At 39.4% G+C, this 72,089-nt stretch overlaps 1 protein-coding gene across 1 annotated transcript; it reads left to right on the top strand.

Annotated features, from left to right (window-relative positions):
• The first annotated feature begins 12,654 nt into the window (after nt 1-12,654).
• Fmr1nb (FMR1 neighbor) lies at nt 12,655-70,157 on the top strand. Its single transcript, XM_087902943.1, has 6 exons — nt 12,655-12,949; nt 15,855-15,950; nt 18,324-18,461; nt 24,687-24,783; nt 69,269-69,405; nt 70,031-70,157. The coding sequence occupies exons 1-6, from the start codon at nt 12,655-12,657 to the stop codon at nt 70,045-70,047; spliced, it is 780 nt and encodes a 259-aa protein (XP_087759069.1). The 3' UTR covers nt 70,048-70,157.
• Nucleotides 70,158-72,089: the final 1,932 nt, after the last annotated feature.

Genomic DNA, 72,089 nt, shown 5'->3' with positions numbered 1-72,089 from the left:
AAGCAATCCACAGGGTCTCATCCTCTGTGAAAACAAAAGAACTTTTTCAAAGCATCATAACCTTAGATCCAAATTTTGAAGTCATAATACTTTTTGAACATATATGTAGTTTGGCAGACCACACAATGAAAAGTGTCTCTGTATTTATCTCCTTCACAGTCAAAAATTTTAAAGAAAACACAATGTACATAATCCAGACTCTCTGTGAATTTTCCATTTTTACGTGACTTATTTTTTTATTTCTTTAAATCTATAACTATCTGTACTGTCTCTTTAAAGACTTTACTTCCTTTTGATTTAGCTAAATCTGCCTCTTCAAGACTCAAATATTTATCTTTAATGCTGAGAATAGGTTCAATGCCCCTCACATACTTTCTTCTAAGACCTGGAATCTAATGATTAATATCATTAATCTTATTGTACTCAACTATGAAAAACAGAAAGCTATGTTCAATGGTTAGCAATTTTTCTGTTCACTGGGAGCCTGTAGTGGCATTTCATTTATATTTTAATAAATAAATCTTATCTGAGTATCAGAAAAGTTAAACAGCCACACTGGCCAGCCATAAAGACCAAGCAGTGACCAAGCAGTGGTCTACACTCAGCCCATATGATAGCTTCCCTATGTGACTGTGCAAAAGGGACCCCCTTTTCCTGGTCTTTCCCAACCTATACACTCTAGCTTCTCCCTGAGATCCTGATGACACTTGTAGTCAGGGCAAAATCACATACAACTGGTTGGGAGGAGCAGCTGCACGCTCAGGTGTAGACCTTCCAGTGTAACTGCTGTAGGATAGACCAAGCTCCTGCCCATAACGCCTTACCCATGCTCTTTAACGAATCGTAATAAACTCATTGAATCCCAAGAGATATAAATATGGGAAGATGGAAAGCTGCAGATTTAGAGCCAAATTATCTTTGACTCCATTCACAGCCAGTGATTCCCCAACTCTGCCATTGTGACTATTAGGTAAATCTTCTTGGAATGAAAGAACAGAGCCCTCCCTACCTTTCACTAAACCAAAAGTAAGGAATGTCATTAGAGAACATGTGAAGTGTAAAGTAGGAATTTACCCTTTTGCTCTAATCTACCTCATGTACTTTAAAGGTGACTTGATTTACGTCTATTTTTGTTCTGCTTTTATAAAACCTCCTGAAATTACTACCACAGTGGAACAGTGCCTCAGACTTTGAAGTGACAATCCTGCTTCCAGGAATCTCAGAATGGGACTGTGAAAGAGAGTTGTCTCCTCCTGTTTTATATTCTTCTCTAGGGCTGGGATTAAGGGTGTGCACCTCTACCCCCTGATTTCTATGGCAACTAGTGTTGCTACTGGGATTATAGGCGAGTGTCACCACTGCTGGGTCTATATGGCTAGCCAGTGTGGCTGTTTTACTTTTCTGATACTCAGACAAGCTTTATTTATTAAAATATAAATGAAATGCCACTACAGGCTCCCAGTGAACAGAAAAATTGGCAATCATTCTGTTTTTCATAGTTGAGTACAAAAAGATTAATGATATTAATCATTAGATGCCAGGTCTTAGGGGAAAATATGTGAGGGGCATTGAACCTATTCTCAGCATTAAAGATAAATATTTGAGTCTTGAAGCGGCAGATTTAGCTAAATCAAAAGGAAGGAAGAGTGTGATGGAACAGTGAGGGCAGAATTATAGGTCTTGGAAAGTTTGGCCTGAATGCCTGAAGGAATGAGAAGGTAGCAAATGCTGAGCCCTTTTAAAGAAGGAATGGTATGTAAATATTCAGGACTGTATTGTAGCTGCATTTTCCCACTTGCTGGAAGCCACCGCAGCTGTGGTGAGCTAAGAGAACACCTAGGCCCTCAGTCATCACAAAAGGCTCAACAATACTGCAGATAGCTAGGCCCATGCTAATGCTAATTGTGGAACCCTCACCCCTTATTCTCAAAGGGGCAAGAAGAAATTTTGTAGCAGAACGTTTTCCCAGGAAGATAGTGGCTTTCCCCTCTCCCACCCAGGAGATTCCGAGCACAAGGTCACTTAGCTCAGCCCAGCCAGCCACCTGGTACATTCTGATAAAGATGGCCTAACTCAAGAACAATGGCCTTGCTCTAAAAATAAGGAAAAAGCTGGCTTAACAGAATGGGAGGGAGCAAAAGTCCTTGTACCCATGCCAAAGCATCTTCAAAGATTCTCTTTGTAGTTATGCCTTTAAAAGCTGACCCCACAGAGGAGATACAACTCCTCTCTACCTTGTTGTAACGGGGATGGAGATGAGTTCCAAACATGTTTGTATTATGCTGATTAAACCTTGCTTATTACAGTCTGGGCCTCTTTGGTGGTCTCTCTCTGGGGGTCATAATCTGGGCACAACACTAATGAGACTGTTTACACTCTATTGGAAGGATAAAAGAGGGTCACAAAACCTGGGATTCTTTTCGCTCTGTTTCTGGCCCTACTGCAAGTAGTTGTGGGTGTGCTAAAATGTATGGGAGGTGAAAAGTTGACTGGAGATTGGGACTCTTCAAAGAGTCAGTGATGCTGGGTGACAACCTGAGGTGCACCACGCCCCTTCTGTGCTCTATCCTCCGTCATACAGTTCATGAAACGAGCAAGGGGCTGGAGATTGAAACACAAACACACAGTGACAGAGACACAGGTCATCACTGAAACAGGAATGCCCCAAGAATGCCCCCTTTATTGTGTGCAGGGATAGCTTTATATATAGAGATAGCCATGCCCCAGCCAAATGCACCAGAAACCACTCTCCAGCCATCAGGAACTCCTGAGGGTCTCGGGCACAGAGTAGCTGTAGGCACTCAGACCAGGGGAAAACAAGTTGTTTACAAGAAATTCAGGATCTGGGGGCTCACTGCTCCCAACAACAACCCACCCACACCCAATGGTGGAGCTGCTTTTGAGTGGTCCCTGATTCTGTAAAAGTCATTTGTATGCCAGGGTGGGTTTGGTGGATTCCTTTCCCTGGTCTATTGGTGCTCTATATAGACTCTAAGTATGTCTTTGTCTTCCCTTGATAAACCAAACAACGAGGGTGATTTCATCCTGTGGAGAGGCAATAAGCAAGAGACAAACACAGCCAGATTTGCTTTTCTGTCTGTATACAGAGCAACAGTGTTGTAATGGACTGAAGGGGGAAGACCACAGGTTTGACATATTAGTATTAAGAAAGCAGGAAGCAGAGCAAACTGTGGTAGATAGATGACAGACATCATTCATCAGTCAGTTTTCTCCACAGCAAACCTGGTAAGTAGTATTTAAACATTAAAAGTCTGGTGTATAATTTAAAATCAGATTAGGATTTACTAACAAATGATACATTTTCATTTTTAATATGATGGATTTTTGTCTATTTTTTAAATAAATGAAACCTGAGTTTTATTCTTAAGGTTTTTCTAAGAATTTAGACAAGACAGATTCAGATTTTGGAGGGTTAGTTTCCTTTAATTAAAGCCAATTAATTGCAGATGTTAAACACTTCTAGAAAATGTCTTCAGTCAGCACTGAGACTAATGTCTGATAAAATAACAATGTTTTAGCCAAGTTAGTGTAATGATCTGTGTCTTTAAGAGACAAGCAACACCCACTCCCTCTCCTATCCGCTGAGGCAAGTTGATCTTCAGCTTCCAGCCTGAGTTCTCTCTCTTTTCTCTCTTTTCTCAGAGAGGCAGCTTCGGTCTCTCCTCTCTCTCTCTCTCTCTCTCTCTCTCTCTCTCTCTCTCTCTCTCTCTCTCTGTCTGTCTCTCTGCTCTTCTCTCTTCTCCCCCTACCCTTCCATAGTTCCATAACTCACTTAATAAATATGCAGCCTCAATCTGCATGGTGTGCCTATCTTTCTGTCTCTCACCAACCACCCACATGGCTCGCCTCCAGGAACCAACCACCTTTGGAAACCTGCTGCATGGTCTCCTACACTGGGACCTGCCTGGGACTGGCTGCTCTCGGGACCTGCTGTCCCCTTCCTGCCACCACTTGGGGACCCTGCAGCATTTCTGCTGCCTGCTGCCACCAGGGATCCTGTAGCAATTTTTAATAATCCATTACAGTTTGTACCTAAAACTAATCACTTTGGGTAGTTTCGGACACAGATTTTGTTGATACAATAGCGGGGTTTGAATAATTTAGAATAGTTGAGAAGAGTCAGATCCTTTACTTGAGCAAGCTATATTACTGATATTGATGACAGAGTTAGAGGGCAGTGGAGAGTGTATACACGACTGGAGGCTAATCATCAAATTGCAGCTGATAGCAATTTTAAGTGCTTATGAATAATTCAAGTAGAGATGCTAAAATCAGGATGAGGAGACTCAGGCTATTATTTAGTAAATCACAAAATTGGTTGGGTGATTATCTAAAAAGGTTTTTATGCCAGGCGGTCATGGCATGTGCCTTCAATCCCAGCATTTAGTAGGCAGAGGCGGATCTCTGTGAGTTCAAGGCCAGCCTGGTCTGCAAGAGCTAGTTGCGGGACAGACTCCAAAGCTACAGAGAAACCCTGTCTTGAAAAACCAAAACAATAATAAAAAAAAAGAAAAGAGAAAAAAGAAAGTTTTATATTCCAGAGCTGATTGGGTATGAGTAATAAAGAATCAAAAATAACCTAGAAGTTGAGTTGAAGGTATCACAAAGGAAAAGAAGGTGTGGTTTAGTAGAAAAAGATTAAAGTTTAATTTGGAAATATTTCTAAATATGGCAGGATTTTTTTTATTTTTCTTAAAGGTAATATGTGTGTTGCTAGACCATTTTGTAATGCTATGAAAAACTGTTAGTCGGAGCTATACAGTCTTGCAAAGTTTTTTCATTCTGGTTGAACTGCAACAATTCCTGTTTGGTTTCTGCAGCGAAAGTAACTTGTTTGTCTGGATTCCTGCCCTGTGGACTGACAAACAGGACTGGTCATCTGGGAAAGATGTTTATTATCAACTACAATTCTTTACTTAACTACTCACTGATTACCCCAAGCAGCAGTCAAGTGTAGAAAACTTGTCAGTCCATATCACTCTCCCCTTTCTCTAAAACTCCGAGGAACACTAATTCTGACCCTCTCTCAACCAAAAGCTGAAAGTTGCCAATAGCTCCTCAGCTAGAGGTGGAACTGAAAGAATCATGACGGGGCGACCCTGGCAAGTGGGAGACCACCACTGGTGGTAGCCAGACAGATACACTATGTGGAGAGAGCTTGGGTACAGAGTTTGTTTAATGTGTAAGGGGATTATGGAGTGAAGAGAGGAGAGAGAGAGAGAGAGAGAGAGAGAGAGAGAGAGAGAGAGAGAGAGAGAGAAGGGGGAGAAGGGAGAGGCAGTAGTTACCTCTTCAGAAGAGGGATGGACAGAGAGGTACATGAGGAGAGAGGGGGTGGGAGGAAGAGGAGGGAAGGTGCTGTGGAAAGGGGAGGACTGGGGTGAGTGGAGCTTGTCTTTTAGAGGGACAGAATACCCAGGTGACAGGGAAGGTCAGCAAAATAATATCAGAAACTTTATGTCCACCTCCCCTCTCCATGTTAGGATTTGGTGTGGCTTGAGATTGAATGAGACTTATTCATGTTGTCCATAGCTGCTGTGTGCTTATGTGTATAACTGTTCTGCTCTGTTCTGTTGTATTTAGAAGACATTGTTTCCATGTAGTAATCCACTGCTTCTGCCTCCTTCCAGCTCTTTCTGATTTCTCTTTCACAATATTCTCTAAGCACTCCCTGCTGTGTGTGTGTGTGTGTGTGTGTGTGTGTGTGTGTGTGTGTGTGTGTGTGCATGATGATCCATTATTTAAGAGCTGACCATTCTGAAGTCTCTCACTTTTACTTTCTGTGCCTTGGCCAGTTGTGTGTCTCTTTACCATCTACTGTGTAAAGAAGGTTCTCTGATGAGAGCTGAGGGATACATTAATCTATGGGTATAATGGTAAGTCATTAGGAATCAGTTTAATACCATATCAGTTCAGCAGAAAAATAGTACTAGGTTCTCTCTTAGGGTCTATGTCCTGTCTAGTCATAGGTTCTTAACCAGATAATGGTGCAGGTTTGGGTTTCATCTTGTGGAATGAGCCTTAAATCCAATCAGAAAGTGGTTGGTTTTTCCTATAACTGTGTCACAGTTGCCTGGCTAGTCATTACCATAGCTTGCTGAGTTCACTGCTGAATAGGACTGATGATTCCTCTTCTCTAGCAGTGTGCATAATACCTTACAGTGCCTTGAAAGCTAGCAAGTATAATGAAGCTTCCAGATCATTCCCAGCTTGATTTCTCCTTGCTCTATGATTCAAGTATGTGGTTTCTTCAGCAATAGGGTCTTAATCTGCACTTCTGGAGGGTAACCAAGAAATATTTGTAATAGCCTGAAATGTTTAGGAGTTTATGGGACCCCACTGGCCAACAACATTTAAAGAGGTAATCCCTTTCTGGGATTGAGATTTTTTAAAAAATATTTTTATTAAATTTAGTTTTTCGTGACTAAGTACACACAACCGCATGTATGTAGCAGAGGACAACTTTCAGGAGTCAGTTCTCTTCTTCCACCATGTGGATCTTGGGAATCAAACTCAGGTTGTCAACAGGCACCTATATACTCTGAGCCATCTCAATGGCCCACATGCTATTCTCTTGCCTAGACATTTCTACTATGGTCAATGACCAAATTAAATTTCACCTTTTAGTATTTCTCACTAACAACTACAGGTTAAATTATATGTTTTCCATCTGTGTTCCTGCATCTCCCTTCCATGGCCAGAGATTTGTTTTTAAGAGGGTTTATCACATGATATTCATAATATTCTGACTTTATTATAAGTTTGTTTTCTATACTATGTTGGATATTTCTGAACCAAGGGCCTCAAAATTAATAGCATCTGATTCTTTTTCTTTTCTTTTCTTTCTTTCTTTTTTTTAGGTGAGGTTCAAGACAGGGTTTCTCTGTATAGATTTGGCTGTTCTGGAACTCACTGTGTAAACTAGGCTGTCCTCAAACTCATAGAGACCCACCTGCCTCTGTCTCCCAAGTGCCAGGATTAAAGGTTGCTCCACCACCACCTGGTAAATCTGATTCTTTTAGAAACAGTACAGTTGAACTGGCTAAACTGATATCCAACTTGGAGCTCAAGAAAAGAGGGAGATTAGATAGTAAGGATTAAATTCTTGTTGAAACAGTGACTATCTTTGAAGAAAAAAGAGAACCAAATACAAAATATAACATCTGGTATTGGGAGGACCTAGAGCACAAAGAATGAGCATGGGAACAACCATCTTAGAGAATGTTTACATTTAGAATATGGAGCAAAGATTATCAGAAGGACAAAATAGTTGAGTTTTTTCTGTCAATTTTCCAATAAAACATATTTATTGTCTAATGTATACCACTCAGTACTTGAACACTGAAAAAGCAATAATTGAGTGGACAGCTTATCTACCTTTCAGGCTAGCTTCCCTTTGTTAAGGGGAGAAACTAAAAATTTCAAATCCTGAGGAATTTGAGAATAATAAAGAATGTATCAACTTTCAGATCTGAACAGTAGAAGATGATTCAATGAGAAAGCTCTGCAGGTAAAGGCTCTTGATGCCATGACAGATGATACAAACGGGGTTCCCTGGGCCCTACATGGTAGAAAGATAGGGCTGACCCTGCAAGTTGTCCTCTGACCTCTACTTGTGCCATGAAATCTACAACCAGGTTTAGGTGTAGTTTAAGTACAACCAGCAGGGTATAATATACTTAAAGGGAGGTGTGATTCTACATAGAAAGGGAAACAACAAAATGGATATCATGTAATCATTTTGCTGATGAGTCTGCAACCAGAAATTCTTGAAGTAGTCACCTAATGCCTAGAAAGAGTATAGAATTGACTTCTAATCTCCAATTTCTTGATGCCCTATAACAACGTAGAATTTTAGTTCCTGTAAAAATCATCTCAGAGAAGTAATTTGAAAGAAGAGTGATTGGGTGGTGGTGGCACACTCCTTTAATCCCAGCACTCAGGAGGCAGAGGCAGGCAGATCTCTGTGAGTTCGAGACCAGCCTGGTTTACAAGACCTGGACAGGCTCCAAAAGCTACAAAGAAACCCTATCTCGAAAATTTAAAAAGAAGAAGAAGAAGAGGAGGAGGAGGAGGAGAAGAAGAAGGAGGAGGAGGAAGAGGAGGAGGAAGAGGAGGAGGAAGAGGAGGAGGAGAGATTTAATTTGGTTCTGATTTCAAGGAACTTGATTTTTCATGTAATGAGGGGCTTAGCAGCTCCCATCACAGAAGGTCCTCTTTCAGAATGAGTCTTTCCCTATCAGATATTTTTTTTCTAGGAATGTCTTCACAGATGCATCCTTGACATACTTTACTAATCACTTAGATACTTCTTAAGTTAATCACAGTGGCAATCAAGATAAATCATTACAAACAGATCTCTTTTCCACTAGATACTCAAATCCCAGACTACCGAATTTCAGAAGAGACACCCTCAAAGTCTCACATATATCTTATAATGTCTAATACCTTCAGTTTATCTTTAAGAGTGTCTACAACCCTTTTCTTGTTTTTTATTTGTTTGCTTTTAGATTCTATGATGTTGCCATAGTTTAGGGGATGCATTATAAACCTATCAATTGGGGCTGGGTATTCATTCCATGGTCAGTGATCTGTATTTCTACTAGTGTGGCTTTCTGTAATGGTCTGCTACTGGTACAAAAAGAAGCTTCATTGATGCTGGATGAAAGCTATAGTTATTCCTGGGTGTAAGGATATGTATTTAGAAGGAAGTTAGGAATTATACTTGTTTACTAATGTGACAGTATTTTATTATCCTCCAAGATTTCTAGCCTCACTATCCATGTGTAGATGGCTAGTTTTATAGTACTAGTAATTATTTCTTTCCTGTTAAAGAGGTCCTTAAGTCCAACTTTCTTGAATATATTTTTTTACTGTAGTTTGGATTTGTCTTTCTACTTTCTACAACTCTCCTAGCTCTATCACTTATATACTCATATAATAACTTAAACACTGCTAATATATATTACACAAAATGTCTCTATCGAAGAAATTCACTTTCACTTATAGAATTGCAGTAACACAGAGTCCTATTTTTCCCTCTGAGCTTTTGTTATAATCTCACCTAGGAGAAGTTGGCCTAAGAGAACAATGCAATCACTCTTGAGGACCTAGAATAACACCACCTAGAAGAGATGTTTGAGAGTTTGAGATGCTGTTTTGCAGCACGTAATGTATAGTGTGAAGAAGGAAAAGGCATCAATAGATGATTCCATTTCTTCCATAAATATAATACATGGGCCAAAGAACTACAAGGTTGTGAAAGAATGTCTCCTAATGATCTACTTGTAAAAATGTTTTCATTTTGCTTCTTATTTTCACAATACTGGCTTCTAATATTTTATAAACTTATTATTTATAATATATTGCCATTATTGGAGACACAAGAAGGCTTATTCTGCTTCAGAGTTTCAGAAGTTTTAGTGTTTAGTCTCTTGGCCCTGATGCTTTAAAACCTGTTGCTACATCGTTGTGGCATAAGTACATGGTATTTAATGTCTGCTTACCATATGAGAGTCAAGGCAAGTCAAACCAAGAAAGAAAGGAAGAAAGAAAGAAAGAAAGAAAGAAAGAAAGCAGGAATGAAGAAAATAGAAGGAAAGAAGAAAGAAAAGAAAGGAAGGAGGAAAGAAAGAAAAAGAAAAAGAAAGGAGAAAAGGAATGAGGTCATGTTCCCAGCACCCTCTTCAAGGTCATGTCCCTAGTGACTTAAATTCCTTCCCCATCTCCTAAGAGACCATTATCTTCTAATAGTGCCAATGGCCAACAACTAAGCCTTTGTCTTATAGATCTTCAGGACAATTTCTAAAGTGTAGCATTATCCAAGAGTAGGCAATTTTTAGCTTAAGAAAACAAGAATAGTTTCAATAGAGTTAGAACATAAGATTGCTTTTTCATATCAGCAAACCAATGTGAAGTCAATGAAAAGCAAAACACCACATAAACCATCACAGTATTTTATAGATTATCAGAAATAAATTAAAAATTATTTATTGGCTTTCCTATTCCACTCTATACTATTGTATTGGTCAACATCCCATCACAGTGACAATTACTAGAGAAAACCAACTTAAGGAAGGAAAGATTTACTTTCATTTATGATTTCAGAGGTAGTTGAATGTAGTGTTTTGAATAAGAATGGCCCCCATAGGTTCATATATTTAAATGTTTGGTCAGAAGAGAGTGTCACTATTAGAAAGTATGGCTTTGTTGGAGTAGTTATGGCTGTATTGGGGGAAATGTGTCACTGAGGGTAGAATTTAAAGTTTTAGATACTCAAGCCTGGCCCAGTGTCACTATCTCTTCCTGCTCCCTGTTAATCTAGATTAAGAACTCTTACCTCCTTTTCTAACACCATATCTGCTTACATGCCTCTATGTTCTACCATGGTGATAATGGACTAAACCTATGAACTATAAGCAAACCACCCAAATTAAATGTTTCCCTTTATAAGAGTTATTGTGATTATGGTATCCCTTCACAGTAATAGGACAGTGACTAAAACAGCATAAACATACTCCCCATATTTCATGTGTTAAAGGTATAATCCCAAAAGTTATATACTAATGAATTTTTTGATGGAACCTTTGGAATAGTTTAGATTATGAATGGATTAATAACTTTATAAGAAGACTTACCATCTTGTTTTCCTTCCAAATGTGATTTTGCCTACTGTGTTATGATGGAGAATAAATACCTTTATGAGATGTTGCACAGATATCCCTGCCAGGCTCTTGAACTCATGTAAAACAAGCAAGCATCTTTTCTTTATAATTTTACAATATAAAATATTTTGTTATGGAACTTGAAGATGGACAAGATGAATACTGCACTCACATTTTGTGGCACTAATCTTGCATTAGTGTTGTGCATACTTGGAAATGCTCAAATTTGGGTTTCTAGCAGTATGGTACAGATTGGTAATATTGCATTGTGTAAGAACACTCAGACCTTATCTATTTACAAAATCTCTCAAATGCTGTATTTAATGCGTCATAGGAGGCCAGAAGTGGAAAGTATCTTCACAGTCAGGCTATTGATAGCCCAAAACTGATACAGGGGGAAAACAAGTCTAAGAGAGCATAACCTGGGAGGGAGTCAGAGTTGAGTTCCCACCCTCTAGCTTTATCTTCTGATCCCTCAGAGTAGTTTTGTGGTACCTGCTCATATATTTATTTCTCATGTGTGTTATAATATGAATAAGGTTCTTATTGGAAGGCTGTTTTTCATGGGTCTGTTGAATTTCTGCATGTACGAAAAGAACTTTTTGATTTTTGCCACCTATTCAATAGTCTTGCATCTTATGCTGGCATCTGTGAAACTGTAGCTACCCTGCTACTTGAAAGCAGAAAGCAAAATCTCAGACACTTTATGGTTTCTCCCAGTTGCAGTCAGTGGTTTCAGAAGTTGTTAGTAAATATTTGAGAATAGCTGTGTTCTATTTAAATTAGTTTTAGAGATTCTGAGGCAAAAGGAAACAGAAAATCAAAAATAAAAGAAATGAAAAGTAGGTTATGGCCTTGTCAGATCCTGTAATTAAATTTCCCCAGGGATTGGGGTGGGAAGGAGTGTGTGATAAATTTCAATTATTATTTAAATAGGAAACCTTTCTCATTTCTCCTTTAATGCAACATCTACTAATTTGGCAAAGAATGATAGAAAAAATTAAAAATTAGAAAGTGAATATATACCATAAAGGTAAAGATGGAAATAGAATTGGTGGGAGTATTTTTCACACCCTTTGTAAACCCAAATGCATTAAGGTAATAACAATGAAAGTATCACCTAAAAGGTACTTTGACTTTAATTAAAGAAGCAATGAGCTAGAAAAAACAGTATAGACCTTGTGAAATGCCCTATTTTCATGTGACACATTCAGATCTAGTAAGAGGAAGGGTGTCAAGTTTATAGAGATGGCAAAGACATTAATAAAATTCAAGAGTTCTTAAGCACTATGTAATATTTCTCATTTATTTTGATTATATACTTTTGTTTATTTGTAACTCAATTTTAGGGTCACTGGAAGGAAAATACCATTTTATCCTACTTATCGGTCCTGCTATAGAATTGCTGACTATCTGCCATATTGACTCCAGACACCAAGGTGTGACAACTGATTGAAAAATTGATTCCTTAGATTCATTGAATTTTAAATAGTTAAAATTTATTTTTAAAGATCAACTTTTGGCTAATGGCCACTACAAGTGACTATAGTGACTATAGCAACTACAGTACAATTAGGAACGTTAGAGGAATTAGAAGCCTGACTGGAAATCTGAATTCCAGTTATTTAATTTTGATATACAATAAACAGCAATGCTACTGGTGTACAGGCTACAAAACTCCTTCACTTACTCAGCAAACATTTATATGCATGTATGCTGTGCATAAGTGGAGTAGAAGTTTAAACACCATCCATCCAAGGGGTTAAAAATGAGTAGGTCTGTGCAAGGTTACAGAAAACGTCACTGGGAAGGAATGAGTCACAGATCTCGCGAGACCTGCTACTGTCGCAACTGTCACGAGAGCTCCAAGTTCCATGAGAGTTTTAAGTACCACGAGAGGTTAATGCTGATGTTCTGGGCGGTCCAGAAACCGTGAGCCATTGCCTCAGCCAGGTTAGAGTTCTGAATCATGCCTTTGGATCTCAGATCAAAGCAGGGGAGGAATAGATCCAAGATCCAGGCTTTGCGAGTAGCACGGTTCAAGATGGTAGCTGATAGCGGGTACATAGGCAAGAATTCTGCCCTCAGAATGTTTCCAGGGGCTCTGAGTTCTGGTCAGGGGATCAATATGGCTGCCGGCCCTCAGTTTGGTTTCTGGGCTGTAGTACATCGGTGTCTGCAAAATATGTGGGCCCGGAGACACTTGGGCTTGTTTCTGTTTCTACTTTGGATGCTGGTGATCCTGTGCTATTTTGTGAATACTAGTGAGTGTTGATTCTAGGCTAGATAAGGTATAACAGGAGCTTGGGAAGTGTGGGAAAAGTGAGTCCAAGGGTGGGGCAGAGTGATGAGTGGTGCCCACGAGGGGAGTGAAGCAAAAGGGGGTAATTGGGGTGCTACTCGGCAGGAGTAATGGGGTTAAAGGAATCAGAGTGAGACAGAGGGCCAGGCAAATTAATAGGGGTCAAAGGGTTAGTGAGGCAGGAATTGAGGGGATGAGGAGGGAATGGGGTTGAGGTGGGGGACAGTGATTGTAGGGACGTGTAAGATTGAACTGGAGTGCTGGAGTGAGATTTAGGGGTGAGGCAGGGTGGAGGTGATTAAAATGTGTGAGGCGATTGAGGGTTTGAGTCCAGTATTGACATGTGTGAGGGAGCTTTTGAGAGGGTAAGGCAGGGTTGTGGTATGGGGTGAGGAGGACAAAGGGAGAGGCCAGGGTTGAGGGTTGAGGCAGGATTAAGGGTGCCAGATGGGAACTGAGGGGGTTAAAAAGTATACCAATGATTGAAATGTGTTTCAGTCTTCCTTACTAACCCTTCACCTCACACACGTCCTTTTATAAAACCCCTGTCCTTTTTTAGGGCTAAATAGTATTTCATTATATGAATTTTATAAACACACACACATTTTATATATGTATATATATTTATTTACCAAATGTACCAAATTTGTGTTGTTTCTGTTATGAATAATTCTTTTATGAGCATTTGTATATAAATTATTGTGTGGATATATTAAGAGTAGAATTTAGGGGTCATATAGGAACTACATACTGAGTTTTTTTTTAGGAAGCCATAGACAGATTTTCATGACTGACTTATTTATGTTTCTAGCAGCAGTGTTCAACATTTGCTATTCCTCTCCCTTTGTGATGATAGCTATAAAGTGATACCTTGTTTTGATTTTGATTTGCATTTCTTCAATGACTAATGATGTTGAACACCTTTTCATGTGTTTGTTAACATTTGTTTAACTTCGGGAAAATGTTCTTTTAAAAACTGCTCATTTTAAATGTGTTTTAAAATTTTAATGCATTTTTAGATTTTCTTTTTGTATTCTATATGTAGGGTCATTATCCAAGAATACCATTTACAAATATTTCCTCCAGTTCTATAGATTGTCTTTTTACTTTCTTCATAATGTCCATAATGTCCTCGTTTAAAATTGCCTTGCAACCTAGCTCAGGTCTGGTTAGCCCAGGTTATTCTGACACTTGTCAAAATCCTTCTGCCTCTGCCTCATGCTGGGCTTTACAGACTTGGGACACTGTGTCTAACATAATGTTCTTTGATGTACAAAGGATTTCCATTTCTATGAACTCCAAATTATGTTTTTTCTTTGTTTGGTCCTTCAGTGTCTTATCAAAGTAACCATTGCCAAATCTGAGGTCATGCAAAATTATTTCTGTTTTCTTCTAAGAATTTTAAAGTTTTATCTCTCAAATTTGAATTGTTGGCCCATTTGTGTTAATTTTTATATTAAAAAATGTATGTATGAGGAGTTAACTTATTTTACCTTTTACATGCAACTAATCAGTTCTAATCTCAAAAGGTTTAGAAAACATTAATTTTTATTTGTGTGTGTGTCTGTGTATGTGCACATGTCTGTGTCAAGTCATCTTTAGAAGCCAGAGAAGAATATCAGATACTGTGGAGCTAGAATTAACAGGCAGATGTGAACTTCCCAAGATGGATCTAGGGAACTGAACTCTGGCCTTCTGAAAGAGCAAACTGTGCTCTTATTCCTGAGCGTCTCAACCAGCCCGTTGTTGTTCTTACTGGGAGTATATGTGTGTATGTGAGTGAATGTTTGTGCATACCACAGTGTGCATGTGGAAGTCAGAGGGGAACTCCAGAGTCAAGTTAGTTCTCTTCCTGCCTTTATACCTTACCTTCCAAGAATCAAACTCAGGTTCTCAGGCCTGATTTGCAAGTGCTTTTACCAATACCAATGGCCCATCTTGCTAGTACCAGATCAGATTATTTTACTTTGGCTAACCAATAGACTAATGATAATAAAGGGTGTGAGGGTACAAAAAGTGGCATTTAGCTGTACTATTATTAGTATGCTTCAGGGTTCCACTGGAAAGTCATAGCCCAGAGATACAATCTGCGAGGTCCTAGGATTAATTTGGAGCATCAAGAATAAAAAACAAAATTGCCAAACAGAACAAGCAACGCCAAAATAAGAATTTAACAAAAATATTTTTAAATGTTAGCAAATATATAGCTCTAATAATAATATTCCAAGCAGGTGATAATCATTGTAATGCTCTTTAAAATAAAAATGAATTAAGAACAACATAAATGTTTTCCTAGATAATAATCCAGCCATATAAAGGAGTTCTAAGGCATAATTAAAGAGACTATTGAATATTTTTCCTTTTCTTACATGGGAGAGAATTATGCAAATGAAAGTAAATTAGCTTATGTGTACTAGAATGAAAGAGGGCTAAGAAATACTTTTTGTACCCTCATGAGAGGACATCAGCATACTTGTCAAGACTTTATTAAATAGGTCCTGATACAGTTGGAATACATACTGCTTCTGATTTTTCTTTTTTTTTGTTCTTGGGTTTTCCATTGATAAACCTTTAAACACTAAGCTCTTTGTTAAGCAAATTTGTTATTTAAATCATTGTCCAGAAGACCAGTGGAATGTGTGATTCTGTATGTTAAATATTTGCTAATTTGAATACTTTTTCAGTTTTGTGGCAGAATCACAATCTGATTATTAATGATATTAACACTGTTACAAGATTAAAATGCAACATCTGTTATATTTCCATAACTAGTTTAAGCAAAGGTTAGTTACTATTAAAGCTTCTTTGAAAATGACAAATGTTTATATATACTGGGATTAATAATTTCACTTCTATTCATTTCTCAGATTCTGTGTTTTCAAGTGAGAAATTGCCACAGCACAATGGAACTCTAAAAGTTCAATCCAACTGGGAAATTCTGTTGAAAATTTTCTTTCCAACAAGTAAATTGTCTATTTATGTATTTATTTTTTTACTGAATGTCCTTGTTTTAAAAAGAGTAGTTAAAGCACTTCGGAAGCAGACTGTTTTCAACATTGCAGTGGAACAGACCTGAGTTTGAGCCCTGACTCTACCCTTTGCCTTAAGCAAGACAATCTCTCTGGACATCTTCTTACAATGAAGTTACAGGAGTTATGAGGATAAACTGGGACAATAATTGCAAGGCGAATGTGACAAATTAAGGCTTAAGTTTGTAATTTTTCATAAAGCACTTTTCCTTTAGAAATACCTAAAGCTTTTATAATTTACCTGAGTGGCATGGCCTAGTTTAGTCACTGACCCAGTATTGATGTGAAATTGATGTCTTTTGTGGCATTATCAGTGGCTCTTTGTTATGGAATATACCATATGTTTTCCCACCTGTGTTAATGATAAAGTATCCAGGTTTCAAGTCACATAATTTTGTGATCTGTATATGGTATTTTTTTATCAAGCACGTGATGGCTCTTGAGAATTATTAGCTACAAATAAACATATTTTATTTTGTACAGCATGTACAATCCCTTTCCACGTGAAGTTTCTTATAAATTGGCATGATAAAGATTTTGCTAAAAACTATGTAGAATTTATTCTAAGAAAACCTGATATAGTTATCTAAATACAAAATTGAATCCATTGTTTAATTCCAGATCACACCATTCAACTCTTCTGTGGAAAAATCTATGCTTCTCTAGTGATTTCATCAAGTATAAAATAGCTATTGTAACACCTGCTACCTAAGAGACTAGGAAAATAAGTTAAAGCTACTACCATAGTCAAGTTGAATGGCCAAGAAAATAAATCTGGGAAGGTGTTATGTTGGATAGACTAAAAGAAGGGCTTATTAAATACAGTAACAGGAAATGACAGTTTAAACTTTAGAGCTTTGGAAATAAACAGAAATCAACTGTCAAACATTTGCCTACTTGCCTAGGATGATTACAGTAATACAAGGAGTGAAGTGGCCTTTAAAATGGTTCAAATGATATTTATTTATTTATTTATTTATTTTAATTTTAGTTTTCTTAACATAAGAAATTGAATTAAAATAAATTGTGTAAAACTTTTTTCACAAATCAAATTGTTTCTTCTCCCTTCTTGCTCTTTCTCCTTCTTCCCTCCATTCCTTCCTTTTATTATTTGTCACAGGGACTGACATAGCCAAGGGTAATTCTTAAATTCTTTATGTGGCCAAGAATGACATTAAACTTCCATTCCTTCTGCTTCCATCTTCCAAATTCTAGAATTATAGTCAGATGCTGCCAAGCCTGGTTTATGAGGTGCAGGGGATCCAACTTATGGTAGCATGTACATTAGGCAAGCACTTCATCAACTAAGGCACAATCCATGTCCTGCTTTCCTTTTTAAAAGAAAGACCATTATCTTTATTATCTGTATTCTGTCAGTCATGTATTTTAATAAAACGCTGATTGGACAGGCAGGAAGTATAGGTGGGTCAACCAGACAGGAAGTAGAGGTGAGGCGATGAGAACAGGAATATTCTGGGAAGCAGGAAGCTCCCTCCACCATTTCTTCCCAGATCACCGAAGAGGTAGCATGTAACCTGCCCAGCTGAGAAAGGTACTGAGCCGTGTGGCTAACGTAGATAAAGATAATGGGGTAACAAAAGTTATAAGAGCTAATAAGTAGCCTGACCTAATGGGCCAATCAGTTTATAATCTTATGGAGTCCTGTGTGTAATTTTCTTTGGGGCTTGCGGGTTGTAGGGTACCGGGCGGGACAGAAACCCCAACAAGCCAGCCCTCATGTTACAAGACCAAGATTGCTCTACAGTGATATAAATAATAGCCTCTTAAGATTATTTCGAGGCTGGGCAGCTGGGAATGAATGAGTAGCCTCCTACTACAATCTTTGAAAACAGAGTATTAATATTTATCACTTTTACATACTGTCATACTGTCTTTTTTGAAGACAATAATTATGAAATACCTAACTGAAATAATTTTGAGTGTTTCCAACACAAAGCAATAGAAATGTTTAAGGTGGTGCATGTGCCAGTTACTCCAGAGTAGCCAATGCACACACTATGTACACACACACACACACACACACACACACACACACACACACACATATATATATATATATTTATATTTATGGCAAGGTCACTGTGCCCCATAAATTATAAAGAGTGTGTTGTTAAATAGCTGGTAATTTAAACTTTATTTTTTTCCGTTTTGACTTTAGCATTTATTTATATTTTTTAATGTACTGTGTTAAATGTTTTTCTTTTCTCTTGCTTTGTATTCATTTGATTATGAAAGTGCTTTTTTAATCATGCTAACTATTCTTTCTTGGATTCCTATCTTTGGAAGCATGCATTGTAAGGGAGAATCAGGAGGTAGTGGCTTGTAATAAGCAATCATATCTCAGCAAGACTGAATGTTTAAAATCCAAGTGCTGTTTTTCATCATCTCGGAACAAAATGAGGTGCTATGCCGCACTAAGAGATAGTAAGTAGATCAGATCTTATTTATTTGCTTTAAATGCTAAAAAAACAAAAATAGAAAAATATTTAAATAAATAGATTGGAAGGTTTTTAGCTTTTCCAGCTCAACATTTCCAAGGAATTCCCAAACCAAGACAAATGGTATCATTAGAAATTCTGAGATAGTTTCCTAGCAGTTTGTGTTTAGTTGTTTGACGATAATTAACCATCCAGAGTTAGTCTTAGCTGTTCAGTTGGTTCAGTCACTCTCCCTTTTCTTTCAAAGCTTCTAAGCTGCTGTATGAGGTATGATTCTCTGCCTGAAAGAAGGTACCAGAAAGGTGTAAAAAGAGCATAGTAGTTTCCTTTCTTGCTGCCTACCAAAAATAACTTGTAGAAGGCTTCATTTCACTCCCTGTTTCAGTGGCTTCAGTTCATGGCACCTTGGCTCCATGTATTTCAGCAGAATATCATGGTAGTTAGAACATGTCAAGGAGGGAAGAGAGTGAGCCAATTTATGGCCAACTAGAAATCAGAGATGGAGAATACACATAGCATGATCTACTTGCACTACTTGGGCCCTACCTCTACTTTTCACTGCCACCCAATGCCATTAGTAAACTATGAATCTCTAAAGTGATTAAACTATTCGTTAATTACAGGAGAGCCTTCACAATCTACTTTGTCTCGAGATTTTCTTAAAGATATATTCAAAGGTGTGCTTCATTAAATCTTTTAGGCTTTTCTGAATTCGAAGTCAATTGCCAATCAACGTTCACTAGCATAGGGAGTAATTCCTTCTCACTCATTGTGAAGAGTCTTAGATGATAGCACTATTCCAAAAGCAAGATTACCAGAGAAAAACATCACAAATTTATTTAATCATTGTTTTCTGTGACACTGAGGCTTCTGAACTATGAGTTGGTAATAAACTTTGATTCCATGGAGCACAGCCACACATAGAAATAATTGGACACAAAGTGTGATTTAAATGGGGAAATCTGAGAAGGTCTGTCCAGATTCTTAATGCCCTCCCTGTATAGTGATCCTTCCTCCCAGGTATCTGCTTTAGGGCCCTTTGGAACTAGAAATCCTGTGACCTGCTAAATCAGGGATTGCTTCCTTTTTCTACTCTTCATCCCTTCTCCCACTTTTGTTTGCTTCGGATTTTTTGTTTGAAGTGGGGTCTCAGGAATCTCAAATTTGCCTTAAGTTTGCTGTATAGTTGAGAATGACCTGGAACTTCGGATTTTCCTATCTCAGAACTTCAACTGTTCAGATTATAGTCATGTGGCACAGCACCTATCTGGTCATAGCATCTTTATCTCCAAGAATGAAAGGCAGGGGGAAATCAGAGTAACAGTTTTGAGCTTATAACTGATTTTGGGGGAAAAGAACTTCCGCTTTCTGTGACATGTGACCTGCTTTCTGTGACCAAATTTATTTTGGGTGAATAAGTTTGAATTTCTCTGACTTTTCTGCTGGGGGAGAGAAGAGGAAAAGATAAGAAGCTAGGTGAAAATCAGAAATAAATTGGACTATTTTTTTCTGAGACGGGAGTCTCCTATGTTTTAGTCTGGCCTTGAAATTTCTATATAGCATGTGAGGACCTCGAGTTTTCAGTGAGCTTGTAGGCTTGCACTATCACGCCTAGTTTATGTGGTGCTAAAGTTCAAATGTAGGGCTTCGTGCATACTAAACAAGCACTCTACCAATTTCTGGGCATCTAAGGCTACATATGAAGCCCCTCTCTATGGTATCATATTCTGCTCAGTCCTAATAACACCACTTAGGAACACCTTAGCTAAACTTTTTATTCTGAGTTTCTCTTGTATCGAATTCTTCTCATTTGTCTTGTCTTCAACAGCTTAGCATGCAGCAGTAGATGTGAATGTTTCCTGTCAGATGTCTTTATTAGCGTTTCTTTGTTCTGTTTCTTTTAGAATAATACAAAGCAAAGTTATCCTCTTAAGATTTTTTTTCCAAAATTAAAGAAATAACACCATCTATATTTTTCTTCTACCTTATTTGCTAATGGGGGCATATTATCAGTTGGTCCCATGATAAGTATATTGGATGTAATAGAGCACTAAGAAATAATAATAGGATCCATGCAGAACAATATCTTAGGTCTGTTTATAGTCCCTATTCAATTTCAAGCTCTTTGTTGTACATCTGGTATTAATGATGAAAACTAAAGCCTGACTATGAATATAGTTTTGAAGTTTTAATGCTGTCATGTTGTATTTAGAATTCATTCATCAGTTTACTGTTTCTATTATGTATAAAGAAACATTTTGTTCTTTTGATGGAAAAAATTAAACCATGACTTACAGTTCCCCAATCACATTAGAATGCATTTCCCAGTGTATATGAGGCTAAATATGCTTCTTCACCTACAAATTTTTAATTCTGTGTTTAATTGAGTGCTTTATAATTTGGAAGTAAACACTGGAGCAGCCCATTCTTTCTTTCTTTCTTTCTTTCTTTCTTTCTTTCTTTCTTTCTTTTTCTCTTTCTTTCTCTTTCTTTGTTTTTTTAAAGACTTATTTAATTATGTATACAGTGTTCTACCTGCATGTATCCCTGCAGGTCAGAAGAGGGCACCAGATCTCATTATAAATGGTTGTGAGCCACCATGTTGTAGTGAGGAGCTGCAGGCAGGCCTGCTTTTCATCCTGCATGGCTCCCACATGGCTAGCTTAGCCCCGGAAATAAAAACACACAAATTGTAATCATTTAAACACTGCCTGGCCCATTATCTCTAGAGAGTTAGTTACTGGCTATATCTCACATCTTGATTAACCCATATCTAATAATCTGTGTAGCACCACAACGTGGTGGCATACTGGGAAAGATTCAGCATGTCTGATCTGGTGGCTGGTTCCATGGCATCTACCTCATTGCCCTCTTCACAGCATTCTGTTCTGTGTACTCTGCCTACCTAATTTTCTGTCCTATCAAAGGGCCAGGGCAGTCTCTTTATGAACACATAGACAGAAGGCCCACCTACATCATTTCTCCTTTTTCTATTTAAACAAAAAAGAAAGGCTTTCACTTTAACATAGTAAAATTATATATAACAAAACAGTTATCAAGCAAGAATTACAGTTACAATATTTATATCTATTTTATCTTTATCATAATAATGGAAAACTATAACTATAACTAACCATTCTTCAACTCCATCAAAGACCCCAAAAGGATATAATATTACCTAAGTAAACAAGAAGTACGCAACTTCCAAAACTCTAGGAATGACAGAGACATCTTGCTGCCTCGACAGTCACCCAAAGTTCCTCTGTACCATTGGGGCATCCATCTTCACCCTACAGGCCCATAGTATCCAGAGACACTTCCATGAAGCAGGAAATTTCAAAGACAGTTCAGTCACTATCTGCTGTGTCCTGCAGAATGTCTAGCAGACTCTTTAATGAATCAGGAACCCTGAAAGATCATCTCATCTTTAGGCAAGTTCAGCAGTCCTCTCTCTGTGGGTTCTCTGTGTCCAGTCTATGCAACAGTCCAGGCAAGAGCAGTTTCTTGCCCAAAATGGCTAACCAACTCCATAAGGAGCCTCTTTGATGCTCATCTTCCTCTTGAAGTAGATTGGTGCTGCCAGGAACAGATGTGTCTCATTGTCATGAAATGTCCTAAATTATTAAAACATTGAAAATGCCATATTATGTAGTCTTTAAAAGCTGTGAGGAATGCCTATCTAACTAAAATATATCTCTATACCTAGAAAATCTAACTAACATGACTATAAGCTTGATTATTATTAATGATTATCCATTAACAACCTATATTTCCTAATTATACATTACATTTTTAAGTGAACTACACAATCATAATACCTTAATCAAGATCAGAAATACATATACATATAACAAAATTGACCTTAAAATCCATACCATTGCAAATTATTCACATCTATATCATATCCCCCTTTAAATGTAAAAGAACATTTATAAACAATATTTGGGAATATGGGCATTGTTATTTCTCTCCAAACATTTTCCTGCTGTATATGGGCACTGTTAATCAGGTCTTTCATGGTATAAACTGTGTGTTAGATTCATCTCAGTCGGCAGTTGAGCAATGTAATTTCTTGAGGGTATTCATAGCAACCTTTCAGGAGGACGGGGTCTATCATACCATATTGGGATAGAAGCAATACACAGGGTCTTATCCTCTGTGAAAACAAAAGAAGAACTTTTTCAAAGCATCATAACCTTAGATACAAATTTTGAAGTCAAGGTAATTTCAACATATCTATCTTGGATTAGTTCAGTAGCATTTATATACAAATATCTTTTAGCAGCTGTTGCTCCTTCCTCAGCATTCAAACAATTCAAAAAGAGCTTAATAGCATACAGTGTCATGATTCTCTGTGTGTTTTACATCTTTATGCAGCTTTATTTTAACCTATATTTCTTTTATTTTTACTTTTACTTTTTGAGACAGGTTCTCTGTATATCTTTGTCGTGGAATAACTCTGTAGACCAGGCTGTCCTTGAACTCACAGAGATCCCTCTGTCTCTGCCTCCCCAGTGCTGGGATTAAAGGTGTGTGCTACCACACCTTGAACTCAGAGATCTGTCTGTCTCTGTCTCCCAGGCATTGGGTTTAAAGGTGTGTGCTACCACACCTTGAAGTCACAGAGGTCAATCTACCTCTGCCCCTTGAAGCCACAGAGGTCAACGTACTTCTACCTCCCAGGCATTGGGATTAAAGGTGTGTACGACCACACCCTTTTTCTCCCTTTCTTTCTTTTTCATTTTTAATGACTTTTACCTTTAACCTGCATATATTTTTGACACACTGTAAACCATTTAGAGGTTTTGTTCCTCTTTGAATCTCTCTTTACTGTATATCTCTCTTTTTCTGACCACATGAACCTATAATTTACTCAGCAATATGGAGAGCTGTGGCTTTGATGGCTAGATCCAGCTCATTCCTTAGTTTTCCAGCCTCATGGCAGAGGTACCGCCAGAGCCATTTTTACTGTCACAACTCTACAGTGTTTCAAGATCCCTGCCAGCAAGCAAGCTGCAGCATTCTGCTAACAGACCACACTCAGTCAGATAGCCTGCCTGCAAAAGTCAGAGTTTGTCCTGACAGGACAGCCCAGAAAGCTGACATTTTAAAACAGCAGCACAGCTTTTTTCCTGCTACAGCTGAAATCCAAAAAGCATGTGTTCAGCTTTTCATCCCCACTGTTTAAGTGGTTCATGGCAGGACCTTTTAAAAGAGTTGCAAGGTTTTGCAGCTAAAGCTGAATCAGGAAGCCTCTCTTAGATGAGAGTCTTTGCTTTCCTCTAGCAAGTAGAGCAGACCTGAGAAATTGCTGCTACCAAGAAAACATGCTTTACTCTATTCTTTCCCAAACTTTCTCAGGCTTTCTGTGGATTCAGTTATCCACATGGGCTCCATTTGTAGTGAGGAGCTGCGGGCAGACCTGCTTTTCGTCCTGCATGGCTTCCACACAGCTAGCTTAGCCCCGGAAATAACAACACACAAATTGTAACCATTTAAAGACTGCCTGGCCCATTATCTCTAGAGAGTTAGTTACTGGCTAACTCTCACATCTTGATTAACCCATTTCTAGTAATCTGTGAAGCACCACGAGGTGGTGGCTTACTGGGAAAGATTCAGCATGTCTGACTTGGTGGCTGGCTCCATGGCATCTACCTCATTGCCCTCTTCACAGCATTCTGTTCTGTGTGCTCTGCCTACCTAATTTTCTGTCCTATCAAAGGGCCAAGGCAGTCTCTTTATTAACACAGAGACAGAAGGCCCACCTACATCACCATGTGGTTCCTGGGAATCATACTAAGGTCCTCTGGAAGACCAGTCAGTGCTCTTAATCTCTAAGGCATCTTTCTAGCCCCAGAAGCCATTTCTTTACCAGGTTAACTGTTCATAGATTGATTTGTTCTTCAGATGCTCTAGGAGGCAGAACATATGGCCATAGAGCAAGTACACTTAGGGCCACTAAGAATCCAATATGATGATACATGATCTGTCAATGAAAACAGCCTGATAATTTTGTTAAGTTATTGTTGGGGGGCATTTTGAAAGTAGCTTTTAGTTGCATTTCAAGAACTCTGACCTGAAGCATAACAAGGAGGGTCACTGTTCACTTTACTTTATTAACTGATCTTTTAAAATAAATACTGTATAAAATAGTTTAGGTTTGTTTTTCTTGCCTCACCATAAAATTGACAAGATGTAATTAAATCAACAGAGCCTACACAGATGCTCCGGGTGCTTGGGTTCTCTGCAATCAGCATGATAATCCTGGGATTTCTTCCTATGTATTGCTGTTCTCTCTGCCAAAGAAGGTAAGCAAAGATAAACCTTTATTTGCTAATTGCTAACTATCTGTGGATATATTTGTGTTGACTCATTTATTTTATTGCTTTATATTTGAAAGGATAATGTTTGAGTTCTTTTTTTGAAGAAAAAACTAAAAATAAAATTACCAATTTTTTCTTTTAAAGACACATTATTTTTTCACAAATATAAAATGTCCTGTTTAATAGGTTTTATATATTTTATCATCAAACAAACTGGGATGAAAAATAAGTGTGCGAGCTGGAGATGTGCGAAGTTGTGGCAGCTGTTAAGTGCCAATGCGGGGGAATCTCTGCAAGTAGTGGACTACCAGGGTTCTCACACCCTTGTTATTAAAACATTGGTCTGTACTTGACAGAAGTTATGGCAGACTTTTCCTTAGAGTCTTCTGCCAGATAGCAATGGAAAACTAGCACTTGATGCTTCCAAATTTGTTCATTTTTTTTTTTTTGTAGATTTCCATGCACTGAAGCAGAATGGGTATGAAGGTACACAGCAGAGCCAGAATAAGAATAACAAGTGAGGCAGGAGGATATGGCTAAATGACATAGTACTTTCTTTGCATGTGGTCCAAGGGTTCAGTTCCTAGCATTGAAAAAATATTAGGGTGTTGGAAGCTTAGCATTTAGGGAAATCCCGTATTCAGAATCAAGTACAAGGTCAGCAAAGGCATGACTGAGAGCAAGTGCTCTTCAGTTTCCCCTTCAGTTTTCTGGGGAAAGGTTGTGGTTGCAGATTAATCATTTCTGATGTTTTTACAGTTTATTTTATTTTTCATAATAATATCAAGGTTTTGTTTATTACTCTAACAGACCTTTATGTATGTGTGTGTGTTTGTAGTACTAAGGATTGAACGTAAGACTTTGTGTGTGACAAGTGCTTCATTGCTAAGGAAAGTACTATAACATAAAGCTTTGTACCCAGTCAGTGTCTCATTGAGTTGTCTAGTCTGGTTTTGAGCTTACTATGTAATTCAAGTTGGCCTTGTACTTTTGATTTACCTTCTTCAGCCTCTGCATAGCTGGGATGATAAGCCTATACCACAAAGTGCAATTTTAACACAGCGTTTTAAATTCTTCTGTTAAGTCATAACATTTCTGCTATTCCCACTTGCATCCAAGCCAATTCTTTTTCTCAGATTTCATTTAACTTCAAATCTTGAGTGTAGAATTTTTTTGGGTGTATGGTGTATGCTCATCTGTATGAGGGTGCACGTGCCTGTGCTTTTGAGCAGGACAGATGATGCTAGAGGCTCTAGTCTATCACTTTCTTCCTTATTCATTTGAGACAGGTTGAGATTACAGGTGTGCAAGGCCTGCCTGACTTTTAATGTTGTTGCTAGTAATGAAACCCAGATTGTCATGCTTGTATACCAAGTGTATACTTGAGTGTATGGGTTCTAGCTTCCCCTACTCTTTTTTTCTTTCCTACCTTCTTTTCTCCCTCCATTCCTCCTTCTCTCCCTCCCTCCCTTCTTCTCTCCTTTCCTCCCTTCCTGCCTTCCTTACTATATTTACTTGTGTGGGTGTTTTGCCTCCATGCACGTCTGTTCCATGTATGTGCTTGGTGCCCCAGAAGCAAGAGGACAACATTAAATCTCCTAGGTCTGGAGCTTTAAATGGTTGTAAGCCTCCTTGAGTGTTGCTTGGAATCAAATTTATATCCTTTGGAAGAGCAGCCAATGTTCTTAACCACTGGGCAATCTTTCCTGTTCCTCAATAGCCTTTTTCATTTTTTCTTTTCCTTAGATTATTAGGAGTAGGAATGGAAATTTTTTTCACAGAAAAAAATAACTTTAAAAGTAAAATCTTTGTTAGATTTTGATAGCTAGAATTATTCCTTATAATTTAGAAATTGTCTGGATAGTAAGCATAATTTCACTTGGATCTTCTATTACATATTTACCAACTGATTTTATGAAGACATTTATATCCATTGGATTGTTCTCTTTAAACTGAAATTCAAAGATTATCCCCTGATGAGAACTTATTTTATGTTTAATATAAACTATTTTTGAGACTCAGCCACTGTGAATACGAACTTGAAATCCATATGTTCTGTTTTCCCATGCTGTTGTGCTTCTATTTTGTGTGAAGGGTATGCTCCTTCTATCCTTCTAAGCTGTCTGCCATGGCCGCAGAACAAATGACAGTTTCATCTAGGTGTTTAACTCAGTTTCTTCTAGCACCAGTTGTTGAGAGTAGATGGGCCACTATCAGTTTCTTCTGGAAGGCTGATTTTAAAAGCAGAGAGCAGATAAGGAGATAAATGGAAGCCAAAGGTTGTAAAACCACTCCGTTTGAGGGGCAAGATACCACATTAGAATAATCCTCTTAACTCACTTCCCATCTCCATTTCAAAGAATAAAGGACATAAGAGGTTAAATTAGTCAGAATAAATAACTCCATAAAATGAAAATAGGTGTAATAGTAAAATTCATGTATTAACTATTTAAAAAGGAAAACAGGGAATGGAGAGAGGACTCAGCAGTTAAAATGTGTAGTGCTCTTGTTTCAAAGGCATGCTTACCTGCAGTTTCAGGTCTGGAGATATCTGCTGCCTCTGGCTTTACTCCCCTCTCACAGAATGAATGCATCTATACGATTAAGATTAAGGGGAAGAATCCAGACACAATAGTTAGTGTAAATGACAGGAACCAAAAGGCAAGTACAGATCTGCATTAATATCATCTGTGCCTCTATTGAAAAAATCCTTTTGCCATTTCATCATTTCAAGGCACCCTTGTGCTCTTCTTAGCTCCTTCTGTCTTTACTTGAGCTCTTAGAGTGTTCCTTAGCGGGAAGGACTGTTGCAACAACTCTCTTGGTCATCAGTTGCAAACCAAAGCAAATGAAATTTTGATATTCTTTTGCCTCTTTAATTTGGACACTTTTATTTCTATATCACCCAAAGAGCAATTGACAATAATTGGAGCAATAAAAAAGGGGAACAAGTGGGGGAAATAAAAACTGTTGTTGGTAACAATTATCATCATTCCCCAGAATCAAATTGGTAGACTTTATTTTTTGATGATTCATTGTTTCTGTATCAGAGCATATTTATTCAGTACTTGCTTCACTGTGTAATATGGAGTATACAGAGATATTGAAGACATAGACCCTATTTTTAAGATAAAAATTACTTATTTATATGTGTATGTGTCTGTGTGAGTGTATGAACACATGTATATATGCATGTGTGTATGTGCATGTGTATATGTGCACAGAGTCCTGAAGATGGCACTAAAAGTCCTCTGCTTTAACTCTCTTCTTATTCCCTTAAGGTAGGGCTTTATCTCTGAAACTAGGGTTCATATTTTCTTGGCTATCCTGGAAGCCAACTGTTAGAATTCAGGCATTATGCTGGCCTGTCATCTGACAGGACGCACTCAAGTAGTATCCATGTCTATCCTTCATCTGCCTTGGGCTTTCACCCACCACATGGCCCCTTGGTCCACCAAGGTCTCTCTGTCACTTTACAACAATCCCCACAAATCCTCCTGTCTCTGCCCACCTCAAAGCTGGTGCCATGGGTATTTTGGAGGTTACATGGTTTGTTATGTGGGTCCTAAGATAGGAGTTCCAGTCCTCAGTATTTCAGACAACACAAGAAATTAAAGTAAGTGGAGATAGCAGGACAATCTCTGTGGAGGGATGCCACTTGAACTTGGTTTTGAAGAGAAGGCAGTATTTTAATTAGATGGGTATGGGCTCTTCCACAGAATTCCTTGCATCCAGATGGAGATCTCTTGAGTTTATTCCCTTTAACTGCCTCTTGTTTCTAAGCAGAGGGGACTAAACTTTGTCTTTAGGAAAATTTGTACTGAATCTCCAGTTTTCATTTACTAGACTTGAGGTCAGAATTCATATAATCCAACTGTTGTTGTTTCTGCGGAATACGAAAGAGACCACGAGGTACAAACAGACCCATATGTAACTTTATTACAAGGAAGGGGCATGGGGACTGTGCAGGCTGGAAACAGGAAAGGGAAAAGAGGAAGGGGGTACCGTGGCTCTGCCTTTGAAAGACCAACCCAGTGTATGTGCATCAGACTTTGTGTTCTGCATCCGTGTTGGATTGTGGGTGCATGTGTTTTTGGGAAAGGAAGTCTTTCGAGTCAGGCAGACCATGCTTTACTCTGTGCCTGAGCATAGGGGCCTCCTGGGAAATTCAGTTCCCCAGGAGAATAACATTCCACACTTTTTGATTTGTTAAGAATTTGGGGGGGTGAGAATTTTAGTGGGTCGGGAATGGAGGCATAGCCCGGTCTCTCATAACTACTTCCTGCTGACTTTGTGGGCATCGAGGGGTTTGGGGTGTCCGATATACCCTGATGATGGCGTCCTGTCCGCTGGTGTCCTGTGGTGTCCAATGCATTCTGTCCACTGGTGTCCCGTGGTGGCTGATTGAAGCCACGTCTCTTGAGGAGCTGGAAAACAAGTCATGTTAGAAGAGGGGAAAAAAAAGTAAAGGGGAGATTTGAGTTGGGGGGGGAGATTTGAGGTGGGGGAATAATAAAATTAAATGATACTTATTTCATTTTGAGTCTGGTCCGTTTAGATGGGTCAAGCTGGCTCCCTGGAGCTTAAAGAAAATATCTTAAAGAGATAAAACCTTTATTTTGGGCATTGTCTTAACATCCAGAGGACACTACTGCAGTCAGTGTCAGACCTGTCATGTCAAGGGACCCGTTAAGGTTTTGCTTACCACCTGGGCTTGTAATCATTGACTCCTCGTAATCTTTAGCTCCGTGTTTGATGATTCCTGTAAGAGCAGCTGAGTAGTTATTTAGAAATTTAAACATGACATTGGAGGTATTTGGAGAAGTTACATATAGGAAAAAGAGAAGAAAGGAAAATATGCTGGCAAAAGAGAGTTGAGTGAAGGATAGAAACTCTATTTTTCTTGTGTCCTCTGGAACTTAAGAGAGCAAGGTCCTGTCTGAGTTACCGTGTATGAGGGATTGTCTTGAGCTGGAGGAGTAAACGGTTTAAGATGTGACAAGTGAATCCAGTGAGGAATTCCCTTGAGCTTGGCAGCTGTAGGAGTTAAAAGAATTACTTTGAGGGGACCCTGCCATTTGAGGGAAAAGGGTGAGGAACGTTGACCTGGGGGAGAAAAGAATACCTGATCTCCTATTTTAATCAGTGGTGGACACGTGTTAGTACATGGTTGAGGTAGTGTGTGGTCAGTGAAGTCCCACAATAAGGTGCGTAAATGGGTTAGTAGTGGGGTAAGCAGGTAATCAGGGAGGGGGGAGGTTTTAGGTGAGAGACCAGGAGTTAGAACAGGCCACCCATACATTAGTTCAAAGGGTGAGATAAAAAGGGGGCACTTTGGGAGGGCCCTAAGCTTAAGGAGGGCTAGAGGTAAGAGTTTTACCTAGTCAAGGTGAATTTCCTGTGACATTTTATTAAGGGCATCTTTTAAAGTGCGGTTAGTCCGTTCTACCTTCCCTGAAGACTGAGGATGGTATAGGATACGGAAATGCCAGGGAATATTGAGATATATAAGAGAGCCTTGGACAGGTTTTGAGAAATCTGAGAAGTGAACTCAGGGCCATTATCTGATTGAAGAGACATTGGAATTCCAACCTGGGGAATGATTTCTCAGAGAAGAACATCAGAGACTGTCTGGGCTCTCTTATTTGTAGTGGGGAAGGCTTCAACCCACCCAGACATTGTGTCCACCAAAACCAGGAGATATTTGATCCTTTTGACTGCAGGCATATGCTTAAAATCCAGCTGCCAGTCAGTTCCTGGAAGGGAGCCTCTGGCCTGGTGGGTAGGAAAAGGGAGGCTATGGTATTTAGTCTTAGGATCTGACCTTTGACAGATCTGACAGGAGTAGTGATAGCCTTTAGGAGCCTTATGTCCTCAGGGGTGGGTTGGAGGTGAGCCTTAACAAAATGACGTAGAGTTTTGTTATTAGGATGAAAGAGCTGATGTGTAGGTATGACAGGATCTGTTGGGTGTCAGGAGGTGTCTGTGAGAGTGTGGGCTGTACTGTAAGGACCCCCTGAGGTGACTGAGGTAGATCTGGGCTCTGGAGTGCTGCTGTCTTAGCTGCTCTCTCAGCCCAATTATTTCCCTTGGAAGTAATGGAACTGTCGGACTGGTGAGACTGACAGTGAATAATTTCTATAGCTTTAGGGAGATGGGAGGCTTTTAACAGGTCCATGATATAACTTGAGTTCATTATGGATCCTTCTTTTGTCATAAGGAGCCCACGCTCCTTCTAGATAGCTGCATGGGACAGCAGGATATGAAAGGCATATTTAGAGTCTGTGTAATCATTTAAAGATTGTCCCTCTGTTAACTGAAAGGCATGGGTGAGAGCTGTCAGCTCAGCCTGCTGATTAGTGGTATGGGCTGGGAGTGCCCTTGCCTCAACTATCTCCGTATCTGATACTATGGCATAGCCTACTTTACGAGTCCCGTCACATAAAAAGGAAGTGCCATCTGTGTACCAGGTGTAAGTGGCCTGGGGCAGTTTACCCTCCTGTATATGTGAGGGGTGTGGTAGTAGGTCCTCTAGGACCTCAATGCAGGAGTGGGATGGGGAATCATTAACATTAGGTTGAGGTAGAAGATTTGAGATATTAAGGGGTGGACAGCATTGAAAAGTGAGACTGGCATCTTCTACCAGCACCACCTGAAGGGAAAGAACTTGGGAAGGGTGTAGGGTTTGTAAGCCTTTGTAAGTTAAGAGGTTGGACAGACTATGGTGAGAGAAGACTGTGGTAGGTGCCCCAAAGATTAGTTTTCTTGACTCACGAATCAGAAGCTCAGCAGCTGCCAAAGCACGTATGCAGGGTGCCCAGCCCTAAGTGGTGAGGTCCATCTTCTTTGACAGGTATGTTACCAGTGCAAAAGAAGGTCCCAATTGATGTCCTAAGACCCCAAGGGCATATCCTTCCTTCTCTGCTACATACAGAGAAAAAGGGAGAGTTAAATACAGAAGATGAAGTGCTGGAGCGTGGAGAAGGGCCCGTTGGAGTCTCTGGAAGGGTTTGGTAACCGGATGGAGAAGGGGCTCATGCAGAGAGCCAATAGCTGCTTCATATAGAGGGCAGGCAAGGAGAGAAAAGGAGGGGATCCAGGAACGCAGGAAGCCGGACACTCCAAGGAACGATAAAACTTCTTCTTTTTTGGAAGGAACTGTAAGTGATCGAATTAGTTTTTTTCTGTCTAGAGTGATGGCCTTTTGAGTCGGAGTTATAGTTAATCTCAAGTAAGTTACCTGAGTGGTAGATAATTGAACCTTAGAAGGTGAGACTCTATAACCCCTTTTAGATAAGAAATTTAAAAGGGCAATGGTATCTGTCTTGTTGATCTCCAATGTTGGGCTGCAAAGTAAAATGCCATCCATGTATTGTATGAGCTTGGATTTAGGGAGAGACTGTGAGAGCAGATCAGAGGCCAAGGCCGGGCCAAAGAGATGTGGGCTGTCTCGGAAGCCCTGTGGGAGAACGGTCCAAGTGAGCTGTGTGGAAAAATTAGTGTCAGGGTCCGTCCAGGTGAAAGCAAAGATGTTTTGAGATTGAGGGTTGAGAGGAATGGAGAAAAAGGCATTCTTAAGGTCTAGAAACGAGAAATGAGAGGTTCCTGAAGGAATATTAGACAAAAGGGTGAGGGGATTAGGGACGACTGGGTGAAGAGGAACAACAGCAGAGTTAATGAGCCGGAGGTCCTGGACCAGACGATAAGTCCTATTAGGTTATTTAACAGCAAGTATAGGGGTATTGAAAGGAGAGGAGGTGGGGTGGAGCAACTTCTTCCTTAGAAGGTCAGAAATAATAGGCTTAAGTCCCTTGAGGCTCTGGGAAGAGAGGGGTTACTGAACTTGAGTGATGTATTTGGTGGGATTTTGTAACTGAATGACAACGGGGGAATGGTGTTTGGCAACAGTGGGATTTTGGGTGTCCCATACCTGTGGGTCTACCTGGGAGGCTGGTAGAAGAAAAGATATGTTAGTGTCAGAAGGTTGGGAAGCCAGGAGAAGAAGAGGCGACATCACCGGTGAATCTGGAATAAAGCAAATGGGGGGGGAGGCAAAAGAAATGAAGGCTCCCAGCTTAGTTAAAAGGTCTCTCCCCATAAGGGGTACTGGACAAGTTGGCATAACTAAAAATGAATGAGTGAGAAAAATACCTCTAAATACACAATTGAGTGGTGGAGTCTGTTGAGGTAAATAAGGTTGCCCCCCCTACCCCGACAATAGGGGAGTTTGAAGGAGTAGTTGGCCCCCAGAATTCCCTCAGGACCAAATATGTTGCTCTGGTATCCAAGAGAAACGAAATGAGCTGTCCTGACACAGTGATAAATACCTGCGGCTCCTGATTGCAAATGATAGTGGCAGTCGGGTTGTTAAGGGAGCCCAGGCACCTTCAATCCTCCAGGGCCAAGCCCAACAGGTCAACTTGGGAATTCTCTGGGTCCGATGCCCCATGCCACCATGCGCACGAGGACAATCTACAGACCAGTGACCTCCCCTGTGATATCTTGGACAAGGTCCCCTGGGGTTCCGGTGTGGGCTAGGGCATCCTGGGACCCAGTGGCCTGTCTTACCACACTTGAAGAATGGACCTGATGGCTCACGTATTCCGGGAGGTGGGGGGGGCAGCATGAACAGGGCGGGTCGGGTAGTCTGTTGCCTCGGCTGGCAAGGTGGCCATGGCTACCACGTGGCAGTGATTGTGAGCCTTGTCATTCCTTGCATGGTACACCTTAAAAGCCATCTCCAGGACTTCCGCCTGTGGGGTTAAGGGGCCTTTCTCCAAGCATCTGAGCTTGGCCTTGCTGTCTGAATAACATTGATTAAAAAAGTGAGTCATTAGTAGTTGTCTGCCCTCAGGGGATTCTGGGTCCAGATTTGTAAACTGTAATAGAGCTTTTGTAAGGCATTCTAAAAATGTAGAAGGGTTTTCCTTTGTATCCTGAATAATCTCTGAGAGTTTAGAATAATTTATCAGCTTGAGGGCAGCCTTCCGGAGGCCTGTTAGGAGACAAGTTAAAAATCGGTCTCTGGCCAAGATCCCACCTGGAGCGTTATAATCCCAGTGTGGTTCTTGGTCTGAGACTGCCTCCGCCCCAGGAGGGTGGGAGGCAAGGGTCTGGTGGACTTCATCCGTGTGTTGTCTAGCCTGATCCCAGACCCACCTGTATTCCTCGGGAAGTAAGTTATTAGACAGGATCATAAAGATATCATGGAAAGTGAGATTATAGGACTGAGTGATGTATTGAAATTCTTTTATGAAAGTGGTGGGATTAGATGTATAGGACCCAAGTAATTTAGCTATATGAGAGAGTTCCGACAGGGAGAACGGAACGTGAACCCTAACCAATCCGTCAGTGCCAGCCACCTCCCTCAATGGCAGGATGGCAGAAGGCTTGGCTTGGTCAGAATTAGGCTCCATGGCGGCCTGCGAACGCGTGAGCGGAGGAGTGAAGGAAGGTGCTGGCACGAGAGGAAGGGGAACTCGGCAGGGCTTTGGAAGACCAAGAAGGCGGGGGTAGGGCGAGAGCGGGAGGGAGATGGGGAGGATGTAGCCAAAGAAGCTTCTGGCAATCTACAAGACCTGCGACCAGAAGGTGGGGGGAAGCAGAACTGGAGGAGCTGGATGAAGATCTGCTAACAGTAGAGGGGGAATGGTGCGTTTTAGATTTTGAATAGGATTTGTGTGAGTTTTTTTTTTTTATGACTGGACCTTTTTGGGGACCTAGAAGGAGAGAGGTTAGGTGAAGTTTCCTTATGACTGGACCTGGAAGAAGAGTTACGTGGGACTTCCGGAGACCTAGAACTGGAAGGTTTATGTGAGGTTGTGTTTGACCTGGTAGAGTGAGAAGAGGTAGCTCTCCGAGGCCACAAAGGTGGAGGTTTGTCAGCTGGGTCCATAGCAGGAGTGGAGGGTTCCAGAGGAGAAGGCATAGGTGAACAGTGAGTGTGAACAGAGGGGTCAGTCTTAAGGGCCATATAGAAGAAAGCAGAGACATAAGAGAGTTCTTTCCATCTGCCTGTATGATTGCAATAATTTGATAACTCCCGTAAAATGTCGGGGTCGTAGGTGCCGTTAGGCGGCCATTTGCAGTTTCCCTCTAAGGTATATCGGGGCCATTTTTTGGAGCAGAGATGGACGAGTGTGGAAATCTGTAGGGAAGGCATCAAAGCGTGAGGCTGCAGGGCATCCAAAAGATGTCCTAGTGGGCAGTTTGGAGCGATAGTCTTAGACAACTTGTCCCCCATAGCTAAGGCCGTGAAAACACCCGCTAAAAAACCGTGGCACCTCAAGCCGTTAAGGCGAGATGCAGATGAAGATGACTCGAGCAACAAAACCTCAAAAATGGGTGTCCGCGTTAACGAGTGGGGTGCAAAGACTGAACTGTATCAGCCAATCCGTAAGAAAGATAAGAAGAAAGAAAAGAATGAAATAAAGAGAGAAAGCTGAAATTAGAGGCCCCGGGCCTCTAGTGTGGGCACGGTGGGGTTGGCTAGGTGAGCCGCCCCAGACACGGGCTTAGCAAAGGGAATAAGTGGGGAATGAATGCTAGCGAAGGGACCCCAGGACCCGAAGGCCCGCAGTTAGGAAAAGTCCCCCCGACTCTAAAAACAGCGGGAGTACCAGTCAATTCCCATGTTAAGAGAGTCGGTTAAGCTAGCCGGAAGGAGTCACTCACAATTAGAAGCTGGTGTTGTTTGTAGGAGCACGCCCAGGCAGATGGAACACGTGGGCCATTGTAGAAGTTCTCAGTTCTCTTCATGTCCCAGGGATGTAGCCGGAGGCTCAGGTGGTGCCTGGCCTGAGCTGGCCGGCTTTGAGTCCAGGTTGAGTCTTTGGCACCAGTGTTGTTATTTCTGCGGAATACGAAAGAGACCACAAGGTACAAACAGACCCACGTGCAACTTTATTACAGGGAAGGGGCATGGGGACTGTGCAGGCTGGAAACAGAAAAGGGAAAAGAGGAAGGGGGTACCGTGGCTCTGCCTTTTAAAGACCAACCCAGCTTAGGCACATCAGATGCTGCATTCTGCGTCCGTGTTGGATTTTAGGTGCATGTGTTTTTGGGAAATGAAGTCTTTCGAGTCAGGCGGACCATGCTTCACTCTGCACCTGCGCATAGGGGCCTCCTGGGAAATGCAGTTCCCCAGGACAATAACACCAAGTATACAGAAGCTCAAACCTGCTTGAACTAGTTGCATAAATGCAAAAGGGAGAAGTGAAAAGCTTTCTAAGAATTTGCAACTAAATAGCTTAGTTAAACTTGCATATAAGATGTATTTTGAAATTCACTGCACCCTCAAGGTTGGATAACATCTATTTTTAGCCTCATTAATAGGGATCAGAAGCTTCATTAGGTTTAAGTTCCACCAATAGGCTTAAGACTGAATTATATGAGAGAGAAAGAAAAGATCAAGTGTGAGGCGACAGAAAGAAGCAGAGGAGGAGAGTTCTAAGGGTGGCTGTGTGGTGGGGAACACTTGAATCACTACCATTAGGCTAAATATCAATGATAATAGTCTTAAGTATCACATTCACTTTCTAATATTGATCTTTTTTAGTTTAAATCTACATGGGCTGTGGGGTGCCTGCACCACCTGGAACTGTAGTGGGGCAAGGGTCTGGGGATTAAAGAACACATAGAAACATGGATCACACTTGAAGCAAGAATGCCAATTATATTGTGTTCCAGGGCAGCTTATATAGTGTTCTCCTTGATTAGTGGCCACACCCTAGCTCTGGGGATTTTTCACTGCAAGCCCACCAGAAACCACTTCCTCATTCTTAGGAACTCAGGAGGGTTTCATGCTCAGAGCAGCTGCAAGCATAGGAAAACAAGTTGTTTACTCTTGCAGGCAAGATGTCATAGAAAGTTCAGAGTCTGAGGGTTTTGCAGCCCCTAACAGCTCCCCCATTTCTATATAATTAGACCAGGCCTGTCTTAGGTTGCAGAAGCACAAATTCACATCTTACCCATCATCAAGAACATTTGCTTCCGCACTCAAGGCCTCTGTCTTAGGTTGATTGTGACAGGCTCCTGTCTTACACGTTTCTGGCTCACTGGCCTTCTTGTAGCATGTTGACCCATACTGCACTTGGAGGAAGCCCACTTACTTGGGCAAGCATCAATTGCTTAGTAGCAATATTAAAACATTGCTGTTGCTGCTGCAGAAGCCTGTTGTAGAGGCAGAGCAATAAAAACCCTCTAGCTATAAGAGTTCTTAGGGTGACAGTCCCAGGCCAGCTTTTCAGCAAGCCTAGGCCACAAAGAATGCCTTTAGTTGGAGAATCTATAGAAGTGGGAGGAGCACGAGTCTCATTAATCTCAAGGGATGTAGCAAAATTAAGAAATTGTGTGTTTCATGGTCCCTTAGGAATTCAACTGGCTGACAGTAGCACTAAGGTTCTTGACTAGCCTGGGTATGTCACAAATGTGGTGGAAGAAAGGGGAGCAACTAACCATATGCAAATCCCATAAGAAATCTAACTGTTCTTATAAAGGGCAGTCTGTAGGTTAAGTTGGAAAATGCCCTTGCAAATATGCTCATTAAGGGAATTTTGGGTCTTTAAGGCTGCAGCAACCTATCTGGCTAGGGAATCAACAGTGCTAGCCACAGTCACCATCCAGCTGATGGCAATTCTGGCTGCCATGGTGGAGGCTGCAGCACTGACAATAGCTTCAGTGATCCTGAAGTCTTGGCGGGGATGGCTCAGCACCAGCTGATTCACTGGGATAGATACCAAGCCTGGAACCTGGACCACAACAACAGCCATCTGGTTCGCCCAACAGCTGCTTAAATGACATGAAACTTGAGAGCATTTAAGGGCAGAATCATTTGAGGTATGGTTAGTTAAAAGAAAGAAAAATGGCCCTGACATACAGACAGCTGCATGAAAAGTCTTATTTTCACTCTGGTTTAACTGCAATGTATCTTCAAAGATAATTGTGGCATTCTATTTTGGTGTGCCATTAAATAAGGTAGAATCCTGTACAGCCAAGGATCCAAAATTTAGACAGGCATGAGGTCCACAGAGGTACCATCCCGTGAATGTAGGTACTATACCATATTGGGCTGGATTCCAGAAATGAAACTCCTGAGTATCCTTGCTAGCATTCTTGTAAGGTGGTTGCGGTTTCTACCACCATAATGAATTATTCAAAATATAGGTTGTATTGGTAATGCACTCTGGCCATAATGGGGTACTACAAATTTCTAAACCGTAGGACCGGACCAACATTTAGTGCCTGGAGAACACAAGCAGAAGCCTTGTGAGTATTATATATGGCATTCATACATTATGAAGACCAATAGCTGATGCATTGGTGGAATTGAGGGCAAAATCAGCTATAGAGGCATTGCTAAAAACAACACAAGGAGAAGAAGAATTAAGCAGATATAAATTACTTGTTTTCTGAAAACAGAGACTGCCAGATGGGTTCCACATACTAGTAACATTACTGCATTTCCAATTAATGGGAATGGTTGGCTGTCCCATAGCCCAATCAGTGGAATGGAAGTATAGCCATTTGGGGCCCACTGGCATCAGCACTGGCAGATTCCTGACTGGGACCCATCATTCCTGTTGACCATGGCTGATGGTCAGGAGAACCATCCATAGGACGTACAAGCCATTCAAGAATCCAAATGGGACTTTCAGCATCCTGTGGAAACACACATATACTCCCACAATTTGTTGACAAGAGATTTCTGTCTCACCCAGTCCCACAGCCATTCAGTCCCAAAGATAACCCACAGAGGTCTATATTAATCATAAACTGATTGGCCTATTAGCTCAGGCTTCTTATGAACTCTTTCTTCCATCTTAAATTAGCCCATTATTTTTGCCTATGTTAACCACATGACTTGGTACCTTTTTCAGAAAGGGATTCTTATCTTGCTTCCTCTGTGGCTGGGTGATGACTGCAGACTGAGTCTTTTCTCTTCCCAGAATTCTCCTGTTCTCATCGCCCCACCTATACTTCCTTCCTGGCTACTAACCAGTCAGTATTTTATTAAAACAATACAAGTGACAAGACCATTGTCCCCAAGCACCACATCCACAAATGAGGACTGGATGAGGCCCCTTCCATGCTCTAGTCAACACATACTTGCACTGTACACATTGAATGAGTAGAGCCACAGGGCTGTCAGTGCCGCTGAGCTTGAGTATGTGATTCAAAAGTTAAAAAATTTAAAATATATTTAAAATTTAATTTAAAATATATTTAAAATTTGATTTAAAATTTATATATATAATTTAAAATTTAAAATATATTTAAAATATGGAATACTATACTACCCCTTTTTTGTTTTGTGAATATAGTCTTTGAGAGTTTGATGAGCTCATTCCACTATGGCCTGTCCCTGGGAATTGTAAGGGATTCCTGTCTTATTAAGGATGTCATAACTGCCACAGAATAATTGAAAGCCTCTATGAGTATAAGCTGGTCCATTGTCTGTTTTAATCAATTTTGGGGCCCTATGTAGGCAAAAGCTTGGCAGCAATAGCTTTTCACATTCTTCACCTTTTCTCCCGAGTAGGCGGAGGCAAAGATGCCTAAATAAGTATTCACAGAAACATGTACAAATCCAAATTTGTCAAAAGATGCCACATGGGTAACATCCATCTGCTAAATATGATTGGGCAAAAGACCCCAAGGATTGACTCCCAGATGAGGAACAGGAGCAAGTTCTGCACATAAGGGACATGCCTTGACAATCTTAAGAACTGGTTTCTTGAAAATTTTATATGTTAGCCTCAAAGAAGTGACATTAAGATGGAATTTATCATGAGCCCACTGGGCAGAGGCCAAGGAATCCTAGGGGCAGAGAGATTAAGAGAGCTTGGGTCACTTGGTCAACCTGTGCATTGCCTTCACTGAGAGGGCCAGGTAAGCCAGAATGTGCCCGAAGGTGGCCAATATAAATCTTATGAGATTTTTTTCCATGAAAGTAATTGAATGTTAGTTAGCAATTCATGAACTACAGAGGTAGTGGCTATATTTCCTGATGTTTCCAAGTGGGAAAGAACCTTAGCAACATATATTCTATCAGTAAAAAGATTAATAGGTTCAGCTGGAAAGGTAACAAAAGCTAAATGAATGGCAATCATTTCTATTTGTGAAGACTTGTAGGATACTTTCGTTCTAGCAGTCTTCTGGGCTGTGACTACAGCAACCATGCCATTGGAGGATTCATCTGTAAATACATTAAGAACACAATCTAGAGGAGCAAGCAACATAATTTTAGCAAAGCAAAACAGATGTTCCTCAAAAAGTTTTATGTATTTATTAGGGGAGGTAATAGTTGTCAGATTCAGCAGACTGAATGGTTAAAAGGATGGTTCATTCTGGGCTAAATAACTGGACCCAGGTAAGCTGCTCCTTATTGGATGGAACAAGTACTCTATCAGGGATTTTGCCAAACGTCCTAAGACTTTCCAGGTAGGCAGTGTGCAACACCTGCAGGACAGCCAAATGATAGGGCTGCACAACCTTTTTGGGAGAGGCTTGTCCACGCACCCGGAGAATAGGGTTTTTTTTTTTTTTTGCCAAGATACTGCAGTGGGCTGCAAGGCTGGGCAAAACACCAGCAGAAGCAAAGGCTGGTGATAATCAATATAATTCAGATGGGATTCTGCTAACTGCTGTTCAATTAATCTAAGACATTCATGGCCTTCAGGTGTCAGTAGCCTGGGAGACGTGGGGTTTGAGTCACCTCTTAAAATTTCAAACAGGGGTTTTAATTCTCCTGTTCTTAATCCCATTGATGGTCTAATCCAATTAATAATGTCTCCCAAAACCTGTTGAAAGTCATTAAGAGTACAGAGCTGATCTATTCTTAGAGTGATCTTTGCAGTTGAACTCTAGCCTATAGGAACTGATGGCCCAAATACTGAAAAGAGAACATAGTTTACATTTTCTCAGGGGCAATAACCAAACCAGACTGTTGCAATCCTTCATAAAGTGTCTGCAACCCTGCTTGCAACTCACATTCCCTAGAGGCTGCAATAATAATATCTATCTAGTAAATGCATATACCTGGGGATGTTGCTTCTTTAAGGGCTGCAAAGCCCTGGAAACATACAACTGGCACAAAGTTGGATTATTGGCCATGCCCTGGGGCAACACGACCCATTGATACCTTTGGTGTGGCTCTTTGAGGTTCATAGAGGGAACACTAAGAGCAATTTGGGTGGGTCCTCAGGATGCAAAGGAATAGTAAAAAAAAGCAGTTCTTGAGGTCAATCACCACCATGTGGTAATCATTAGGGATAGCCACAGGTCTTGGCAATCCTGGCTGTAATGATCCCATAATTTCCATACATTTGTTAACCTGCATAAGGTCCTGTAATAGTCACCAAACTGCCAGATTTCATTTTGATAACATGTATGGGGATATTCCAAGGGGAAGTGGATGGCACTATATGCCCAGCAAATAATTCTTGCACAAGCTGCTGAGCAGCCAGTAACTTTGCTTCTGATAGGAGCCACTGTTCCTCCCATACTTGCTTAATTTCTCTCCATTTAATTGGAATTGCAATTTTTGGCTCAACAGTGGACCTCAGAATAAATTTCCTAGCCCTGGTTTGTCTTTGCCACACCTTACAGTTAATTTTTGTCTGCAATAGCCTGGGGATTCCCTTGACTATCTTAGCCTAGCCCTCACCCAGGGATATACTGTTGATCAAACATTCTCTGTACAGGTTCCATGGTTAACATAGCCCCCACGCTTTGTAACACATCCAGTCCCCACAGATTTACAGGTAAATGAGCTAGCACATAAGATTGGAAAACTCACTTATGCTATTCTGTATCTTCCCATGTTAACATCTTGTTACTGATTTGTGCCTGTCTTATGCCCTGTACCATGGAAGATGCCTGCTGCAATGGCCAATTGAATATGACAGAAACATCTGCCCTGGTGTCAAGGAGGTCAGGGAACTTTCTTCCATCAATAATTAACTCTAAGAGGGGCACCTATCTAATTCTGCAATCCAATATGTACATGTTTCCCCAGTGGAGCTGAAACCAGAATTCTCCCTTAGATCTTTTGCAAAAGAATTATTGGATTTAAACATAGGAAGTAACACCAACTGAGCAATCCTAGCCTTCTCTGGCATGATTACAATACCTAATTCTGCAGCCACCATCGCATCTCCCCTGTGTAATCGTAATCTACAATACCAGAAATCACCCTTACTCTCTTAAAAGCGGTACTACTTCTACCCAACGCCAAGCCTACCGACCCAGTAGGGATGGGACCAAACACTCCAATGGGAAGGGCTTGAACACACATTTCACCCATTTGTGGTAAAGCTGCTGGGACAGCAGAACACAGATCCAATCCTGCTCTCCCTCTGGTTCCCTGGACCAGCTTGTTAATGGTGTCCTTTTCTGAGGAATGAATGTCATGGAAGAAGTCTCTTGTGCCCCATAAACTTGCTGCAAGGCCCGGGGCAGGCCCCTTCTCCCATTTCCCAACTGACCAGAGGGCAGATGACCATCAGTGTCCATCTTAGACCAACATTCATGATGTCCTTTCCTGTAACGAGGGCACAATCCAGGCTGTTTCCTACCTGAGGATCCATTTGGTTGTTGAGGGTTACCTAAAGACAGATCTTCAGGATGGTTGGGACATTATTTTTTTAAATGCCCAGCTTGTCCACAGTTAAAGCATGACTTGGGCCATGCCCCAAGACTACGTTGCAACAGAGCAGTGGCCAACATAGCCCAGGTGATATGGGCTTGATCAATGTCCTTACACAGTTTGGTGTAATCATTCAACCCTCCTCATTGCCAGTGAGGACAAAGAGCCTCCTGATAATATTTGTTGGCATTCTCATAAGCTAGTTGTTTGATAAGCAGCATGGCAGCATCAACATCAGGGAAAATCCTACCTGCTAATTGCTTAAGAGCCGAGTCACAAATTCTGCATAAGGCCCAGATGGCTTCTGTAGCACGTTAGATAACTGGCCCCCAGAAGCCTTGTTAGGCAAGGCTTTCCAGGCTCTTAAGGTGGTGGTGGCAATTTGAGTATACACCCCTGGGTCATACATGACTTGCTGATTAAGTGGGGTGTAAGATCCAGTACCAGTGAGCATATCCACATTTCTATTTAGGTGCCCTGCAGCAGCGTTCCTTCTGGCCGACTCCACACAATTTTCTTAGTGAGAATTCGTACTAGCAGCATGGCCGAAAATTGTGCGTGCTTTTTCTTCTTTTTTTTTCTTTTTTTGCTACCACTGAATTGGCTGTTTTTCTTTTAATCCCGGTGCCCTCTTTTTTTCAGTAGTACCTGCAATTCCTTTACGAGAGCGGACTTGGAAGAAATTGCCCCCATCCTTACAATTCACGCTCTCACCTTTTCTTTGTTACTTACCTGCTGGCCAGTCTTCCAGAGGGTGTCCAGGGTGTCCCTCAGAAGTGTTCCTAGTTCCTGATCTCAGTAAGGCCTCCACCTGTGGCACCTGCACCTAGAACCATAGTCAGGTAAGGATGTGGGGAGTAAATAACACACAGAGACATGGGTCATTCTTGAAGCAAGAATGCCAATTTTATTGTGTTCCAGGGCAGTTTACATAGTGCCCTCCTTGACTAGTGGCCACTCCCTATCTCTTGGGATTTTCTACTTCAAGCCCACTAGAAACCACTTCCTTGTTATCAAGAACTCATGAGGATTTCATGCTCAGAGCAGCTGCAAGCATAGGAAAACAAGTTGTTTACTCCTGTAGGCAAGAAGTCATAGAAAGTTCAGGGTCTAAGGATGTGTAGCACCTTTTGGTGGGCATCGAAGTCTGTCTTGGAGAGGCCTAAGAATATTGGGTGCTGCTCACATCCTGGGGTAGCTGATCGCTTTGCTCTTATCCATGATTCGTGGTGTGGAACTATCAGGTGTCTCTTTGTCCTAGCTAAGTGTTGGCAGAGCAGAGGACAACGTTAAGTTTAGGAAGAAAGGGAGAGGTAGCTTCTCTCTCTCTCTCTCTCTCTCTCTCTCTCTCTCTCTCTCTCTCTTTCTCTCTCTCTCTCTCTCTCTCTCTCTCTCTCTCTCTCTCTCTCTCTCTCTCTCTCTCTCTCTCTCCTACTTCTCCCCTTCCCCTTCCATTTCCTCTCCATAACCCACTAAATAAACTCTATACCTCAGCTCTCTCTGCATGGCATATCTGTCCATCTGTCTCTTTCCCACCGAGGCCTCAGGCCACCTGCCACTGCCCCTCATGGGGCCAGTCTCTGGTCATGAGTGTTATGAATGATAACAGGTCCCATGCAATTCTAGAGGTGCTTTCCAGAAGGTTACTGAAAATATCCATGTTCAGACATTATAATATGAGACTTATTTTCTTAGAATGAAATGTAAAGGACTAGGAATAAATATGTCAAACATTGCCAAAAATTTATCAATTAAACTAAAAAGGCATTTATGTCTTCTATTCCTTGTATGTTTCATTTTACTGTACAATATAATTAGTAATGGTATTTTGAAAAGCATTATGTATAGGCATCTATTGGAAAGTTTGACATTCTTAGCATTATATTCTTATAAATTCAGAAGAAACTAAATCTATAAGTTTAAAAAGGATGATTCTTCTGTAAGAACTTTGATAAAATATGTCAGATGGCAATGTGGGTGAACTGAAATTCTTGTAAGACTATGGGATTGAAATTGTATAAAGTCAATTCTTTTCGAAGGTGTTCAGGATAAATTAAGTTCTGAAATAATAATATAGCCTCCTTATATGTGGATTATATATCTAAGATATTCATATCACAAGAACTTCCAAAGCATTGTTTTAGAAAATTCTTGAATAGTAGGTACTATTAAAAAGAACAGTCTGATAGTCTGGTGTCAGGTAAATAATAAATGGTTGAAGAATGCAGTGGCCTTTTAACTGATTTCATCTTTTGTTTACTTACTGCTTTTTACTGCTTCATTCTTGAAATTTGCCTCCTTTGGATTTCTTTTTATACTTTTTTTCTTCCATTACTGGGGATCAAACTCAGAGCCTTGTTCATGCAAGGTTAATACTCTACCACTGAACTACATTCCTAGCCCTCCTTTGTGGACGTCTCATTTCTTATTATGTTAATCCATTTCAGTCTACTTTTCTTTCTCATTTAAACTGCTTGTCTTCCAAAATTTGCTGTCATTTCTCAGAGATTATTAGAAGTATGTAGTAAAACATTTAAAAATATCTGTGCTTTAATTCTGCTCTTGTTACCAGTTGCATAGCTATTGAGTTTAAATTCTTTGGGTATTGATTTTCTGACAAAATGCAGACTTGAGTTAGATTAATTCTAAAGCTAAAGTCAAGGTCTTTTGTACATTCCTATTCTGCAAGTCTCAGGATGAGGGGCTCTGAGATATAGGAATCTTGAAATCAACAACTCTACTTATTCCACATTCCCGATGGACTGACATGATATTATTATTACTATTATTATCATTATCATTATTATTATTGAGACAGGGTTTCTCTGTATCTTTGGAGCCTGTTCTGGAACTAGCTCTTTTAGACCATACTGGCCTCCAATTTACAAACATATGCCTGCCTCTGCCTCATGAGTGCTAGTATTAAAGGTATGCGCCACCACCACCCAACTGACATTACTATTCTTAGTCTACCTGTTTTCCTTCTTCTTCCTGTAGTAGCTTAACCAGAAACTCAGAAAATAGTTTCTGATCACTGCTTTATGAATGTTCATAAACAAATTTCATTTGTAAACCTAGATCAAAATGTGTAGAGAGTCTTATGCTGGATTGATAACTTCTTATAGACATTTTTAAACACAATAAAATTTAGAAAAGGGTTTCTATGCAACAATTATTGCAGTTCCAGGTGCACAGTATAGCTTATAGTGTGACTACATAGAAACTCTTTAACAAAGTACATGTGACTGTGAAGGTAGGTTCTATAGTGAAAAGGTTTAGAATCTAATGTGATCTCTGACAGAGAAAACATAGAAGTCAGCAGTACATGGAATATCTCCCTTAAGGATGGGTTTTATTTTTTGGGCTCTAAGTATAATGGTCTGTGGAGGGAAGAGTTTGAGATAAACATTCTGGGTGAGGTCTGCCTCTATAGCAAAAGGTGGGTGAGGTCTGCTTCTACAGACAGCAACAAGGTCACCAGGAGTTAAGGATGTCCACTCCCAGTCTTCCAGGCAGAAAACAGGTATTTTCCTCCTTTGAAGAAATATCCCTACTCCTATGTGATTAAAATTCCTGGTTTCCCTAGTGATCTGTAGACAAAAAGACCTTTTGGCACCAACAGTTTTGTTTCATTTTCTTTTTAAATGGGACTGGAGTTCCCTCCTCTTTTACTGTCCAAGTGCAGTACATTTGAAGACCTGACTGCTCTCTTATCATCAGCAGATAGTTTCAGAAGAGCAAATGTGAGTCAAGGATTTCATCTAAATAGCAAAAGCAGAATTGATAACCAGTTAGGTCTTTGAAATATGTCCAATCCAGAGTGTTCTTACTAGAGAGACAATATTTAGAATGGTCTGCAAGTGGAATGTGGAAAGGAGTTAGGAGATGGGTGGGTTCTGAGAGAAATATCTTGATATTTAATAAGAGTGTTTGATTTTGCCCTAAAGTAAAGGGCAAGGGGGAATGTCTGGCAAGCCAGTTTGGACAATTACCTAGAATTCTTATCTACTCTTCTTTAGTCTATCCTGAACTGTCCTTCCTGATTCATCTCCTACAAGTAGTGCTATTTGATTTCTTCTTTGATTTATTATTTGAGTTTCTAATGCATTTAAACATATCTTGGAGTAAGACCCCATGTTGAATGTTCTTGGGAACAAACAGTTGAGTGTTTATGAATGCTCACAAAGCAGTGATCAGAAACAATTTTCTGAGTTTCTGGCTAAGCTACTACAAGAAAAGAAGGGAAACAGGTAAGTTAAGAACACTGATTTCATGTCAGTCAAAGAACTGTGAATTTACCCACTCTTTTAAAAGGGTTGGCCTTCAAAGCTATCTGTAGCAAACTAATTCTGTAATAGTAATAAGTCTTCTAATACGCTGTTCATGTATATTTTGTCCCAACCAATGACCTACTTTTCAGTTTTTTGACTTATATCACAGTTAAACTTGTTTGTTCTCTTTTCTATTTATATAATTTTTGTTGTCATACATTCATTATACATATAGGTCTTTAAATTAATTTTCATGCAAGCTTGTCATGGACTTGAACCATACTCACTCTTGTACCTCCCATTTTATCAGTGGTATATTAACTACAATTAAGTGTAGGCCCCATGTCCAACAGTAGATTGCCAACACAAAATTATTTCAGTGGTATTTTTGTAGATTTTTTTGTCTCAATAGCTTTGTTTGAGCACTTTTTTTTGTCTTACTGGTCTTTTGCTTGTATTCTATGATTTCTGATTTTGTGTTTTTATAGGTTTCTTGTGTGTGTATATGTGTGTGTATATTTATTTGTTTCATGTACTTTTTCTTTGTAGTAGTAGTAGTTGTTGTCTTATTCTTATTTGTTTGCCCATTTTCTAAAGAGAAAGAGAAAGGTGTGGAGTTGGGTAAGTGGAGAGGTGGAGGATATCTGGGATGAGTTTTGGGGAGTGGAATATATATACTATTTGTCTTTGGGGGTCTGGTTTCCCTCACTCAAGATGATCATTTTCTTGATCAATTTGCATATGAATTTCATCATTTTTAACAGTTGAATAATTTTGCATGCTATAATATACAATATTTTCTTTATCAACTCACTTGTTTTCAGACATCTACACTATTTCCAGTTTCTGCCTATTATGAATAGAGCAGCAATGAACATACTGAGTGTCTCTGTGGTAGAGAGTAAAGTCCTTTGAGTATTCGGCCAAGTGTAGTATAGCTGGATCTTGAGATAGATCTATCCCTAGCTTTCTGAGGAATTGACACACTGATTTCCATAATGACTGTACAAATTTTCATTCCCAACAGCAATGAATATTCCCTTTACCCTACATCCTTTCCAGCATGAGTTTTCATTTATTGATCTTAGTTATTGTGAGTGGTATAAGCTGAAATCTCAAAGACCTTTTGATTTGTGTTTTTCTGGTGACTAAGCATATTGAACATTTTAAAGTGTTTATCAGTCAATTGTGTTTCATCTTTTGAGAACTCTGTGTTTAGATCTGAAACCTATTTTAAATTGAATTATTTGTTTCCTTGATATCTAGTTTGTGTTTTTGTACTTTGTGTATTTTTTATTGGTTTTGTATCAGATGTGTGAGTGGTAAAGATATTTTCTCATTCTGTAGTTTCTTGTTTTTTCATAATGGCAGTGTCCTTTTCCATGTAGAAGCTTTTAAGTTTCATGAGGCCCCATTTATTAATTTTTGATATGAGTGCCTGTGCTACCAGTGTCCTCTTCAGAAAGTATTTCCCTAAGCCAGTGAGTGGAAGGCTGTTGCCCCACATTCTCTTCTATCAAATTCAGTGCATCTGGTCTGTGTGTTTCATCCTTGATCCATCTGAGTTTTGTTCAATGTGGTCAGTATGGGTCTATTTGCATTCTTCCACAGGCAGCCATTAGTTTGAGAATCACAATTTGTGGAAAATGATGTCTTTTTTCTAGTGTGTATTTCTGGCTGCGTTATAAAATATCAGGTGTCCATAGGTGTGGAGACTTGTGTCTGGGAATTCAATTTAATTGCATTGATCAACATGTCTAATTTTATGATAATACCATACTATTTTTATTATTATAGTTCTGTAGTAGAGTTTGAGTTCAGAGATTATGATAACTCCAGCAGTTTTATTTATTATTTAGGATTGTTTTAGCTATACTGTTTGCGTGTGTGCATTTCCAGATATAGCTGAAAATTTCTCCTTTGATTTCTAAGAAGGATTGTGTTGGAATTCTGATAGGGAGTGCATTGAATCTGTAGATTGTACCACTGTCTGGTAGGCCCGTCTTCAACAGCACAGGGCTTTGATGGGAATCCATGGTGCCGACAAGGCTATCTATCTGAGGGGCATCAGGGGAAAAGGCGCTCACAAACTCTCTTGATGGTTTCCTTCTTTCTTCTTCTTCTTTTCTCTTTATTCTCTCTATTTCATGTTGTTTTACAGCTTTTATACCCCAACAGAATCTTCCAGACAGTACAAGAGTCAAAACAATTGCAGTCCATTTTCAATTGAATGATTATAGTTACAACATGTTTTTTTTAATCTCTCCCACATGATTAAACATTTTATGTATTACAGGTAAAAAAGAAATTACCCCAAGAACCCACATTTATACCCAAGCAACTTGTTACAGATTAACCATATGGCAAGCAAGGTGCTTTTGTCAGGTCTTTTACTGAAGTCTACATTTTGTAGTTACAAAGAAAGGGCCAATTACTTTATTACTTATCTTGAAAAGTAATCTTATAAGGAATCTTAAAGGAATCACAAACCTAAACTTTTATGTATGAAAAAAATCAGTCAGCTCTACTTTAAATCTTTAGAGTACATATCTATTCATTAATAATTTTTTTACATCAGGAGATTGAGGACAGAAATGGGTATAAGGAATTAATAATCACCTTTGGTCATCAACCAAACCTAGCAAGGGAGTATGTCAGCCAGTAAAAATTGGACTGTTTTGTTATTGTTCCCTGACCTTGAAAATTTTTTTGCTGATGTTGGGATAAGTGGACAGAAATCTTGTTCTTAAAGAGTTCTGCATTTAACTATGTGCCTTTTTAAAACTTTAGATTGTCTTCTTGTTTTTTTTAAATCTCAGAGTTATTTAACAGAAACATCCAAGTCTAACTTTGCTTTTTCAAAGCTTTGTTTCAGCTGTGATGCACTCTGAGACTTGTGAACACATATCCCCACATTAAGGTTAAAAGAATTTAAACTAGCTGGGCTCGTTTAAAATTTAATAAAATTTTATGTTTATTAATGTTGACCATTCCATTGGTCAACATCTCTATTTTTTTGCCAATACCAAGCTGTAATAGAGTTTGATATCAGGGATGGTACTGCCTCCAGAAGTACTTTTATTGTATAGGATAATTTTGGCTATCCTGGGTTTTTGGTTTTTCCATATAAAGCTGATTATTGTTCTCTCAGAATTTTGATGGAATTTTGATGGCGATTGCATTGAATCTATAGATTGCTTTTGGTAGAATTGCCATTTTTGCTATGTTGATCCTCCCAATCCAATAGCATTGGAGATCCTTCCATTTTCTGGTATCCTCTTCAATTTCTTTCTTCAAAACCTTAAAATTCTTGTCAAATAGATCTTTCACTTCCTAGGTTAGAGTTACCCCAAGATACTTTATGCTATTTGTGGCTATCGTGAAAGGTGATGCTTCTCTGATTTCCCTCTCTGCTTCTTTATCCTTTGTGTATAGGAGGGCAACCGATTTTTTGGAGTTGATCTTGTATCCTGCCACATTACTAAAGGTGTTTATCAGCTGTAGGAGTTCTTTGGTAGAGTTTTTGGGGTTGCTTATGCACACTATCATGTCATCTGCAAATAATGAAAGTTTGAATCTTCTTTTCTGATTTTAATATCCTTGATCTCCTTATGTTGTCTTATTGCTATTGCTAGAACTTCAAGCACTATATTGGAGAGGCATGGAGAGAGTGGACAGCCTTGTCTTGTTCCTGATTTTAGTGGAATGGCTTTGAGTTTCTCTCCATTTAAGTTGATGTTAGCTTGAGGCTTTCTGTATATTGCTTTTATTATATTTAGGTATGAACCTTGTATCCCTGATCTCTCCAAGACCTTTATCATAAAGGGGTGTTGAATTTTGTCGCACTTACTCTTACTCTAATAGTAAGAGTTATCAAAACTCCACTCTCACCAATGGACAGGTAAAACAGACAGAAAGTTAACAGAGAAATAAGAGGACTATCAGATGTAATGAACCAAATGAACTTAACAGACATCTCTAGAACATTCTACCCAAACAGAAAAGAATATACATTATTCTCAGCATCCCATATCTTCTTATTGATTTTAGTTTGATTCAATACCTCCAATAAATCTCTTAATTCTCTGTTTGTTTTCTGTCTGATTGACCTGTCCATTGGTGAGAGAGGAGTGTTGAAGTCTCCTACTATTAGCGTGTGTGGTTTGATGACTGCCTTGAGTTCTAGAAGAGTTTCTTTTACATATGTGGGTGCCTTTATATTAGGGGCATAGATATTCAGGATTGAGACTTCTTCCTGATGAGTTGTTCCTGTTATGAGTATGAAATGTCCATCTCCATCTCTTCTGATTGATTTTTGTTTGAAGTTGATTTTTTTAGATATTAGAATGGCCACACCCGCTTGTTTCTTAGGTCCATTTGCTTGGAAAACCTTTTCCCAACCCTTTACTCTGAGTAAGTGTCTGTCTTTGTGGTTGAGGTGTGTTTCTTGTAAACAGCAGAATGTTGGATCCTGTTTTCGTATTCAATCTCTAAGTCTGTGCCTCTTTATAGGTGAATTGAGTCCATTGATATTAAGAGATATTAATGACCAGTGGTTGTTGACTCCAGTCATTTTTTTTTTTGGGTAGTAGAGTGTATGTGTTTTCCTTCTTTGGGTTGTGCTAGTGAAGGGTTGCTAGATATCTGAGTTATTGTAGGCAGTGTTGGCAATGTTGGATTCCTTGGGATGTAATTTTCCTTCTAATATTCTCTGTAAGGCTGGATTAGTAGTTACGTATTGTTTAAATTTGTTTTTATCCTGGAATATTTTGTTTTCTCCGTTGATAGTGAATGAAAGCTTGGCTTGGTATAGTAGTCTGGGCTTGCATCCATGGTCCCTTAGTTTCTGTAGTACCTCTATCCAGGACCTTCTGGCTTTCATGGTTTCCATAGAGAAGTCTGGTGTAAGTCTGATAGGTTTACCTTTATAGGTTACTTGACCTTTTTCCTTTGCAGCTCTCAATATCCTTTCTTTAATCTGAATGCTTTTGTGTTTTGATTATTATATGGCTAGGGGATGTTTTTTGCTGATCCAGTCTATTCAGTGTTCTGTATGCTTCTTGCACCTTCATAGGAATATCACTCTTTAGGATGGGAAAGTTTTCTTCTATAATTTTGTTGAATATATTTTCTGGACCTTTGATCTGCAATTCTTCTCCTTCTTCTACTCCTATTATTCTTAGATTTGGTTTTTTTATTATGTCCCACATTTCCTGAATGTTTTGTGATGAGAATTTGATGGATTTGCTGTTTTCTTTGGTCAGGGCGTTTATTTTCTCTATGGTGTCTTCATTATCTGAGATTCGTTCTTCTATCTCTTGTATTCTATTGGTTATGCTTGTTCCTGAAGTCTCTGTTTGTTTACCTAGATTTTCCATATCCAGTCAGCCCTCGGTTTGTGTTTTCTTCACTGCCTCCATTTCAGTTTTCAATTCTTGAACTGATTCCATTACCTGTTTGATTGTTTTTTCTTGGTTTCCCAGGGTATCATTTACGAATTTACTCATTTCTTCCATCTTTTTGTTATATTTCTCTTCTATTTCTTTAAGTGAGTTATTCATACCCTGTTTAAGAGACTCTATTGCTTTCATAATGATACTGTTTTCCACTTCTTCTGGGATAGGTTGCTCAAGTCCTTCTGTCATAAGATCGCTGGGATCTGGTGTTTTCATGTTGTTTTTCAGATTATTGGAGGAATTCTTGCCTTGGTGCCTGCCCATCTCTTCCTTCAGATGCTCTCCAATGGCTCTTCCCTCCGCTGGGTCTTCTTCTACTGGATTAGTGCCCCTTGCTATCCAGGAATCACTTTGCCTGCAGCCTTAGCTTGCTGCAGGCAGGCTATTAGAACAAAGGGACTCCCGTCCCTTTGCACTCACCGCCTGTCCTGGCCCGCGGTGCCCACCCCGGCTGAGATGGAGGAATTTAAGCCCCGAAAAAGGGAGAGGGGAGGGTACGGGTTCCAGGCAGAAAGCTGGGATGGTGTAGCAGGAGAGAGGGTTTAGCTGGGGGAAGCTGCCCCTTTGGAGTAGCCAGGGAGATAAGGATGGCGGGAATATTGTGTGTTCCCTAACTGAACTTGTGTGGCGGTCAGGAACAGCACACTTATCCCTCCATTGTATCTTCTGGTACAGGATCAGAGCCCCTCGCTGGTCAGAAGTCTCCCTGCCTGCAGTCTTAGCTTGCTGCAGGCTGGCTATAAGAACAAAGGTACTCCCTTCCCTTTGCACTCACTGCCTGTCCCGGCCCGCGGCACCCACCCCGGCTGAGATGGAGGAATTTAAGCCCCGAAAAAGGGAGAGGGGAAGGGTAGATGTTCCAGGCAGAAAGCTGTGATGGCGAAAGCTGGGATGGCATAGCAGGAGAGAGGGTTTAGCTGGGGGAAGCGGCCCCTTTGGAGTAGCCAGGGAGATAAGGATGGCGGGAATATTGTGTGTTTCCTAATCGGACTTGTGTGGCGGTCAGGAACAACACACTTACCCCTCCATTGTATCTTCTGGTACAGCGGGGATTTTTTTTTTTTTTTGATCCAGTCTTTTTGGTTTTCTCTATGCTTCTTGTACTTTCATAGAAATATCCTTCTTTAGGTTGGGAAAATTTTCTTCAATAATTTTGTTGAATATATTTTCTGGGTCTTTGAGCTGTAATCCTTCTTCTTCTTCTACCCCTATTTTTCTTAGGTTTGGTCTTTTCATGGTGTCCCAGATTTCCTTGATATTTTGAGTTAAGAATTTTTTGGATTTGTTATTTTCTTTAATCTATGAGTTTATTTCCTTTGTAGTATCTTCAGCATCTGAGATTCTTTCTTCTATCTCCTGTATTCTGTTGGTTGTGCTTGTCTCTGTAGTTCCTGTTCGTTTACCCAGATTTTCCATATCCAGCCTTCCCTCGGTTTGTGTTTTCTTCATTACCTCCATTTCATTTTTCAACTCTTGAACTATTTCTGTTACCTGTTTGATTACTTTTTCTTGGTTTTCTTCGGTATCTTTGAGGGATTTATTCATTTCTTCTACCTTTTTATTTGTCTTCTTTGTTTCTTTAAAGCAGTTTTTCACCTCCTGATTAAGGTCCTCTATTATTTTCATAATGTTACGTTTAGAGTCGATTTCTTCTACTACTTTTGGAATAGGGTGTTCAAGTCTTTTTGTTGTGTGATCCCTGGATTCTGTTTTTTGTCATGTTGCCTTTCAGGTTGTTGGAGGAATTCTTCCATTGGCAGCTTCCCATCACTTCCTTCAAATGCAGTCAGGAGTGTCTTGGTATCTTGGTCCATTCTATGCTGTGACTGACTTTCTGGGTGGATCTCCTCAGTGCAGGATCAGGAACTGTACCAGGGCCAAGGACCTTGCAGACAATAGGGCAGGCTTGGGTGAGGCAGGGTCGTGTGGAACAAAGAACCCCCTGCAGCAGAAGCTGCAGAGGCCCTGTGCTCCCTTCCTGGACCTTCTGCCCAGGGATGGTACACACTCATCTGTCTGGATGGATCTCTTCAGTATTGGAACAGGGACTCCTGGAAGTCCAAGGGCCCCAGCAGACAAAAGAGTGAACTTGGGGGGGGGGAATGCAGGGTCCTGTGGAACAAAGAAGCCCCTGCAGCTGAAGCAGGAGGTGCCCTGCACTCCCTTCCCGAGACCTCACCACTCTGGGTGGAAAACCTCAGTGCAGGAGCAGGAACTGTTCCTGGGCCAAGGACTTCCCAGACAATAGGGCAGGCTTGGGGGAGGCAGGGTTGTGTGGAACAAAGATGTCCCTGCAGCAGGAGCTGGATTGGCCCTGTGCTCTGTTCTTGGACTGTCCGCCCTGGGTTGGCACACACTCTCCCGTCTGGATACTCACCCGTCTGGATGAAACTCCTCAACACAAGAACAGGGACTCCTGGAAGTCCAAGCCATCCCTGTCCCAGTCCCTGTCCCCGCCCCCCCCCCCCCCCCCGCAGATAAAAGGGCAATCTTGATGGGTGGCAAGGTCGTGTGGAACAAAGAACCCCCTGTGGCAGGAGCTGGAGGTCTCAAGCACTCCCTTCTGGGTAACTTCTGCCCAGGCAGACACTCACCCCCCTGGATGGAAAGCCTCAGAGCAGGAGCAGGAACTGTTCCTGGGCCAAGGATCTTGCAGACAATAGGGCAGCCTTGGGGGAGGCAGAGACTTGTGGGACAAAGAACCCTCTGCAGCAGGAGCTGGAGGGGCCCTTTGCTCCTTTCCAGACCATCTGCCCAGGGATGGCACTCACTCACCAATCTCGGTTGATCTCCTCAGCACAGGAACAGGGAATCCTGGTAGTCCAAGGATTCCCACAGACAAAAGGGCGAACTTAGAGGGAGGGCAGTGTCGTGTCCCGAAGTTTTTATTATGTAGGCACTTAGTGCTATGAATTTGCCTCTTAGAATCATCTTCATTGTGTCCCATAGTTGTGAGTATGTTGTTTTTTTATATATTCATTCATTCCTAATTGTTTTTAATTTCTTTCTCAATCTGTCTTGACCCGTTTTTCATTCAATAGTTTCCATGAGCTTGTATACTTTCTGTTTCAATAGTTGATAGCTTTAAATTATGGTGGTCAGACAAAATGTGGAGTATAAACAGAAGTTTCTGTCCCACCCAGTCCAGAGGCCATTCAGTCCCAAATAAACATATAGAGGCTCATATTAATTATAAACTGTTTGGCCTATTGCTCAGGCTTATTACTAACTAGCTCTAATTTATAACTTAAATTAACCCATAATTCTTATCTATATTTAACCTCGTGGCTTGGTACCTTTTCTCAATAAGACATTCTCATGTTTCTTTCTCTGCATCTGGCTTTTGACTGTGTCTCTGCCTTTCCTCTTCCCAGAATTCTCCTAATCTGCTCACCCTTCCTATACATCCTGCCTGACTACTGGCAAATCAGCATTTTATTAAATCAATGAGTGACAAATCGTTATTCAAGTGCATTATCTCACAGCAGTGGAGTGGTGTTTTAGTTTCCTTCTAACTGTTGAGACTTGCTCTGTGTCTGAGTATGTTGTCTTCGTTAGCTTTCTATTAGTTGTGATAAAACACCAAGACCAAAAGCATGTTGGGGAAAAGAATTTATTTGGCTTACAAGTCCAGGTTAAAGTTTATCGCTGAGGAAAGTCAGGGCAGCAATTGAAGCAGAGGCCTTGGAAGAATGTGTTTACTGGCTTGTTCCACATGGCTCACTCAGCTTGCTTTTTTATACAACCCAGGACCCCCTGCCCAGGAATAGTAGTACCCACATCGGTCATTAATCAAGAAAAATTCACATAGCATGTCTACAGGCAATTTGATGGAGGCATTTTCATAATTAAATATAATGACCCTAGCTGTGCTATGGTGAGAAAATGAAGACAAAAACAAACAAACAAAAAAACAAACCAATAGAAAAATAACTAGCACAGCTGTGTAAGTATATTATCCCATTAAAGAGATAATTATTCCTTATATGTCCTTGACATGTATTCAAGTATTTCAGCTTTCCTAAGAGATGTTTTCCTGATCAAGTGATCAATAGGCATAGTTGGATTAACTTTCAAGGGAGAATAAAGTAGTATGTCTGTAATGTTTTAGGCAGTTTAGAATGCCATGTCTCCACCCAAGGTCAAAGGTAGACATGACTTTCTTTTAATGATCACCAAGATTATTCTACCTTTATGGGTTCATATGGTTCTTTAATTTTTAAAGTGCAAGTATGATGCTTTCTGTTCATTTCTTTTTTCTTACAGGTTATTTTTATTTATGTGTATGTATCCATGTAAGTGTATGCTATATGTATCCAGATGTCCATGGAACTTAGAAGGGGGTGGTAGATTCCCTGGAGTTAGTGTTTGATGTGGGAGTCCCCTCTGTGTGCTGTGATTACCATTGATGAATAAAGAAACTGCCTTGGCCTGTTGATAGGGCAGAACTTATGTAGACGGGGAGGACTGGACTAAATGCTGTGAGAAAGAAGGGCAGACTCAGGGAGACATCATGGATCAGTCGCTAGAGATAGATGTGCTGAAACTTTGCTGGTAGGCCATGACCTCATGTTGATATACAGATGAATAGAAATGATTTAAATTAAGATGTAAGAGTTAGCCAATAAGAAGCTAGAGTTAATGGGTCAAACAGTGATTTAATTAATACAGTTTCTGTGTGATTATTTCAGTTCTGGCAGCCAGGACAAAAAAGCGGTTCTTTGCAACAGGTGTTACAAGTGCTAATAACTGAACTAAGGTCTTTTGGAAGAATAGGACACACTGTTAACCACTGGGTCACTTCTTCAGCCCTTGCTTCCCTCTCTTAAAGTTGGTTGGTTTGTTAATGTGAGTTGAGGTACAAAGTATATTATGAGAAGAGGAGTCCAACCTCAAGGGCATGTAACCCTATGAATGCCTGTAGCCTCATGTATTAGAATTCATTAGAGGAACAGAACCAATAGAATATGTATTACAAAGGGAGTTACTTTAATTGCCTTACATGTTTCAGCATGAATAGTTGAGTGACTGTGCATACTGGAGAGGCCAAGAACCTGATAGTTGCTCAGTCTGAGTAGCTTAGAGGAATTCTGCAAAACTACTGATTTTCAGTCCACATAAAAAGGGTAAAGAAGCTGAGTTCTGATGTCAGTAAAGTGTAACAGAATTAATGGCAGCCACAATTCACTCAGCCAACAAAGAGCAAAGGAAATCATGGAGAAGCAGTACTGCTTTTTCCTCAGACCTTTTTAATATCTTGATCACTTCCAGAACTTGCTGTATACTCTGGGAGACAGTCTTTACCTGACCCTTAGTTAATTCTTCAAAGGAATACTCTTACAGACTTGTTCAGAGGCTTGTCTCTTAGTCAACTGCAGATCCAATTAAGTTGACAACCAACATTTTAACCATCACACTAAGACTTGTGGTTTTACATAGTGATCCCAGTCATACCAGTCTTCTTGATGTAGAGATTATATGGCATTCCATCACTGACTTGTTATGTATCTTTTTACCTCCACTATTGTTATCTGGCTCATTTCCAGTCATGCAGTAGATCTCAGATTAGATATAACCTGTCCTAGGGAGCAAATCTTTTGCTCACAATGGGTCAAGCTTCTGTGTGCATGTTTTCTACAATTGTCTGCCTACCTCTACAGTGACAGGCTTTTATTTGTTGTCAATATCAGCCTGTGAATCTGCCCTTCCTTCCAAAAGATACACTTCTTTAGGACAGATCCTATGTTCTATTTGCTTTAGTTTTCCAATATTTAGGCTTGTTTATTTCATAGCAGAAAATATGTAAGTAAATGAATGCAAAAAGTTGACCTGTGTTTTCTAAGTACACTAGCTATGAAGTTAGACATTGTATATGAGAATAAAACTACCTTTAACATATGGACAAATCATTTTACCCCTAATTTCTCTTTAGAGCATTTTCAATAAATATGATATAGAATATCTAACTTTTTTACATCAAAACTGAATGCAAGTTGTATTGTCAGTATTTTGGGGTGTAGGCACAGGAGGCATATGCCATACTACTACCCTCACCAGCCTGAAGAGTTCACTAAAATTTAGGGGCCATGACTCAGGTCAACCAGAATATGTGGCTTTGATGCTGTAAAGATATTCAGGACAAGATAGTTTATGGATCAGAATTATAAGTTCTATTAAAGACATTTTAATGTAAGTTTTAGCACCAGGACATGGAGGAAAAGCAGTGCTGTAGGAGAAGAGAGCCACTTGTTGGTTCTAGGCTGCCTGGCTAGCTTAGACATGAAATAACCACACAAAACTGTATTAATTAAATCACTGCTTCACCTATTAGCTCTAGCTTCTTATTGGCTAACTCTTACATATTAATTTAACCCATCTCCTTTAATCTTTGTATTGCCATGTGGCAATGGCTTACCAGCAAAGTTTCAACTTGTCTGATTCTGGCAGCTCCATGGCGTCTCTCTGACTCTGCCTTCTTCCTCCCAGCATTCTGTTTAGTTTTCCCCGCCTAGCTCTGTTCCCCTATAGCTCTGCTATAGGCCCAAAGCAGTTAACCAATAAAAGCAATACATAGACAGAACGACTTCCCACACCATTTCCCCTTTTCTGTTTAAACAAAAAGGAAGGCTTTAACTTTAACATAGTAAAATTACATATAACAAAACAGTTATCAAGCAAGAATTACAGTTACAATATTTATATCCACTTTATCTTTTATCATAACTAAGGAAAACTATAATAATAATTATCTATTCTTCAACTTCATCAAAGACTCCAGAAGGATATAATATTACCTAAGTGAACAGGAAGTTCATTGTCAGCAACTTCCAAAACTCTAGAATTGACAGAGACATCTCACTTCCTGGACAGTCACACAAAGTTCTTCTGTATTGTTGGGGCATCCAATCGTCAGCCTACAGGCCCATAGTATCCAGCAGACTTTTCGACGAAGCAGGAAATTTCAAAGACAGTTCCGCCTATATTGGCAATTTGCCAGTCATTTTCTTCTGTGTCCTGAATGTCTCTGGCAGACTCTTTCATGAAGCAGAAACCCTGAAGGCCCTTTTGCACCTTTAGGCAAGTTCAGCACTCATTTCTCTGTGGGTTCCTTATTAAACATTTTCTATTGACATGATTTTTGAAATTCTGAGGCCTTCAGCACATTTCCAGTCAATAATCGATCAATTTCTGTATTACCTGTGCTAGAGGTCCTGGTGGACCCTTATGGGATTGGATGTGTGTTATATATTTGGCACAAAGCCTATTTCTGATTATATCTTGAACCTGGATAAATAATGAAGTCAATTCTTCATCATCTTGTATAAGTTCAACAGTTTCAATATGCAAAACAACTCTTTCTACATATTGCAAATAAGTAACTCTATTGAGAGGTTCTTTAAAAATCCCTTAATATCATGAGAATAGCATATAGTTCTGACTTTTGGACAGAATCATAAGGGCTTTGGTCCACTTTACTTAAATCTTCTGATTTGTAACCTGCATTTCCTGACTTAATGTCAAATCAATTCCACACCAGTTAGGTTTTAAAGGGGTATTTATTTTGGGGGGTAAAACTTACATACACACAAACCATCAGGAAAGGAGCCTAGTCACTGGAGCAGGAGCCGGAACCAAGCGCCGGAACCAAGAGAATGAGCCGAGGCTTGCCGCTCTTTTTTAAAGAGAACTATACCACGCCCCAGTGGGCTGGTATTTCAGTGGCTATTGGCTGAAGGTGCAGAAGGCACTCCCGCAGCATTGTGGGCTCGTACTTCAGTGACTATTGGCTGAAGGAGCAGAAAGTACTCCCACAGCATCTCCCCCTTTTTTTTAAGTAAGCCTACTACGAAATTGTATACAGTAAGTACAAACCTACAAAATTACATACAATAAGTACAAATATCCTATTCTAACTAGCTTAAGTCTTGTATAATAAATAACTTGGCCAAGTCATGAGAGGAAAGTATCTACACTTATCTAGTCTTCAACCCCATAGAAGATCTGAGAAGGGAAATAATGTTACCTGAGTAATTAGGAAGTGCAATCAAAGAACTTCCAAAACAGGCAACAAATCACAGAGGCAACTGGCTACCTGGGCAATCACCAAAGACCTGTTTGTAACGTTGAAGCAACCAACTTTGACTAAGGCCTAAAATAACTGACAGATTATTTTTAACAGGCAAGATATTTTTCAAAACCATCTTACCCTGTCTTGACAAGATTTAACAGTTCTGTTTATCCATTTCCGGATTTTATCCATTCCTGGATTTTAACAGGCAAGAGATTTTTTCAAAACCATCTTACCCTGTCTTGCTAAGATTTGACAGTTCTGCTTATCCATTTCCGGATACCGTGTATTTGTCAGTAGTTGAGGTATGGGCAGTACATTGCCCAGAGGCCGGTTTTGTCAAGAAGACAAGCTCCAAGTGGAGTGTCTTTGGTTCTCAACAATCTCTCGGGAATAGGTCGGTGTTGCCAGGAGTGATTGTGTCTCACTACACAGAACTCTAAGATTAAATTAAATGCCATTTTTTACAGCTCTTCGAAGAGGTTGAAGACTATTTATACAGAATATAATCTCTATGTATCTAAAGAACCTGATTAGTCTAACCATAAATATGACAGACATAGATGACTATTGATCTACAATTCTTAACATGTATCTAACTTAAAGACTAACAGAATAAACAACTGTGCAATAAAAGAGGACAATGACCTCCAAATGTAAACAATAAATATCAATACATAAACAATATATAAGTATCTTAATCAGAGGTAGAAATGTGCACTGCAATATGGTATACATATATCACTACAATATAAATCAATACATAAAAATGTTTTAAACAGGTAGAAGCATGCATACATACAATATTCAATATAATTTAACTTTGTATCCATATACAAAAATCTATGCTGATGTAATTATCTATAAACAATAACTCACAAATACCATTATTATCTATCCAATTTTCCCTCTTTCTTTCTTTTTTTTTCCAAAAAGATCCCTGAGCTTATAAAATTCCTTTCCCAACTCTCAACTGTATACTAATTAAAATCAATCCCTAAATATTGTTCCTAAACCTGAGGACAAACTTTGCTGAGAGAGGGGACATCATCCTCTATAATTACTTCCAGCTGTCATGGGGGTGAGGTTTTTTCTGGAAGATCCTGTGAAAGTAAAATGATGGTTAAATTTCAAGATCAGTGTCTTTTAAAATTGCAAACAGTCTCTGAGTATTTTGTGGAGGTCTGGCCAGAATGTTGTACAAGATGTGCACCATTTCAGCTAACCAAGTTGGAATCATCTGTGCCGCTGATAACCAAAAAAGGACTTGTAGTAGCACTATCAATAACATGACATCATATCAACCGAGTGGAGTTGTTGTTATGGGGGTCCCATCTTCTTCCTGGAAACTTCAAATGTCAGTGCAGAAAGAACTCATTGTTCATTGTGGAAAACTTAAACATTAATTATATAGACATATACAGACATACATATATTCAATGAAAGGCATAATAGATATATTTAATGAATAGTATGATATATATGAAGAAAAGCAAAGTTGTTTTCTAAACTCATATTTCTTTCTGTCTCATATCATGGCTCTTGATATAAGACAGAAATTCTGGGTTTTTCACTTAACAAAAGGCTTGGAATTAGAGAGGGGCCGAGCCAAGAGTCCAACTCAAAAACCAGCTCTATAAATTCAGAAATATGATTTAGTATATTCCAGAGCTTCATACTCACAGAACCTATTCAGTTTTCTTGATAGTCCTTATTGGGTAGTTATATTTTCATCTGTCAGTATTCAAACCTTCAGGTCCCTTAAATTTTTCAAAAATGAGTGTTTTCCTGTGGAGATAAGAACAGAATCCTGCCCCCATTTTATGTTTTTCTTACCACCTGTATGGTCATCATCATTATAGACACTGTCATTTCTCCTTTCCAAGAGGTTTCTTCTCTTCAGATCTAACCTTTATTAATTTTGATGGTATCCACAATTTTTCTTCTCCTGTGTAAACAAGAGCAAAACCCCTTCCCCAAGGTAGCACATCTCCTGACTTCCATTGAGAGGTCAGCACATCCTTGATATAAACCGGTTGATTTAGTTCTGTAGACTTTTCCATTACCCAATGTCTTTCTGCTGCTGTTGTTCCCTTCTTATTAGTGTTAAGAAAATTCAAGGTTAATAAGGCATTATGTAATCTATTTCTGGGGGCATTTTCCACCGCTTTCTGTTTATTTAACATGTCCTTTATAGTTTGATTTGATCTTTCTATGACTGCTTGACCTGAAGGATTGTATGGTATACCTGTAACATGCTTAATATTATAATAAGCAAAAAATCATTTCATTTTTCTAGAGACATAAGCTGGACCATTATTTGTTTTTATTTGTGCAGGTATATCCATAATGGCCATAACTTCTAATAAATGTGTGATTACTGAGTCAGCTTTTACTGAACTTAAAGCAGTTGCCCACTGAAAGCCTGAATAAGTGTCAATGGTGTGATGTACATATTTTAATTTTCCAAATTCTGCAAAGTGGAACACATCCATCTGCCAGATTTCATTCCTTTGAATACCCTTCGGGTTAGTCCCTGCAGGTAGTGGTGTTTGGTTATATAAAGAGCAAGTAGGGCATCTCTTTACAATCTCCTTATCTTGTTGCCGTGTAATGGAAAACTCTTTCTTTAAACCTTTGCTATTGACGTGATGTTTTTATGTAATTTTGAGGCCTGCAACATGCTTCCAATCAATAATTGATCAATTTCTGCATTACCTTGTGCTAAAGGACCTGGCAGACCCGTATGGGACCAGATGTGTGTTATGTACATCGGGCAAAGCCTATTCCTGATTATGTCTTGTACCTGGATAAACAATGAAGTCAACTCTGTATCATCTGGTATAAATTCAGCAGTTTCAATATGGAAGATAACTCTTTCTGTATATTGTGAATCTGTAACAATATTAAGAGGTTCTTTAAAATCCCTTAGCACCATAAGAATGGCATATAATTCTGCCTTCTGGACAAAAGTATAAGGGCTTTGTTCCACCTTATTCAATTCATTTGATTTGTAACCAGCCTTCCCTGATTTATTAGCATCAGTATAAAATGTACGGGCTCCAGTTATTGGAGCATCACGGAAGATTCGAGGAAGAATCCAAGAAGTTCTCTTTATAAGGTTAAGTCTACCACTTTTTGGATAGTTGCTGTTAATTTCTCCCAAAAAATTAGCACAAGCCCTTTGCCATGGATCATTGTCTTCCCATAACTTTTTTATTTTATCAGTAGTGAAAGGCACTATAATTTCTGCTGGGTCTATACCTGCTAGTTGATGAAGTCTCAGTTTACCTTTTATAATTAGTTCAGAGACCTTTTCTACATAAGTTTTCAATTTTTTACTTGGTTTGTGTGGTAGAAAGATCCATTCTAAAATAGTATCTTCCCTCTGCATTAAAATTCCCATAGGAGAAATTCTGGAAGGCAATATGACTAGAATGCAACTAAGATTTGGATCCACCCTATCTACATGTGCCTCCTGTAATTTTTCCTCAACCATGTCAGTTCCTTTTCTGCTTCAGCTTTTAATTCTCTGGGACTATTCAAATCTTTGTCACCATCTAAGGTTTTGTTTAAATTAATTATTAGATAAGGTGTTATCCCAACAGCCAGTCATAGACTGGAAATGTCTCCTAACAATCTCTGAAAATCATTGAGTCTGTAATCAGTCTCTCCTAATTTGTGCCTTTTGTGTCCTAATTTTCTATAGACCTATTCTGTAACCTAGGTAATTGACAGAATCTCCTATTTGAATCTTTTCAGGAGCAATTTGTAATCCCCATTTAGGCAAAATTATCTTTACTTCCTCAAACATTCTTTCTAAAGTATCTATGTTTGAATCAGATAGCAAAATGTCATCCATGTAATGGTATATTATAGATTTAGGGAATTGCTTATGTATTATTTCCAATGGCTGACTTACAAAGTATTGACACAGGCTGGGGATATTGAGCATTCCCTGTGGGAGGACAGTCCACTGGTATCTCCTAGTAGGCTGGGAGTTATTATAAGTAGGCACTGTGAAGGCAAATTTTTCTCTATCCTTTTCTTGTAATGGTATGGTAAAGAAGCAATCCTTCAAGTCAATAACTATAGGAGGCCATCCTTTGGGTAACAGAGAAGGCAGAGGAAGTTCAGACAGTAGAGGGCCCATAGGTTGAATTACCTTGTTGACAGCCCTTAGATCTGTCACCATTCTCCATTTGCCAGATTTCTCTTTTACAACAAACTCAGGAGAATTCCAAAAGCTAGTGGACTCCTCAATATGTCACGCATCTCATTGCTCCTGTACCAATTGTTCTAAAGCCTGCAATTTATCTTCAGCTAAAGGCCATTGTTTAACCCATATTGGCTTTTCAGTTAGCCATTTTAAAGGTAGGGCTGTAGGTACCTCTAAAGGTTTGTTAGTTGTTTTATACTGATTTATTTGCATCAATATAAAATGTAGGGGCTCCAATCATTGGTCAAGGTCTAATGGAAGGGCAATAAAGTGCAAGACTGGCTAAAAAAAAATTCCTGTAGGGGAATATTTCGAAGTTAATATGACCAGAATGCTGTTAAGATTTGAATCCACATGATCTACATGTGCCGCCTGCAATTTCTATTTGGTCACAGTCTATTTTTTTCTCAGCTTTAGCTATTAATTCCCTGGGCCTATTTGATTCTTTGCCACCATCTAAGGTTTTGTTTAAATGAATTATTAGATCATGTGTTATCCCAGAAATGGGCCATAGATTGGAAATATTTCCTAGCAATCTTTGGAAGTCATTAAGAGTCTGCAATCTATCTCTCCTAATTTGTGCTTTTTTTGTGTTCTAATTCTCTGTAAACCTATTTTATAACCTGGATAATTGATAGAATCTCCTCTTTGTATATTTTTAATGAGCAGTACATAATCCCCAACTAGACAAAATTTTCTTCTTCAAACATTTTTTCTAAAGTGTCTACATTTGAATCAGATAGCAAAATGATATCCATGTAATGGTAAACTATCGATTTAGGAAATTGATTATGTATTATTTCCAATAGCTGACTTACAAAATATTGGCACAGGGTAGGACTATTTAACATTCCCCATGAGAGGACCCTCCAGTGATACCTCTTAGTAGACTGATAATTACTCCAAGTAGGTACTGTGAAGACAAATTTCTCTCTGTCTTTTTCATGTAAAGGTATTGTGAAGAAACGATCTTTTAAATCAATAACTGTAAGAGGCCATCCTTTAGGCAATAGAGAAGGCAAAGGAATTCTAGATTGTAGAGGGTCCATTGATTGAATCACTTTTTTAAAACAGCTCTTAGAGTGTCACCATTCTCCATTTCTTTTTAACAACAAATACAGGAGAATTCCAAGGGCTGGTTGATTCTTCAATATGGTAAACATCTAGTTGTTCCTGTACCAGCTGTTCTAAAGCCTGCAGTTTCTCTATTTTAAAGGCCAGGTTCCTTAGTTAATCATGTTAAAGGTAGGGCCATTGGTACCTCTGAAGGCTTGCTAGTTGTTTTTTGTTTTTGTATAGTGAGAAGGTTTGGTGGCTGTTTTTATAGTTTCTTACGATATCTTTCCCAGAAACATGAGTTGGTTTATGTTCCATTTCTGAGTCTACAGGAATGTTAATGTGGGTGTTCCATTGCTACAACAGATCATGACCCTATAGATTCACTGCTATAGTAGTCACATATGGCTTTAGTCTTCCTCTCTGTCCTTCTGACCATATGCATTAGACACATCGTGTGTTTTGTTTTACCTGAGATAGGGTTCCAAATCCTAGTAATTGAACATCTGCCTCCTGAAGAGGCCAATTTGAATGTCAAGATTCTGGAGTAATGATAGTCATATCTGCACCATAATCCTTCAGTTACAATGTTACTTATTCATACTCTCAGCTTTGGTCTTTGATCATTTATAGAAGTCTGCCAAAATATATGTTTCCTATTTTCAATCAGAATTTTTGATTCATCCTCCTTGATTATTCTATCATCTAGAGCCGTATGGTTTTTTACAACAGGCACTGGATTTTTAAAATTTTCCTGGGGAGATGTGTTCTCTACAGTGACTGGGTGTGACTGGACCAGAAGGGCATCCCCATATCAAATTGTGCTGGAATTCTTGCTTCTTAGCTGGCAAGAGGCTGTAGATAGAATCTAGGATGTGGAACCCTAATCACATCTGGTCTTCCTATTCAGCCATATTATGACAGTTAGTGATGAGGATGAACTGAAAACCAAGTCCTTTGAAATTTCATTGAGTTAGCGTTCTCTCTCTTTGTCTCTCTCTCTCTCTCTCTCTCTCTCTCTCTCTCTCTCTCTCTCTCTGTGTTGTTGTGTGTACATGCATATGTGTACATATATGTACGTGTGCATATGAATGTGTATTTGTGAAGGCCAGAGATCAATGTCTTGATCACTCATCATCTTATCTTTTTACAGTCTCTCATTGAATGTGGTAGTCTCTTTGAATCCAACTGTATCCCTGTCCTCCACTAGTGTTATAGATACAAGAAACCGTATTTGGCTTTAAAATATTTTTTTTACTTTATTTTTATTTTTTGAGAATTTCATATATGAATGTTGTTTTATGTTATTTTTCCCTCCCTTTCCTTCTTCAATATCTCCCATGTTCCCCTCACTTCAACCAACTTTATGACCTCGTCGTCTTTATTATTGTTGTTATGAGTTATACACACACACACACACACACACACACACACACACAAAAATTCAGACCTGCTGAATGCATTTAGTGTTATATATATATATGTGTGTGTTTGTGTGTGTTTGTGTTTAAGGCTGACCACCTGACCACTTGAGACTGGATAGTTTATCAGGGCTTTTCCTTGGACCTCCCTCTCTTAGCAATAATTAATTGGCTTTTTTTTAAAATATAGGAGTAGAACATGCCTCGCAAGATTTCCTCTATCAATTTTGAAATATCAAGTGATGCTGTCATTGTGTAGGTTTTGTTTAGGCAACCATGTTGGTAGAATTTCATGCCTAGCCCTTTTATGTGGGTGCTGGGGATCAAAACTCATTTTTCTTCGTTTTTGTGTGGTATGTATTTTACTTTTTGACCCATCTCTTCAGCCCACACTAGGTTTCAAAGTAGTTTTACCATACCATATTTTTCTTTGGTAGTAAAGGTGAAACGTACACCACTAAATTTAAAATAAGCCCCATGAATAAAGGACATCTGACCATCTTATGATTAAAAGTAAGATATATTAAGGTTACTGTATCAGGAGGCTTATATAAGCCTTAATTTTGTATCTATAATACTGAATGTCTAGAAACTTTACAAACCTAAATATTTTTAAGTCATTTATGAAAAAATGCATATGTAATCCGAGTTATTCCTAATATTATTTACTGCTTAGAGCCAATATGTATATATTTTGTTGCAGAAATGTTAATATATTTTATTATGAAGTGCTGCCCCATGATCCTTGGAAGTGTCAAACAGCAATCAGCAAAGAACATAGTGTTAGCAGGGCAGTGGTGGCACACGCCTTTAATCCCAGCACTCGAGAGGCAGAGGCAGGCGGATCCCTGTGAGTTCGAGGCCAGCCTGGTCTAAGAGCTAGTTCCAGAACAGGCACCAAAAACTATGGAGAAACCCTGTCTCGAAAAATCAAAAAAAAAAAAGAAAAAAAGAACATAATGTTACCTTTGTGAAATTAAAAAAATATTCTGATATACATCTGGCCTCAGTAGACTGAGAACTGTGTAGATTTAATTTTTTATTTTACCTTTTTCCAGACCGTAGTTAATATTACAACAATATAAAGAGGTCATAGGTAAATCATATACATATATTTTTTGCTTCACTCACTATTTCAATTTATGCCCATAGACATTTTTATTGTTAATTGAGAAGAAAGTGCTTCTTTCCTTCAAATCTGTCTTAGCTATTGGAGATTACTGACAACCAAGTAATGTAGTTTTAGGAGAGAATAGTGTTACCTTCAAAGCCACCCTTTCAAAGGCAGGCTTATCTATCTCTGTGTTCCAAATGCTTAGAACCCACTTTCTCTGTACATTGAAGTAGCACTGTTGGGTGGCTTGATGTTCTCTTCCTTATGCTGATGACCATTGAGCTACCGAGGGCAATTCTGTTGTTTTCTCTTCATAAACTTGTAGGCAAACTTTATCTCTGTCTTCTTTGGGTTTCCCTGTAGCAGGTTTTCTCAGAAGACCAGCTCCCAAATCATGACATGGAGACTTCTTACTAATTATGAATGCTTGATCTTAGCTGGCTGCTTTGCTTTTTGGATCTTCAGGTTGAAACTCAATTTCTCTCTCTGAATTTTTACTAATCATGCTTCATAAAAGTAAATTTATAAATGATCAAATGAGGCCATTCATGCACATGAAGGCATTAGTGATTTAATCTGTAACATGCCTGAGGTTAGCATGTATTAGCAGTGCTTCAGTATGGTGAGACCTACAACAAGTCTTAGTTTAATCATTTCAAAATAGGAAATGTAGTACTTTCTAGGATTTTTGTGAGAATTAAATGAGATAAACTATATGAGGTACCTGGGCAAGATTTTGGCACATATTGCCCTCACGGGTACTTCTCTACTCGATCACTACACAGATACAAGGGACTATGGGACTGAATACTAAATGACAGCAAAAGTAAGTGAAAGTGCTTTGAAAATTGTAAATAGTAATGCAATATAAACTATATTACTATTGATTTTGAAGGTCAGATGATGGGGGATTCTCTTTGGAGTAGGAGTGAAAGGAAAGGTGCCATAGACTAGAAAATATGTAATGTGGTTGTTGTGTATGTACCATTTATCTTGCAGAGCAATTGTGGTGCCTTGTTCTAATTGTGGAGGATTATATGATCACAAGGACTATAGACAGAATGATAGTAATGTTTATAGCAATAAATTCGAGGGAGCAAAATGAAGTACATTTTTTAGAATGAGGTAAAAAATATCAGACAGGGAATTTAGTAATATGGGCAAATAGTGTTGCTATCTCACTACTGTAAAGCTTCATTTGAACTTTTCATATTAAAGCAGATGGTTTAATCCTTTGAGAAGGAAGACGAACAGAGTGTTGAAGGCTTTGAATAAACAAAAAGCAAAAGTGAAGAGGGAGCCTAAAGCAAGGAAAGCACCAGAAGAGAGAATTAGAAAAGAGCAGGAGACCAGAGGTAATGAGCAGGATATAAAGTTGATTGTTATTACTAACCTTATATGTCTATCATTAACCTATTTTCCTAACAGTTATTTTTGCATTCAGAAAGTTTATTACCTGAAACTGTGTCACAACTAGGGATATTTGGATGGCAATTAAGTAGTGAAGAAAAGTACCCAATTGTTTGGGTTCTTCATTATTTGCTAAAGGACAGTTCATCCATTCAGAGTAAATAATGAAGAAATAGAATCTTCCTGTTCTGATTCTAAGGCTACATGCTAATTGATAAATAAACATGGCCACAGTCACCAGTGTGTCTTGAACATAACACTTATCCAAGGAAAGATTGACACATCTTTAAGCCTTAACTGAGGCTCAGTGAGTGTATGGTATATAATTATGAGGTCCCTCTTTAAACCCCTTCTAATATTGCATTGCTGAGCAGGTGGTATACTAGTTAAAAGTGAAAGATATCATCCATGTTTCTATTAGACTCCTAAAGTATATGTTGATCATTATGCCCAGTTTATAGTTTGAAAATTTTGTTGTTGTCATTTACTTTTATAATATAATATAATATAATATATATATGTATATTCGTCATTTTAAGTTTTTTAACTCTCCTTATTTTTCTTTCATAGCATTACTTTCAGATTGAGAATGCAGACCTGCCAGAAGACTTTCCTCATCATTCAAATTCAATTAACTTTAGAAAGACATTTTTTGGTCATAGTTTCTAACCGAATTAAAATTGTAGTTTGTGCATCAAACCAGAATCTGGATTCTTTTTGTTAAAAAAATGATTCTACTGGGACCAGGAAAATGTCTCAGTTGTTCAAGTGCTTAGTGCACAAGCAGGAGGACCTGAGTTTGAATTCCAAACACTTATAAAAAGCTGGGTTAAAAAAGGTTGGATTGGCTACACATGCTAACTTAAGTACTATTGAGGACGGGAGTTCAGAGACTAGGATCAATCACTAGAGCCTGCTTGCTGCTGGCTAGTGTTACTCCAAGTTCAGTGAGAGACTATGTCTCGAGGAAATAAGGTCAAGGGTGATAGAACAGGACACCTGAAAATTCTTTGCTGTCTTCCACACATGTATAGAATATATTCATTTACACCCCATGTGGTAGTTTGAATGTAATTGGCCCCCATAAGCTCATAAAGAGTGGCAATATTAGGAGATGTGGTTTTGTTGGAGTAGGTATGACATTGTTAGAGAAAGTGTGTCACTGTGGAGGTGGACTTTGAGGTCTCTCATGCTCAAGATATGATTCTGTGTCACAATCCAGTCCCTGTTGCCTTCTGATCATGATCCAGCCAGCACCATGTCTGCCAACATGCTGCCATGTTCCCTGATATAATGATAGCAGACTGAAACTGAAACTGTAAGCTGCCACCTCAATGAAATGCTTTCCTTATAGGAGTTGCCGTGGTCATGGTGTCTCTTCACAACAAAAGAAATCCTAAGATACTACCTAACACACATATCATCATACCTTCATATACACAAAATAAAAATTGGAAAGATTTTTTCTTTATAAAATAAACTGTAATCAACTATCCACAGCGAAATACTCTTAAAATGGTATGAGTTTTGGTTTCTTGTGTGTGTGTGTGTGTGTGTGTGTGTGTGTGTGTGTGTGTGTGTTTAGCTTGAATTATTCTAATCTTTTTTTATTGTTTTGTTTCATTTTGTTTTGTTTCTTGAGACAGGGTTTCTCTGCAGCTTTGGAACCTGGCCTGGAACTAGCTCTTGTAGACTAGGCTGGCCTCAGACTCACAGAGAACCACCTGCCTCTGCCTCCCAAGTGCTGGGATTAAAGGCGTGTGCCACTACCACCACCCAGCTTCTAATCTTTTTTTAAACTTTTTTTTAAAAAAATTGGTTTTACTTACTAGTCCCAGTTCCCCCTTCTTTCCCTTCTCCTGCCTCCTACTGTTAGACCTTAGAGTCCAAACATTGAGGAGGAGTCACCCCAAGAGACCACCACTCACACCACAGCTGATGTAAAAGCATGAGGATTTTATTAATTTTGTCATGACAGGGTCTTTTAGCATTAGAGGCCAGAAAGACCCCAAATAGCTAGTACAGGCTACTTTTAAAGGAAAAAGCCACAGAAGCAAGGAGGGTGCCTGGGGGTTGTTCTTTGACTATTATGATTGGCTTACTTAAAAGGGCTATTAGCAATAATTGGCTGGAGAGCAGTTGCCAGATCAGATGAGGTAAGAGATCACTTTGACCCCGTTTCTCTGGGCTTGAGTCAAAACATATGTGTGTGGGTAATTGTTCAGGAACTGAGTCAACATCTTAAAGGTTTTCTTGCCCCAATATCTGGAGAACATTCACAAAGACTCAGGGAAATGCAAAGTTTCCAACATTTTAGTAGCTGTTAGGTCCTTGATTCCCAGAGGGTAAGAGGGGAGCATTACTTCTGAGACTGAGAGGGCTCAGAATTGTCAAAAAATGGCTTTAGAGTTATTTTAGAGTTCTACACTACCTCCCTCTATCCCATACCCCCATCCACTCCTCAGAGGAGGTAAGGTCTTCATTGGGGTGTCAACAAAGTCTGATATACCAAATTGAGACAGAACCAAGCTCTTTGTGCAGCATGAATAATAAAAACACAGAGATAGAGATTGTCATTCAACCTGAATATCAGAAAAGTAAAATAGCCAGCCATTATTAGCTCTTACCT

The sequence above is a fragment of the Myodes glareolus genome, chromosome X, assembly GCF_982192425.1.
Source record: "Myodes glareolus chromosome X, mMyoGla1.1, whole genome shotgun sequence".
Classification (NCBI taxonomy): domain Eukaryota; kingdom Metazoa; phylum Chordata; class Mammalia; order Rodentia; family Cricetidae; genus Myodes; species Myodes glareolus.
This window is presented reverse-complemented; position numbering and strand designations above follow the sequence as displayed.

Excerpts from the sequence above, each read along its gene's own strand:
- Fmr1nb (XM_087902943.1), top strand. The coding sequence starts at position 12,655 with ATGCCTTTGGATCTCAGATCAAAGCAGGGGAGGAATAGATCCAAGATC. Across the intron at positions 12,950-15,854 it reads GTGCTATTTTGTGAATACTA|ATTCTGTGTTTTCAAGTGAG; the intron begins GTGAGTGTTGAT and ends TTCATTTCTCAG. Across the intron at positions 24,784-69,268 it reads TGTTCTCTCTGCCAAAGAAG|CAGATGGTTTAATCCTTTGA; the intron begins GTAAGCAAAGAT and ends TTCATATTAAAG.